General features: G+C 40.2%; 2 protein-coding genes across 2 annotated transcripts; one reads left to right on the top strand and one right to left on the bottom strand.

Annotated features, from left to right (window-relative positions):
• The first annotated feature begins 53,408 nt into the window (after positions 1-53,408).
• IL17B (interleukin 17B) lies at positions 53,409-58,934 on the top strand. Its single transcript, XM_070933974.1, has 3 exons — positions 53,409-53,548; positions 55,002-55,327; positions 58,585-58,934. The coding sequence occupies exons 1-3, from the start codon at positions 53,528-53,530 to the stop codon at positions 58,829-58,831; spliced, it is 594 nt and encodes a 197-aa protein (XP_070790075.1). The 5' UTR covers positions 53,409-53,527; the 3' UTR covers positions 58,832-58,934.
• Positions 58,935-62,709: 3,775 nt separating this feature from the next.
• Positions 62,710-71,856, bottom strand: PCYOX1L (prenylcysteine oxidase 1 like). Its single transcript, XM_070933973.1, has 6 exons — positions 71,727-71,856; positions 70,007-70,213; positions 67,963-68,137; positions 66,375-66,586; positions 66,078-66,218; positions 62,710-63,693 (listed from the first exon to the last, which is right to left on the bottom strand). The coding sequence occupies exons 1-6, from the start codon at positions 71,854-71,856 to the stop codon at positions 63,035-63,037; spliced, it is 1,524 nt and encodes a 507-aa protein (XP_070790074.1). The 3' UTR covers positions 62,710-63,034.
• Positions 71,857-72,089: the final 233 nt, after the last annotated feature.

Here is a 72,089-nt window from a genome sequence, read left to right as displayed (position 1 = left end):
TCACGGCCTCGGTGGAAAGAGGATGCAATTTGGAACCAGTGCTTAGGAAACAACGAATACTGTACTGCCCCCCCCCCCCTTTCCCCCATTTCATTTCTCCCTTGCCGTCATCAGGGTTTGCATCTGGGACCAGACATTCTGTTTTAGCATTGTGATCAAAAACTGCATTCTCTGCTGAAGATCAAAGGCTCTCTGATTTTCTTTTAAATACAGGACCAAATCAATGTCAAACAATGTTCAGTGAACATGAGGTTGAGGAGACAACTAACGCTGTGTAAATAAACAAGGAATGCAATGTGAACTTGATGAGTTATTTATTTATTTAATATGAGGATTAGTGCTGTGAAGATTCATAAATATTTCATAAATACGTGTAGTTGTTTTCTGTAATTATTTTAAAAATTCCTCCGAAATCAAATGATCAGAATTATATAGAACTTTCATTGTTTCGATTAAAAACCGAATTATACGCTTATAATTCTTTAAAGAAACTGCACGCATTACATGCAATGTGATGGATCAGTATTTGCACATATGTAGTTTCATCGAAACAGGAGAAATATATATACATATAATAGTCAGGTGAAAATACACATGGTTAAATTTAAATGGCAAAAAGCACATTTTATCCGAATCCCACTTCAAGACTGATAAAAAGAAAACTGTTCTTTTTCAGTTTGGAGAAAGAAGTTCAGTGATTTAGGGTGTGAAGAAAGTATAGCAAGGATGGTTAACCAAAAATGGCAGTCTTAACAACAGCTGGAAGACTGCAGGATGCCCATCCCTGATTAACTGTGGATTATATAAAAAGCAAGGAGTGGAGAATGAGAAAACATAGGAGTGAAGAACAAAGTTGCTCCTCATTCTTTTGTTTTCCGATGTCTCGTGTAGACAGCAAACCCATGAAAAATTACGGATGAAGAACTACAAGGAACAATGAGGTGGAGAGAACAATTGGGAAAAGGAGGCCTAGCGCCAGGGGTGGCTGCTGGGGGTTCGCAGGGCTCGAGGGCTCGAGGAAAGCCTCTGGAATCTGGGGAGGGCAAAAATGCCCCCCCGCCATAGTGCAGGAGGCCAACTAGGCCCCGCCCACCTTGGCCCCGCCCACTCAGCAACCGGGCAGAGAACCCCTTGCTAAAATTTCTGAAGCCCACCCCTGCCCAACACTGCTAACCCTAACCCAAGATGTTCATCCGACATTTCACCTATCTTAAATTTGGAAATAGTTTATGAAACAAGTTCTAATAAAACTGGAAACAGGAAGTCTGAGAGAAACTAAGATGGAAAGATTCATCCTAGTCCCGGTATATATCATAATTTTATTTATTTATTTATTTTATTTCTATACCGCCCTTCTCCCGAAGGACTCAGGGCGGTGTACTGCCTGATTAAAAGCACAAAGACAGACAAAATTTAAAATTATTAAAATTATTAAATAATTGGCTCAATTATAAAACCCCCAAATTTAAAATCCCATATTTAAAACCAATTAAAATCTTTACATTGATAACTCGGCCTGGCGGAACAACAAGGTTTTGAGGGCACAGCGAAATACATGGAGATCGGAGATCTTACGCATTTCTGGGGGCAGTTCATTCCAAAGGGCAGCAATTTGATAGCATTTGTTATCATATGCTGATATACAAAACTTTAGCTTTGCCTCCTGGGGTAAAAGTCAGTGTTTGCATTGATATATCCTTCAGTTAAAAACTAAAGTTTAGTCAAATGTCTATGGAGATCCTCAGTCATCCAGGTTATGGTTGTCCCAACGGTGCTTTTTCAAACGATAACTGGACTTTGTTTTTCCTTGAAGATGTTTTGCTTCTCATCCAAGAAGCTTCTTCAGAGAACTGAAAAAGCTTCTGGGATGAGAAGCGAAACCTCTTCAAGGAAAAGCAAAGTCCAGTTGCCTTTTGAAAAAGCACCGTTGAGATAAAGTTTAGTCATTTTAGAAAGCAGCACTGGTGGCATAAAAGGGTTTAACATTCACTCTAGCTCCTTTGGTGGTATAACTCCAGACCCAGAAAGAATCTGCTTAGCAGCACATAGATAATCACATGCTTGCTTCTGACAGTAAAACTACATCTTAAATCCACAGTAGGGAATAGGGGTGCGTATGAAATTGAGAAGGGAGGGAGTGCAGAAAAAAAAATACTTGTCAGAGAAAAAAATGAAGCTTTTCTGTCCTATTGCTTTTGGACTGACCTTGTATTTAACCCAGGGCTAAATGTCATACTACATAGTCAGCATTCTGTAACATAAATGGGGCAGCAGGACAAGAAAGAAAGAACCGCTGATCTTAGAACAAGAAAAAGGATGAAACATTTTCTTTTTCCTTGAGAGCAATTCCCAAGTGTCCGGTACAGGACAAGATGTGCTTTCAGTGACTGACAGCTCCTTCCTGTGTAATTTTTCTTTCTCATCTCTCTCCTATTTGCCTGATTCTCTTCATTCCAAAATTAGTCTTGTTTTCGTCGCTCTTTCAATGTTCCCACAACTATCTACCTCAGTGGATTGTCATTTAAAATCTCCTGAATCCTGGAAAATTTCAAAATCCTGGACAATTTAAAATCTCCATTGTGCCTCATTTGTTTGAACTATATAAAGTCTCTTAACTAAAGGTGTTGACAGAGACATGATTTTATAGATGTTAGTGTTTTAATACAAAGAAACCAAACAATAATTTTGTCTGCAGTTATTTGAGATCCACTAGTGCCATGATGGCGAACCTATGGTGTGGCACACGGAGCCATATTGGTGGGCACGTGAGCTCAGGTCCAGCTCACATGCGTGCGCCGGCCAGCTGATTTTCGGGCCTTCTGGGCCCACTGGAAATCAGCAAACAGGCCACTTCCAGCCTCCAGAGGGCCTCCAGGGAGGTAGGGAAGGCCATTTTCACCCTCCCCAGGCTCCTAGAAAGGCTCTGGAGCCTGGGGAGGGCAAAAAACTACTGGATCCACTGTGCCATCGCATGCCAAAAATGGGGGAAGCGTGGGGGGGGTGGTTGCACACACATGCGCAGGGGCGGGGCACATAGAATTATGGGTGTGGGCACACACACGTGCGACCCCCCCTGTACTCCCCCCCACTTTTGGCACGTGATGGCAAAAAGGTTAGCCATTACTGCACTAGTGTGTATGTGTGGCATGTGTATGCAATTTGGGCATCTTTGAATCACGATGTACAGTGTTTTTAATCAAAACAGGAATACTTCCAAGAAAGTACTTAAACGATTACATGTGCCCATTTTATATTTGTGGACAGTGGCATTTTAGAGCTATTATTGTTTCATTATTCCCATTCCATGTGGAACAGAGTGTAAGTGGGTTGATATGAACTTCCTAGAGATGCACACTTTAAAATATTTAAAAATATTATGGGGGAATTATGGATGAAAATGGGGACAGTTTGCTTATCAGAATTCTCCTGCTTTTATAACAATTCTTTATTTTAGAAATAGAAAAAAACCCTATTTAAACCACAAGAACAACCACTAGAAACCAAGAAGGCTTCTAGTTTTAATTTACTTAATTTAATTTGTTTTAATTTACGGCCAAAATATTTAATTATTTTAAACTGTTTTTAAATTTTGTATGTTCTGTTTTTTACTTTGGCTGTTCACCGCCCTGGAGAAGGGTGGTATAGAAATGGAAACAAATAAATAAATAAATAGTCTTGAAGCATGTGAACTGGTGAGTCTGTAAATGACACCTCTTGCTTGTTTACATATTGCATTCCTAAAATAAAGGAAATGGTTAGCAAGATTTGTTTCCCAGTAAGGCTCAGTTCACTGGGGAAGACTGTTCTCTTTTGATTGGTGACCTCCATCTGTTCCCAAAGACTGAGCAAAAGAACAAGGGGAGTGTGAAAGGAAGTCCCTGGAGAAGGTCAGAGCAATCCTGATAAAATCCATGTGATTCCCAGTTTCCTGCACTTGGAAAGATTATGGTTGCCAAGACTGGACATAAGATGAGTCCTTCGTGGTCTCTGAGTTGGGTTGTTTGCTTGAAGATGATGTCTCCAACGGACAACCCGGTGACATCTTCAGTGCTAGAAGGGATTGGGGTTTGCTCTCTGTTAAAATGAACCTTCAGTGTTTTTCCCTAAGTGAATACATTGCCTGCGTTCTATTGCAGAGAGCAATAGCATGAAGTTACAGGACAAGGAGGCAGAAATGGTTTTGATTTAAGTTTCGACCTTTTAGTAATCTTGAAATATAGAGACAAGATGCATATAGTTTACTCATATGAATGCTGTTTATGATCAGGATTTTATAAAAAACAGAATCCCTAAATCCAAATAATATTTTGCTACTGTGTTTCCCCCAAAATAAGACCCTGTCTTATATTTTTTTGAACCCTGAAATAAGCGCTTGCCCTTATTGCCATGCGCTCAAAAGCCCGATTGGGCTTATTACCAGGGGATGTCTTATTTTGGGGAGAAAAGGGTATTCTAGCAAGAACATAGAAGAACACGCAACTACTAAACTGAGAAAGATTGTGAAGCTGTATTTCAACCTTATGGAAACCATACTTCAACAAATGACACTGTTGTTATATATTTCATACATACATACATACATACATACATACATACATACATACATACATTATCTATCTATCTATCTATCTTTCTATCTGTAATACTTTTCAATATTTTATTGACGAACACATAGAAACCGAAACAAGTTCCTGTTCTCCATGCTTTAGAAATGACATTGGGCAAGTACAGACTATAAGTAAGTAACAAGTACACAAAGGCTTAATGCAAGGTATGAATTCACCTTTATCTCCTGAATTCGAAGTAGTATTAGTACTGAAGGAGTTGTAATGTGCAGGTATGCATAGTAATAGCAATAAATAGGTAAATATACAAAATACAAAAGTAGAGAGAGTGGTTTCACCAGGGGCACTGGGTCAGAAATAGTGTCCTTTATACATAAAGACAAGTAGAGGATGTGACAGAAGTTATTAGTTCAGGTTTATCGATCCCAGGGTTTGTCAATAAGGCCACAGTAGGACAAACAGAACATTATTCTGTTCAAACAAGCATGGCGGACTTGGGATTGAGATCAGTAAATATTCTAGATGCAATTTCTAATTTGGTTTGAATGATTGAATCTGATCCCTCTCCTCCACCCCTTTGGGTGTTGCTTCTTTTCATCATCCCAGTTTGTGCTTGAAAGAACAGGGGAGAGAAAGGCAAGCGGGGGGGGGATGGTTACAATTCTTATTTGTAAAACACTTCCTTTAATGGGCAATAGGTAAACTAAGACTAAACTTTGCTGGCTTTCCCGTAACTGTTTCTTGGCTCAAATGGCAGCGTTTATATATGGGAAGAGACTGAAAAGGCCTCCCCAAATGACCATAAATAGATGATGGAATAGAAATGAACTCTTCTGAGTAATGATAGAATATAGTCCGATATGATGCCAGTTCTGTGCTTTTCAAGGAGAGCTGTCCATAAATGGCACAATTTTCTTGTGGGAAGAGTAGACAGACCTGTTAAGAGGGACGTACTTCCCCTTCTACTAGAATCCTAAAGTCCACTAATCACACCCCTAGTTGAAAATAGTTCAGTTAAGAATTAAGACACAGTATGAATTCAGAAAAGTTGTAATTGGCACTGAAATCAAGCTCACAATTTTTCTTACACAAGTTCCACTTGTTGGGTGGAACTGCATGTATGTGTGGCCAGAACAGGAATGAGTTGCAAGGTTGGAACACAACTTTCCAGAAAAGCCCTAAGAATTTACCTGCCTGAGACAACTTGACAGAAATATAAAGTTACAAAGTGGAGCGATTTAGGGAATGCCCACAGGTAGCTTAGAAAGGTGTCAGAGAATTTTGGACTCGACTTGCAGAATAGGTAGCAAAGATTACAACCATAAAAAAGATACCCAGTGAGCAGTCCTACAAGTTGTGCCAGGAGCTTTATATTTTTGAGTAGGACAGCCCTATCCAGAAATGTGCAGTCATGGATGAAAATTATTTAGGCACCTGCAGGATGAAGGAGACAAGAAAAAACTGACTTGCTATTGGAAGAGGACTAGTAAAAAGAGAAATTCCTAAGAAATGGGAAAGTGAATAATCCATAGAGAAAACCATGTTAAAAGAAATCCAGTAGTTTAGGAGCAAAGATGGGGATCTGAGAAGGAGAAAAAAAGTATGTGGCAAAGTTGGCCACATAGCCCAAACCTGCACTAAACAGACCCAGAAAGGTTTATTTTTTGTTAATCTCCAAAATGCAGCAGGGATGCATATAATCTCTTCTGTGATGAGCCAGAGGGCACAAATTTCCCCAAATTTTGTCAGTTAATTAGCCAATCAAAAAAAGGGGGAGGGACAAGCAAACAGAGCAAAAATAAAGAAAGGAAAAGATGGAGCAAGAAAGGGAAAATTTTCTCAAGGGTAAAGAGAAAGCCGAGGTTAAGGCACAGCAGAAGGGGAGCTAGTGTAACATCAGCGAGCTCATTACCAGGGGAGAAAGAATAGTTGGCGCTGATCAAAGTTTGTTTTCCAACTCTCCTACATTTGTCCAATGGAAGAACCCCACAGAAAGCAAAGTGAAGAATCAGCCTTAAAAATAAGTGAGGACGAATCCAGAACTAAAGGAAACAACAAGGACCATTCAAATATAAGTCTTGAACCTACCCCTCAAGCGGTGGTGGGATTCAAGTAATTTAACAACCAGTTCTCTGCCCTAATGATTTCTTCCAACAACCACTTTGCCAAACTGCTCAGAAAGTTAACAACTGGTTCTCCCGAAGTGGTGCGAACTGGCTGAATCCCACCACTGCCCTCAAGCCTTATCTTAAAGAAGGCTGTGTGTAGCAATGTTAATCATCTTAATTTTAACACCTGCCCTCAGTTGCTTTTATAGGGTTGATCCTAAGGTGAATGGGGCTTTTTTTTTTTGTGGGTCAAATTCAGGCTCAGTGGCTCAGAGACATTGAGAGTTTTGTACCCAATTAGAACACTTGGATGCAGATACATCTGCCTTATAGCCTAAAGAGCAGAAATATTAAGCAATGGAGGAGAAGGTCGTTGGGCCTTCCCGGAGTTGTTTTTGTGAACTGGCCATACTGTGTGGGTCCAGGAGAAGGGATCTTCAGGGTGGAGATCCGGGAAGAGCAACAGGACCCCAGAGAGTGATCTGCTAAGTGAAGTGGCCGGTGAGAAAGATTGCAGTTTGCAGAAAAGAGAGCAGAGACAGGGAAGGCAGCTTGACATAAGCGTTGGAAGCCAAAAGTGATTTTTTTCCCTCCCACTTCCCATCCTCCTCCCTGGGAAAGAAATTAGCCCCAAAAGCGAAAGCACATAAAGAAGCTGAGAAGAGGGGGGAGAGAGGAAGCACAACAGATAAGACACTATAAAAAGCTAATTTGAAATTGTTTGTTCAGAACTGTATATGCAGACTTTGTTAAGGGTGGAGTGGTATCTATATATCAGAGTAAATAGAGAACAATTTTGTATGCCTATCTGGAAAGTTCCTGGTCCTTTTACCCATCTACCAACAGTTTCTCTAAAGCATTTTTTTTAAATAGCCAGAATCCTCAGTCCACAACCTCTGATGAAGTCCTTTAGTAATTTGGTTGTGAACATTGGAACTGCACAGGATCATGCCTCCAGACTGCTGAATTCAGAAATGATATTCTCTTTGTGTTTAGGCAAACAAAGAAATAAAATAAGTGTCTTAAGACTCTGGTAGGCTTTATGAGCTTTTCAATAATTTATTTTAGTTTCAACACCCCCCCCAGCCCCCAAATCATTAAAAGAATGATTAAAAGATGGGGGGGGGGGAAATCTAGCCTCAGGTTCTTGATGATTTCCCCATGTCACTACCGTGCCTTTTGTGGCTGTTAGCTACCTCAAAATAGTATTGTTTAAGGAAAGGCAGCTCTGCTGTTTTAAAGCGATGCATTTTGGACAAGAACTTTATCTGCTGCATTTGGCAAACAACAAAGAGCTTCACATCCTTGCTAACCCAGATCACCCAGAGATCTGGCAGAAAATCCTGACCTTTATTTTATGAGACATAAGCAGGTGAATTACATATAATATTTTCCCTTGACTTAGGAATTCGTGAGTCAGCATGGCCATAGTTAAGAACTCTGAAAAAAGTTCACCTAATGGTAAAGTATTTGCTCATTTCAGTGACAAATCTTTAGGTAACCTTCTTTCTCTGGACAGGAGAAAGAATAAAAAATTCTGCCCAGATATTCAGTGGAACTCTTTCTTCCATAGTGTTGTTGGAATCAATTTGTTCTTAAATCCATATAAGCAGCCAGACTCCAAATTGTTTGAAATAGCACCCATGACCAAATTTGATGAGAATTAGGGGGCAGATGAAGGAAATGGGTTGTTTCTTCTTCCAGTCCTGTTTCTTGAATCTCACTGTGAAACAATCCATTTATTTTAATTTCATTCATTCACTTGTTTACAAATTTGGAACAAATTTGGAAGGCTGAAAATGGGCTGCAGAGGGGGGGGTGCATGTGTCCCCTCCGTGGCCCGTTTTGGCTGGCAGAAGCACTGCAGGCCAGTCCTTTGATATTTCCAAGCTGGCCCTGCGAGCCAGTTTAAGCACCCTGTGGGCCAGATCTGTCCTGCGGGCCTTGAGTTTGACAGGAATCCTTCAAGCCTTTTTGTCTCAGAGCCACCGCTTTCTTCAGTCTTACTTTATCCTAGTTCAGAAAATCCAGCGTGCCAATATGTTTCTCAGAATCCCTCCTTTTCTGTGCTGCTCAAATGTTCCATTCTTCTTTTTGGCTGACATTTTATTCTTATCTATTTATTAGATGAATTGGCTGTGTTTTGCTGTCCAGTAGTTCCAAGCTAACCATTTCCTAGGTTAAGCATCCAATTTACAGACAACTTCCACTTACGAAAGGACTGCTATATAACTATTATATTTAACATTCGAGTTAAATACAACCATTTGTAATAACAAATGCACGCACTACTTTGTGACACTTTGTTGTGAGTAGGGTTCAGTTCAATCATTTCAAAACAAGGGCAAATTTCCATAATATTGAAGTGCAAGGTGGAGTACTGATGTAAGTGCTGTGCATGATTTTGCTGAAATGCTGAGAAAAAAAAGTATTGAGGAGGGAAGTTATTTGCCAGACTAAATACCAAATGAAGAAGAAACAGGCTTATTTTTGTAAAGAATGCCTGAAAGAGCATTTTGAAAGAGGAAAAGAAAGTGCACCGGGGCATGAGGTATCAAAGGATAAGCTAAGGTTATTGAGAGTAACATTATCCAGGGATTGTATGCTCAAGTCTTTGTATGTGTATTGCTTCCTAAATCCAAGGACCCTTCGCTATATCATGAAAGTATCTCTTCCTGTTCCTTGGAAGGCCAAGGCAAAAGCTTCAGGTACAATTGCCATCTTTTTAGATTGGTTCTTGAACCATTTTGTCCCTATTGTTGAACATTTTTGCTTGGCCAAGAAAATCCCTTTCAGGATTCTCCTTGTGCTTGACAATGCACCTGGACATCCGAGCACTTTAGATGTCATTCACACCAATATAAAGGTCATATTTTTATCCCCAACATCCTACTGCTACTTCAGCCAATGGATCAGGGGATCGTAGCCTTCTTTAAAGGCCCAATATTCATGGCAGACTTTCTACAATAAGTCCTGTTATGCAAGTGATGTGAAGAGCTGATGGAATTATAACATCTATGATCCCATTAAAAATATTGCTGATTCTTGGGATGAGCCAAATATGAAAGGAATAAATTATGGAACAAATTGTGTATGTGGAAAAAAGTGTATCCCCATTTTGTGCATGCTTTTCAAGGGTTTACAGCTGACAGCATTGTTAGAGTCAGGCAAGTTGTGGTTGGCATATTGGTAATCAAGTGCGAATAGAATAGAACAGAACAGAACAGAACAGAACAGAACAGAACAGAACAGAATAGATTTTTTTTATTGGCCAAGTGTGATTGGACACACAAGGAATTTGTCTTGGTGCATATGCTCTCAGTGTACATAAAAGAAAAGATACGGTCATCAAGAATCAGACATTTGTGAAAATGTACTCAACTCCCATGCTGAAGAACTGACCCACTGAGCACTAGAGTAGTACATGCCAGCAATTGATTAAGATGGGGACCCAAAAACTCCAGAGCCAAAAATATTTTTGATGGAAAAGTTAGCTGAAGTCTCTGGTCTCTTTGAAGCAGGATGGCAAAAGATAAACGTGCAAGATCTCAATTTAGAGAGGTTCATCAAATTCATCAAGGATAGTTACTGAGAGCATTAGCTGCTACAAGGCCATTTATGATGAGAAAAAGATAACTCTGTCCAAACCTCCCTTGATGTTTATTTCAAGAAATTAAATCCAGTAGTAACGCACCCTCCCATCCTCCAGCAATAGAATCAAACCCTCTCCAGCACCAGGCCAAATATATACTATATATTAATACACACATTTGATTAACTGATGCTAAATAATTGTTCTGACTTACCCATAAATAAACTTAAAAGACAGACTTAGGAATGGACCTCTTTCATAAGCCGGGGACTGCCTGTATACTCGAAGAACATATTTTATTTGACTCTTCAGCCAAAGCAAAAGCCAGTGACACCAGACTATTCAATAGCAGTCATAACCTTGTAAGAATATGAACATGAGTAATGGATTCCAATCACAGCTCAGTCACAAGGAGAATCATATTGGTCCCACATTTTATTGTGGTCACAATGATTAGTAAGTGATTTCAACAGTTGAGAAATATGCTGTATGCATAGTATGTCTGTCCCACAGAGTTGTAACTGATTTATTAACTTAAGTATTTTCCTTCGGGTGCTGTAGACTTTTTTAAGCAAATGGAACTAGGAAATTGTTCCTAATTCCACTGGTTTAAAATTCTCAGCCCTCTTATCAAATATCATTTGGAGGAAGTCACATAGGTTAATGAAATAGAAATTTTTAAAATGAGGATCTTATTTTTAACCAGAAGTGGATATGTAAAAGAGATCATGTTTTCTCTCCCCCTCTTCTAGAAAAGAAATAGTTAACATTCAATTATATATGTCAAATCCCTGGAATATCCTAGAAATGACAATGAAGCTACTCTAGAATAGCGTAAGAGGAACAATTGATTGTCTGTTCCAAAACTTAAGATTGCTGATGCTTAAGGTAAGAGTCTTCCAACTAATTTTACACTAAACTTCTATGTTATATGTGTGAAACCAAGTACTCTCTTCTGCCCCTTCTGCATGTGGGGCTGACTTGATCTGAGATTGGCACCATTTAGATGGCCCTATAATAATATGGGGTTTCTGAAGAGCTTGAGAAGATGGTTAACTAATGGCTTGACATCTGCTTCTGAGGAAATATAACAAAAAATGCTTTACAACCTTTTTTCTTGAGTTGCAAGATTTCCTATTTCCCAATGGGAGGAACTCCTACCTTATCCTACCTACTATTCCCAAGATCATGCATCTCCTGCCAGATGGCTTAGAAATGTTGCCCTCTCTTCCACTGCAATTATAATATAAGGAAAGAATGAAGAGGGGAACAGAGTGTTATTTAGCTATTTTTTTTACATTCTTCCATTGCTAGTTGGAAGAAACATTGGCCAACATTAAAGGAAGATGGAATGCAAGAGTAAGGACAACCACACAGTACTTCAGAAAGACTTCCAGAGGCTCTGAGGGAGTTCCCTTTGTCTTAAAGCACATGAGAATCCAATCTCCCCTTTCTCAATCTTAGAGATTGCTACCTACAACTAGAAGAGTGGAGAAAATGATATGTCCGAAGAAAATGAGCAGTATAATAATGTTCAGAGACACAGTTTTGGATAGAACTTTGTGGGGATTTTTGATGAATTACTAGCGCTGATCCTGTTAGGAACTGATATCATTCAGAATCTGGTCTGCCTTGTTTGAACATTGCCAAATCCCTTCACTTACAATCTTGTTAACAAAGGCACTCCGATTGCAATTTTATTCATATCTTTCTGGGATTCAGCCACATGTAGATGCACCACTAATTATGCATAAGATTGTGTTGTAACTTTCTTAGCATTTACTACAATAGCCCCTATTCCCAGATACCGGTAAGGGTCAGTGCAACTGTTCCACCAATAATGTGTAGTAAAATGAAGTTACACTGTCCTTTAGAAATATATGCACTATCTCTGGCACAATGTACCATAAGTTAACACCATTGTATCCATTCTAATTAATAGATTCAGACATAGGGTTTATTATAGCATAAGAAAACTTTCTTTTAAAAAGATTAAATGCTAAAAAAAAGATTATATGCTCCAAATTATATGAAAAGGTAGGTTCATATCCATGTTCCTTTCTCCAGTATTTGAATATAACTTATGGAAAAGTCAGCACCTAACTTTCTGGACCTAACCTCAACATCTGTGATTGGTCATCACAGCAGTGAAAGGTCAGAAAGCAGTTGCAATTGTCCTTCTCCATTGACCCATGGCGAAGATCATAAAATATGAAGACAATTATTCCATAGGAGGCGGATGGCTGCGTTCTATAGTCAGTGTTTAGGCTAATATTTTCAAAACAGAAAAAAATTGTCAAGACATTAAAACCTATGAGCATTTTCATAATTATATCTACAGCAGCTTCCCCCAGCCTTATGTCTTCCAGATATAAGCACAGCTGTCTAACAATTCTAAACAACTGCAGTATCTGATGAATATTGTCTGGTAGCTTGAAGGAGGCTAATTTACCTCAACTTTTGCTTTCTTTCCTGCATTATGAGCTTAAAAATGATATTTGAATTCAATCATGAATCATTTCTGATTTCACTACAATGAAATCTCATGTCCAGAGTTGATTTGATAGGTCTTGTAAAGACATATATACTCAATTCTTGGCTGCTTCACTACAATAAAAAAGAATAGAAAAGAAATAACTAAACAGGATTAATAATGATTAGGGTCAGTCTTGGGAAGTACATCTGTACTTCTTCCATGACATTTTATGAAGAGGGATAAATTGAAATGTTTTGGAAAAGCCGAGGAAAATGAGGAGGCATTTTATTTGATTTTCATCAGAATCTGAATAGTTTTCTGAACTATTTAAAGTTGTAAATGTGATTTATGAACTGCTCTTTAAAAAAAAAAAAAAGTAAGATGGGGGGGGGGGACAGTAAATGATTTCCAGACCCGTTTTCACAAGTAGGAAAGGAAATATTACTCTCTCCAGGAATTATTTAACATTGTACCCCGTCTAGACACACAGACTTTCCTATAAATAATTGCTTTGGGAAATCTGAATCTGTATGTGCCTGTTTTTATTTCACTATAGCAAGAAAAGAATTCCCTCCTTGCCAGCTGTCTTTTTTTTTGCTTCAGTGCTTTAAATCCTGATACCACATTTCTTATCAGATATTAGCATTTTAAAAGAAACATCAATACTGCTCATATTGCTACCTATATTCTAATGAGGGAGGGGAAAAAAAAAAGGAAAGTGACCAGATATCAAGATGATTGGCAGAGAGATAGTTGTGTATAACTGAGATGCTTTGGAAAGAATTGTGTTGATCTATTAACAACAACGAAACATGTTTAATTTCTACCAGCATGTTAAAACATTGCTGATAGAGGAGAATATTTGTAGTTCAGGGTTGAAATGAGGGGTCCTTGGTGCTCTCTGAGCTTGGTTATTTTCTTGCAAACTTTTCATTACCCAAACTAATAACATCATAACTAGCACTGATGTTATGTGTAACTAGCATCCATAAGAGAACAATCAAGCTCAGAGACAACCAAGGACTTCTAAAATGTTGCTGTCAAGAGCAAAAAAAAAAAAAAAAAAAAACAGGATAAACAGGGATAAATCCCTTGCTATGAAAAATCTTTTCTTTCTGCTAGAAAATTTGGCTGACTGATTATTCAGGGACGGATTGAATAGTCAGTGTCTCCACTTCTGGTTCTGGCCTGGATCACATTACCAGAAGAGCTGGGTATGTGCGTGAAACAAATGGACAAAACCAGACACCTTTTCCCACTGGGTTGCTTAATGCCCGTGAAGCTTTTTTGCTGCTCTAACTTTAGCAGCACCTCTGCTTCTAGGTTGGCTCCACTTTGGCAACAGAGCCCTGGGAAGACACAGTGATCTATTGCCTTTTTCCACTCCAGTGTGGGAGGTGAGGAGGGCAGTTCGGCTGGAAATATTTCTGGTTTTTATTTTCCAGCCTGGAACACATTCTCTGGAACAAACAAATACCAGAACAGCTCTATGAGACATCTGCATTTTAGAGACTGCCTTTGTAGAGATGACTCCTTTATCTTCCTTTGAAAAGTACAGGGTCACATCAATACTAGTTTTTGTAGACATTTTGTGCTTGGTGCACAGCATGGGAGGATGGCGGTAAGAAACAGGAGCAGCTATAGGCTTAACGGTCCTAAAATCCTAAAAACCATTTCAGCTTTCTAACTGAAATCTTTCTACTCTTTCACTTGTGCCCTGAAACTCTCAAGATCAAAAATCATCTCTCTAGAGAATAACCTCAGGATGCTGAAATAAAGAGACCGGCATGTCACGGTTAAGAAATAAATCTTATTTCATAGCTTCTTTGTTTCCCATTTCCATCATCAGCTCTCAAAGTCTGGAGAGGAGAGAGACTGACAAATATATATATAAAGATGCTTCCCGCAAACAGATTCCCTCCCCTGCTCCAATTGCTTGAGGTAGGTTCTTTAATTTCCCTTCATTTTTATGAAGGGCATCCCAATCTTTTTCTTTTCTGGTCAAACCCCCACCCCCCCACCCCCCTTAGAAAGTTATGTGATGAAAAGATGAAGGCAAAGTGATTTTAAGCATGTTAAAATTATGTATAGTCTAAGAACAGAAAGAGGAATTCAGACACAGACCGTTTGTTCCATCAGGATATTCCATATTACCCAAATAATGACACAAGTAACTAAAGCTATAAAGCCAATATAACACAGATGATGGAGAGAGATAGAGAAATACAGAAATACACACACACACACACACACACACACACACACACACACACACAGAGAGAGAGAGAGAGAGAGAGAGAGAGAGAGAGAGAGAGAGAGAGAGAGAGATTTTGTTCTGCAAATGTTCAGCAGTTAAAAACATACCTGCTTTCAACAGGTGGAAATCTCTGCCCATACCTGTCGTATACCAGGACCATGGAGTGGATGGAGAAGATGGGGACCTTTTCATCTGTTCAAACTATAGAGGGGCTACTGGAACATCCGAGTCGCCACTCCTCTTTTAAGCGGCTGGCACAAGTGGTCCTCTTTCCTCACTGCTTAAAATCTGGAAAACCTTTTACTTTTACCTTATATGAGCTGAAAGATGATGCTGGATGGCTGTCGGCCACATCTGTCAGGAGCCCCGAGCAAACCATTCGCTAAGGCTCAGTCACGTGGCACTACTGCCTTGACCTGCAACAGTTCAAGCGAATGTTGGTTTTACCCCCTAAGGAAGGCGTGCTTGACAATTTTCATATTTCTTCTAAATTTGGAGATTTCAGACAATGCTCAGAATGCCAGAGACCCATGTGGAAGTCATTAACGCTGGGAAGGAGGGAGGGAGAGAGAAAGAGGAAGGAGGGGGGAAGAGGCCGAGGGAAGGCGGGGAGGGGGGCAAAGGAGTGAGGCCTGGATGCTGTTGCCAGCTACATGCCTGGGAACATAAATGAACTCACTTAGGGAAAGTTGTTTGTAATAATTTGCTTCCTTTCCAGTTCTCCTGCACCAACACATGCTTAAAGGGGATAAGTTCTACCCAGTCAGTGACAAACGCAGCAGAAGCAAAATGAAAATATATATATATATTTGGAAGGCAGTATTTTTGAACCCATAGAATGGAGTCGCTCCAGGCAGGCTGCAGCCGACACAGTTCAAAATCTGAAGAGAGACAAAGGCACTTCTCTGGCCTGGCTTGAATTACCTTGTGATTTTTTTTTTTAGGTTTAGAAAACTTCATTTGACCAGGCTAAGAAGCATATAAGCAGATGAAAAGCAGCATACAAATTGATTTCTTTCTCCTAGCCTAAACTTTTCTTGATTCTCTCTCTGTCTCTCTCACTCTCTCTCTGTTTCTAGCTATAATGTAAATCTAGAACAAAGGTGACATAGAATCCCCCCATGTGTGTTTTTCAGTCTGATTGAACTTTTCAAACAAGGATTATGTTAGATATCTAAAGTAGACTCTGAAGTTATAAAGAAGGTTGGCATGGTGAGGAAATATACTCATGAAGTCTTTCAAATCAGGTACAAAATTGGAAGCTAGAATTTCTAGTGCAGCTTTCTCTAAATGCTATCCATTTAGGTTTTAAACATTGGATAAAATATTGGCATAGCACAAGGGTTCCCAACCTCTGGTCCATGGACTGAGACCGGTCCGCGATCCATTGTGGGTCCACGCAAGCAGCAGGCAAGCATGTATGAAAAATCATTCCCTCCCCCCGCCACCACCCACTGCCACCACCACCACTGCCGGTCCATGGAGGCAGAAAGTCTGAGGATTGCTGGTATAGCACATACTGGTGATTAATTTGGTAAAACCCATGGAACATTTTTGGGAGAAACTCAGCGAAAAGGGAAGGAGCCCTTTTTGTCCAAATGGAACCAAACTGCTTGAATTTACCATCAAAAAGTTATTAAGCTGATTTGAGGGACAATTCAATGAATCTGAAGACCTGAGGAGTCGGGCCACATATACATTTAATAAAACAACAACAGCAACAATTATTATGGTTTATCACACAGTCAAACAGATATTTAGATTGGATTTAGCATTTTTATCCACTTATTGAGTCTTTCCCAAGGACCCGGGATAGAAAGATGTTGTTGTTCGATGATGTTATTATTCTGAAGAGATGACTAATTTTTTTTGTTTCCCCAAAAAGTGATAGGTCAGAAATAGGACATAAACTAATAGTAGAACGTGATAGACAAAAAGCCCAAAGGAAAGTCAAGCAACAGAAATATTTGGGGAACAATCCCATATTAGTGTTTTATACAAATGCTAGCAGTTTCAAATTGTTCCCAAATGCTTGTTGTATTGTTATATTAGTAGGTCTGTGAAGTATAAGGATGTAAAGAAAATCTAAACATTCATCAGCAAATGAATGGCAAAAATACATGTAAATAACAATGATCATTCACAAGCAGCGTTTAGGTGAAAATATTTTTCATCTGCTTTCAGTCAGTGATATCATTGGTGATAAAATAGCTATCATGGCGGTAATAAGCTAAATAATATTTGTTATGATCAACAGAAAATTATCGACATAACACTGCCACTATAACAGTGGCATTTTGAAATTTTAAGTTCCTTCAAGAAGAAAGCAAGGAATGGGTGAATTGGGGTGGTTTGTTTGAATGATTTCTACATAGGTAACGGATATTGTGTGTTGAAACAAAAATGGAAAGTCTCATGTAGCATACTGTAAAAGATTATTTTGTGGGATAATCTTTTGTGGATGATAACAGATTTGAAATGCAGGCATAAAGAAAGGAAAGAAAACCAGGAATAGACACTCATCATTAGATACAAACCATGAAAAAAACTGGGAACTGCTTCTTAGAATAGTATGCCTCTGTGACAAAGAAAGCATGATGACCCATAAAGCAAATTTCTCAAAACGAAAAACCACCTCCATGGAATTACTGTGAGTTATGATATCAATTTCTCCAAATTGTTTTATCCTGTGGACATACTATTGTCCACCTGCCCGAAATATTAGGAATGACCCTGAGACGGAAAATTTAATCAGGGAGGCATCCAGAAAGGCATGCTGTGTAAACTGAGGTAATATCAATGGTTGTGATAGAAAAGAAGAAAAATATTATTTCACCTCTAAGGATAGACCTGAATCCCTTTCTACAGGATAGGACACATCTAGACAGCATACACGATATAGTAAGACATATAAGTGTTTCACTGACAAGAAACAGTGATCCCAATATTTTCAAACTTTATTTAAATGTCACAGGGAACATATGCAGAAAATCCAGCATATGCCAGATTTTTTTTTTATTGGGGGACAAGTAAAAAGGAAACAAAGAAAATGAAGTGTCAAAACTCTTGAGATTAATCATTTTGGGCTCAACATCATAATTTGTTTGTTTGTTTGTTTATGAAATTGATTTGCCATCTCATATCTAATGTCTCTGGGAGGCTATAATAGTAGCCTAAACATAAATTATAAGTCAAACTCTATCACCATCCCCAAGAGGATAGCTACCCAAATAATAGGCAGTGTTAAGGAAGCTTTGACTTTAGATTCCTTTAGACTAGAGACGGGCAACTGAGGGTCTATGGTCACATGTAATTATTTTATTTTATTTTATTTTATTTATTTTATTTTATTTTATTTTATTTTATTTTATTTTATTTTATTATTTTATTTTATTTTATTTTATTTTATTTTATTTTATTTTATTTTATTTTATTTTATTTTATTTTATTATTTTATTTTATTTTATTTTATTTTATTTTATTTTATTTTAATTTTATTTAATTTTATTTTATTTTATTTTATTTTATTTTATTATTTTATTTTATTTTATTTTATTTTATTTTATTTTATTTTATTTTATTTTATTTTATTTTATTTTATTTTATTTTATTTTATTTATTTCATCAAGCATGTAATAGGTAATAATGACCATACCTTACTCGTATCCTGAAACTCTTAAGGCTATTTCCATCAAAATTTAGCAGTAAAGTTCTGAATTTCAAAAGCATACTTTTGAGTAGGAGGGGCTGATGGATTTACTGGAAGAAAGGGTAGCAATTTGATTTCTAGAACCTTCTATTCTCATTCCCACTCTTATTCTCCCTCAAAAACAAACAAACAAAAGCAGGTAAAAGAAATGCGGCATGCCTCTTCCGCTGATACTACTATGTCACCCGATATCTTTTTCCGCAGCCCTACAGAAGGTGGGAAGTTTTAATTCCTCTGTTCTGTTTTAGGAAATGGATGCCTTGCTCAAAAAAAGAACAAAATGAAAAACGTCAAATTCAGAGGTCATAATCATTTCAGTATTAGTTGCTGGGAAACACTAGCATGAAAGCATTATTTCATTCTGTTTTACTAGTGAGCTTCACACAAGCCTCAAGTTGGTCTCTATGAAAGCAATAAGTGGTGAGATTGGCCTATTGATCCAGTGCAACCCTTGTTATGTTCTTACCGTTAGAGCTTAGCTACTCAGTGCTGGAGGCAGGAAAATAGCCTACATAGCCTGCATTGCACTTCCAATATTAGTCTTTGACGTTCAAATGTGGTGGTGGAAGGAGTTTGTTATCGACGTTGAGTTAAAATATAATCTCAGTAGCTTTTGTTTTGTTCCTGTACTCTCATGAATTGCTTGATTTAGCCTTGAAAGTGTAGAATATTTGTGATGGAAACTGAATCATAAAGGAAAAACGTTTCTGGAGACCTGACTACGTTTTCGTTTCTGAAGTTTTAAATAACAGATAGGAGCTCTTTTGTATAAGAAGACCAACTGAAGTTACAGTGTATGCGTACAGGATGGAATTGTGTGTACTAAATCAGAATAAATGTGCATTTTTCTTTTATTGTTTTGTTTATTTGTACTTTTTAATGAAAGAGATTTTGTACTGTTTAAATCCGGGCAAATTTTATTTCAGTCAGTCAGTCCCAGTGAATCCACTGTGGCTGATTGGATAGGCAGCCACCATCTTGTTATGCTCTTCAGAGAACAAAATGCCTTGTACTTGCTCTGAGATAAATTATACTTCTCCCATGTTTCATTTGAGGACAGAAATATAAAACGTGCACATCTATGGTTAGGAAACATGAGCCCATGTATGGTAGGGTCTGTCTCAGAGTGATTTAATTACTGGTATGATGAAAAAACCATGAAAGGCATAAAGCTTACAGGAGCTCTATCAGCAGTTTCTTTTCTTTCGTATTGTTCTTCTGCTAATGAGGACGGCTAGCTAAATCCCAGACAAAGAATCTCAGCTGGCCTTGATGCTTAACATCTTTTCTTCTTCAAAGCAAGACACAAAATCTATCACAGCACAGGGGTTATTTTATGTAAGGAGTTGAACTATGAGCAGGAAAAATATTCCTAGAGTAAAACTGGACATAGATTTACTAGTTCTTTTTGATCACTGGAAGATTATGATCTGTCTGATTCGAGTTCCTCTGACATTGCTCTCTGTTGGGGGGGGGTATGAGTGAGTGAATATGTGTGTGTGTTCACCTTGGCCCTCTCTATGGAACAAAAAGTGAAAAGATATTCTGTTAGCAATGTATCTCCAGGTAACCAATGATAATCATGATGACAAAAATAAGTGTGATTGTATGGTATTGTTCTGCTAGATAGGAATGACATTAAGAGAAATTAGAAGCCAAAAAGAAGCAGCCAGAACAAAATGTCTGATCTCTCAATTAAGCTAATTTTCACAGTGGCTTTCCCACCCTTTCTCCAAGCAAGGAAACCTTAGTCACTGTTTAGGTGAAGGTAAGAGGTTTGCACGAATTCCAAGTTGTAACCAGAAAGAGAAATTAAGGGTCTAATTTCCAAGCCCGATCTCAATATAAATAGCATGCACAGCTCTGTACAGTTGTACAATGCAATTAATCTACTAAATGTCCCTATCTCTATTTTGAATTCCTAGCTTTGGGACCGGAACAGACTGTAGCTCCTTTGAAGACATGGGACTATTTAAAAAAAAAAAGAATGTTGAGAAATCAATATGGATTACTATGGCCATTACTGATTTTTCTTAGAAACACAGGCATTTCAAAATAGCAGATATCCATACTCAAGTCCTAGAAGTTGAATTTGGAAGTTAACTATTCTTCACAACTTCATGCCTTTCGTATGTGTTGAATGAGCATGAACTCCTCTTATTTGTCTAGTAACTATTGGGATTTGGGAGATTATGGGAATTGAAGTTCAACTGATTTGGACGATGTCAACTGAGGTTCCTTGTCCCTAAAGGTAAGGACATGGTGCTCATGTCCATCTTTTGGCCAAGGGAGGCAGCATTGTCCAAAGACATTTTCTGTGGTCATGTGAGCAGCATACTTATGCCCCAGAGGTACATGGAATGCTGTTAACTTCCTACCAAAGTGATACCTATTAATCTACCCACATTTGTGTGCGTTTGAACTGCTAGGTGGGTAGGAACTGGGGCAGCAACAAGAGCTCACCTGTTGCACTGCACTCGGGTCTCGAACCCAGGCTGTTAGCTTTCCAATTGACAAGCTCATATGTTTAACTGTTGAGCCATTACACCCCCTGCTCTCTTGTCCCTAAGTCTACCAAAATAAAAATTGTAAGGAAATTAAACTACTGTTCCTTGGTAAGGAGTTCTATAGTCTATGAGCATCTACCAAGGAAGACTTCCTTCATGTTCCCATTAAATATATGTCCATTAGGAGTAAGTGAAACACTTCTTCAAAAGATCTCAAATGTATTGAGAAAATGGTTTTTCAAACAGTTGAAATAACACTATCCAAGGGAGATTAGTCCAATTCTCCTAATGTTGGCCTTATTCATAGTGTATAGGCAAAACTACAGTATTTACTTGATTTGGGAACTAACATGGGAATGTTCCTAGTCCCCGGTCAATTACCACTGAGTTCAAGACCAGTGAAAGTCCACAACTCATATTTTTTACATTAAAAAAGGAAATATATTTGCATCCAGAGACTACATATTTGGGACAGATTAGAGGTTTAGAACCCATTGGACAGCCATTTGCCTGGGGTAAGTTGAAGATCCATGTCTGGCAAGGATTTGGCTAAAAAATCTCCAAATCTTTTTCTACCCTGGGACTCTCTGTCCCAGGCTTCTGAAGATCTGTCAGCAGAATCTATCAAGTTTGCTGTCCCAACCTATAGATTCTGAGCTGAGGCTGATACAGATTAACAGAGTTGGAAGGGACCTTTTAGGTTTTCTAATCCAACCCCCCACCCAAGTAGACCCTACACCCGTGATGGTGAACCTATGGCACGCGTGCCACAGGTGGCACACGGAGCAATATCAATGGGCACGTGAGCTCAGCTTATTTTCAGACCTTCTGGGCCCACCAGAAGTAGGGAAACAGGCTGTTTCCAGCCTCTGGAGGACCTCAGGGATGGGGTGGGGAAGGCCTGTTTTTCGCTCTCTCCCCAGGCTCCAAAGACTTTCTAGGAGCCTGGGGAGGGTGAAAATGGCCTTCTGGTCCCACCAGAAGTCAGCAAACGGGCTGTTTCTGGCCTCCGGAGGGCCTCCGGGGGGATGGGGAAGGCCGTTTTTGGCCTCCCCAGGCTCCTAGAAAGGCTCTGGAGCCTGGGGAGGGTGAAAACGGGCCCACCGTGCCATCGCATGCCAAAAGCGGGGGGAGTGCGGGGGGGTCGCATGCATGCGTGAGTGGGCGGGGTGCATAGAATTATGGGTGTGGGCACACATGCACACAACACCCCCCACACACATACTCCCCACGCTTTTAGCACGCGATGGCAAAAAGGTTAGCCATCACTGCTCTACACCATTTCTGCCAGATGGCAGTCCAGTCTCTTCTTGAAAGCTTCCAGTGATGAAGCTCCCACAACTACAGGGGGGAGTGCGGGGGGGTCGCATGCATGCGTGAGTGGGCGGGGTGCATAGAATTATGGGTGTGGGCACACATGCACACAACACCCCCCACACACATACTCCCCACGCTTTTGGCACGCGATGGCAAAAAGGTTAGCCATCACTGCTCTACACCATTTCTGCCAGATGGCAGTCCAGTCTCTTCTTGAAAGCTTCCAGTGATGAAGCTCCCACAACTTCTGAAGGCAAGCTGTTCCATTGGTTGATTGTTCTCACTGTCAGAAAGTTTCTCCTTCACGCTGACCTCCTATAAGCAATAAGAACTGTCTACCTCAGTAATGTGGTCTATATATTCCACACACAATACCTTTCAAGAGAGACAATGCTTCTAAAAGCCTATCATAAGACGTCAGGCTACACGTTGACTGGATGAGCAGGAGGAGAACTCTTACATGAGGAAACTTAAGTAGAGAACCAGTATGCCTAAATCATTAAAGATAGATATACATTTCTCTTACAACTTTCAATCCCTGCAAATTTAAGAAGCCAGCTGCAAGAATTTAAACTGAACAGGCTGCACTGGAAGCTGTCATTCATGCTAACAACTGACAATCAACAGGCTCATCTATGAATGGCTGGGTGCCTGAATTTCAAAAGGCAAACCGATTATAGATTATTATCATTTAGCTAGGAAAATTGGAACAGATATGAAAGAGAGGAAGGGAGGTGATTGTGCTTGGCAGAAGCATCCAGACCAGATCCATTGCAACGGAGCCTTGTCTTACTACATCTTGGACAGAAAACAGTATTTTAAGAAACAAAGTCTTCTTTGGAATTCCCCTTCAGCCTGTATGTTTCATTTTGTTTTTACACAGTTCAATAAGACAAGGGCTATAAAGATAGTAACCTCCTAAACATTACCTTATTAAGTATTCTTAGAAACTAGAAGGCATGACCCTATCGGGTCATGGAACAAGATTTTCGCTTTTAGTGAGCGAATAGAAGGAACGTTACATTTTTCATTTCATTTTAGAAATTAAGTTACTAATTATAGAGGGTATTTAACAGCAGTGCTTATTTGTATTTCTGCTAGCATTAGTCCATCATAAAAATGGTCTGGATGAGTGATTTGAATAAGTAGGGGAGGAGGGCTAAAAGAGATAGATACAAAAGTCTCCAGAAAAGTAAATATAGAGTTGCACTGCACTAAGAGAGATCATGACTACAATTTCCTACCCATATATAAAGACAGGCTATTCCTATGACTTCTTTGTACTAAGGACTTTTATTATACAGGAACTATGCGGACATAAATGCTGTTGTCTAGGGTTTAACCTAAGTTCCCAACCTAGTGCCCTCCAGATGTGTTAGTTTGTATCATCCAGCAGCACAAGAGAGATTGGTTTCAGCTAAAGCGGGTGTCTTTCAAATGCCTTATATTAACGTTCTCATTCTAATATATGTTGCACCATCCTGGATTAGCACCTGTGTCAATTTCCCTGTTTCCTTTGTTGCACTGCTTTGATGTATGCAGCTAAAAACATTTTGCATTAGGTCACATTCTTGAGCCAATCTCAACGAAACAAGTGATCGGAGGCCAGAGAAGCCTTGTTTGACTCTGTGGAAGTAAACTCAGCTTGGAAGACAATGCAAAAGAGAAATGTGATTTGAAGCCAACTATTTTCTGAAGGCTAGGTCTACTTTTTGTCTTCTCTCTGGAACAATAAAAAAAAAAAAAACCTGGTGGAAATATTTGTCCATCTGTTGTATAGGCTCATTTAGTGTCTCATCAAGTGATATGAAGACATTCTGCTAATCATTTTACTGACTTTGTCACATTCCCCAACCCACCGTGGAAGCAATTTTATTCCTTGTTTTTGCTCTTCCAGGTAAAAGATAACATCTTTCATTTTCTCCCAACACAGGTCTTGGCTTGTGAATGATCCAAGATGCCTGATCCAGTGATGGATTTCAAATTTTTTTACTAACAGTTCTGTGGGCGTAGCTTGGTGGGCATGGCAGGGGAAGGATACTGTAAAACTTCCATTCCTACCCCACTCCAGGGGAAGGTTATTGCAAAATCCCCATTTCCTCCCGATCAGCTGGGACTTGGGAGGCAGAAAATAGATGGGGGTGGGACCAGTCAAAATTTCCACTACCGGTTCTCCAGAACTGGTCAGAACCTGCTGAAACTCACCTCTGGCCTGATCCCAAAATCTTGATGGCAAAGCAGTCAGGTATCTTCTGTGGGCCAGGTGAAGTTGTTGGAAGAATGTCCTTCCTTCCAGTCAACTGCCCATCACAACCATTTTGGACTTGGACTGCAAGGGGACCCAGACATCTGACTTAAGTATGCCTGACTTGTGCTTCACAAAGCATGGTTAGGACTTTAGGTGGGCTACTGTACTTATGTACATCCTTTGGATTTACTACACATATGTTCAGTGGTTTATTAAAAGGCTTTTTGTAAAAAAAAAAAAAACAGTTGCCAAATAATTTAAATAGAGAAAGACAATCTGTTGCTGGTTCTTTCCAAAATTAGTGCGTTATAGGTTTTCTGTGCTTCTGGAATGGCATCATTTTGTACACTCATTGAGAATTTTCCGGTGCAATGGAAAGACTCGGAAATATCCACAATGGAGGAAGATGACAAAATTAGCAGAAATGGTAAAATTAACTCATTTGATTACAGAAATATCAACAACCACATTTATCAGTGACTGGATACAGCTTAAGGACTTTTGCTGAAGGGGGAAAAAAAGAGAGAGAAATGAACTTGTGATTTATGGTTTGGAAGATTAGAAAGAGCAGTTTATGGAAAGAAGGAAATTATGATGTAACTTTGGAGAAAGAAGGCAAAATATAAATGCATTTATAACCACTGCTAAAAAGATTGAAAGCCCTTTTTTTTTGTCTTTCTTTTTTCTCTTTCCTTTCTTACTTATTAACTATTCCTCCTTATTTTCTTTGTTTCTTTTTAATATTTGTATTCTTTTTAATCTGTTTCAAAATGTATTTGATAAAAATTACATTTAAAAAAGATTTTTTTTCCAGGTGTACCCAGCTGTGATTCTGTTCTATCAACACTGGGGCTGCCTTGCAGATCTTTCTGGTGCATTTGGAAGGGGGTGAAATTGACAGCAGTCCTTCCAATTTCCCCTTCTTATGTACAGCAGGCCCTCTGACAAGTCAGCAGGTTGGAGGATGGGTCAGGGTCAGGGGTGAAATGCTCTCGGTTCAGACTGGATCGCCCAATCCAGTAGCGATGGTGGCGAGTGGTTCGAAGAACCGGTAGCAAAAATTCCTGCGCCCCCCCCCCCCCCGCCCAGCTGAGCCGTGCAATCATCAGAGGCTTTTTTTTTTTACTTTTAAAAGCATTTTTTCTACAACCTCTTCGGCAAAAAAAAATGCTTTTAAAAGTAAAAATAAAAAGTTGGCCACTCCCACCCAGTCACATTACACCTCCCACCACCAAGCCACGCCCACAGAACCAGTAGTCACACATTTTACATTTCACCACTGGTCAGGGAGAAACCAATGCAGTTCTCCCATTGCACCACCCAGGCTCTTTCATGCTTCATTTCCTGCCTATTTTCTGCTTGTCTGCCCAACAAGCTATCAGTTAGTCTATTTATAGATATAAATCTATTGGTCTACCAAAAGATTTGTATGTTCAGAATTAGTCTGACTCTCAGGTTACCTCCGTATTGGAGCTGTTGGGCAACTTCAGTCACTTATCCAAGACTGTTCCATCCCATTTGTAAGGAAAATTTCGTCTAACCATTATCAGGAATTGGGTCAGTATTGTTTTTGTTAGTTGCTAAGTCGTGACTGACCCATTGCGACCCCATGGACAATGTTCCTCCAGGCCTTTCTGTCCTCTACCATCTCCCAGAGACCATTTAAGCTCACGCCTACTGCTTCAGTGACTCCATTCAGCCACCTCGTTCTCTGTCGTTTCATTCTTCTTTTGCCCTCAATCTTTCCCAGCATTAGGCTCTTCTCCAGTGAGTCCTTCCTTCTCATTAGGTGTCCAAAGTATTTGAGTTTCATCTTCAGGATCTGGCCTTCTAAAGAGCAGTCAGGCTTGATCTCCTCTAGGATTGACTGGTTTGTTCGTCTTGCAGTCCACGGGACTCGCAGGAGTCTTCTCCAGCACCATAGTTCAAAGCAGTGGTGAAATCCAATTTTTTTTACTACCAGTTCTGTGGGCATGGCCTGGTTGGCATGGCAGGGGAAAGATATTGCAAAATATCCATTCCCACCCCACTCTGGCGCCAGCCACAGGTGGTATTTGCCGGTTCTCCAAACTACTCAAAATTTCTGCTACCGGTTCTCCAGAACCTGTCAGAACCTGCTGGATTTCACCCCGGTTCAAAGGGTCAGTGTAGGAAAGATGAAAACTGAAATATATTGTAATTTAGGATTAAAATACACCCTAATTGTTGGATTTCAGCCAGACTTTGAGAAAATGCCCAGACTTTGGGGGGGGACACACCCCTTTATCCTTACTGTGCCCTATCCAACATTGTAACACTAGTTGAGAGTGAGTGGGCTGTTTGAGGGAGCTTAGCTATTGAACAACAGGAGTGTGTGGTATCAAGATTGCAGGGTCAATAGCAGACCATGTCTGTGGTTGAATTTCTCCATTATCAGTTTCCCATGTTGTGAATATTGTTGTTTCCCATGTTGTCCAACTGAGAAATAGCAAAATTTGGGAAGCGGAGACAAAGTTTGTCTGTTTACATGTCTTTCTGTAGCAATTTTCCTTAATCCATTCTAAAACAGCAGCCCCCAAATATTTGGGCACCAGGGACCAGTTCCATGGAGAGAGGTTTTTCCATGGATCATAGGGGGTATGGTTTTGTGTGCTGCATGCATCCTGTGGATGGGGCTTCGCTTGTTTGCTTGGCCTGATTTCTGATATGCTGCGGACCGGTGGCGATCCATGGACCGTGGTTTGGAGACCCCCTGCTCTGGAATGCAAAGCAGATTGTAAATTTGAATGAGGTTTGGTAGTCCTAGTGAAATTCCGGTTCAAAATATAATGGACATTCTTTAAGTAGAAAAGATATAGTGTTGCAAAATAGTGATCTTTAGGGATACCAGATAAAATGATCACACAGAATTCTATCTTTTCCTTGATACATTTTTGTTAGATATGTAGTGACAGAAATGGAAGAAATAATTAAGAGCATGAGAAAGTTGCAAATGAAAATCAATGACATCCAGATTAGGGTTTTTTGCATTCCTATCAAATGAGGGAGGGTAATTTACAATGAAGGTCTTGTGTGGGAACACCCTTTTTTTCTAGTTCACGATTGTCTAGGAGGGGTATTAAGCCTTTTTCTCCCTTTTCCAGATATTAATGTTTTTAGAAATCAATTATTTAAGTTCTCATGCTGACCTATAATCACAGCACTGGCTAGAATGGCTTGGTTGTTGCTGAAGCCACCAGAACCAATAGGATGGTATTAGAAAATTTGGTTTGAGAGTTTTGTTTAATAGAGGCTAGCAGGACCCTATTAAACCTTTAAAATAACTGGACACCAAGTGCTTCTGACTCCATTAGCAGCAATCCATTCAGCAAGAGACAATGTGGTTTGTTTGGGCAGAAGAAGTGAACTTCTCATCCATCTCCAAATCCCTGTGTGACAACTTAATGGTTTGAAGGGAGTGCCAGGTACAGGCACAGAAGTAAATGTTAGGATTTTGTGAGCCATAAAATCTTTTTGCAGTCAGTGTCTTGGCCAGGCTTGCTCAGAATGAGGCCAAGCTTCACCAGGCAGATATAAGACCAATTAGGGAAAGTTTTGAAAGATGTTTAGACTGGTTTGAAAGCCACTTTGTTGGTAAGGAAACCAGAAAAGTCTATACAGGCTGTAATAAGCGTCTATAATCCATGAGTTGTTGAATGAAGCCTACTGACTGTATATAATGGCCAACTAGTAGCTTGATGTGCTCCTTTTATTCTTACTTATTTCTGGATCTAAAACACAAAAATTGTGACAAATAGATGGCTATGACATTCATTGAACACAATCTACGTCAGTGTGGCCTAGAAAGCGGCAAAGCAAAGGTGGTAAAAATGCTAAGAACTCTCTGCATGTAAATAAAAGCAAGTTATGAGGTCACCAACACAGTATCGAAAGGAAGACTTTTCTTTCTTAGGAGATGATTGGATGTGAATCCCGATCAGACTCTCCCATAATTTCAAAATGGAGTGTCTACAAATTTCCCCATGCAATCTTTCTTCAATATTCCTTCTCCCAAATTTGCCCCCCCCCACCCAACATGCTATTTGTCCCTTTGGAAAAAATCTATATAGGCATTTGCCCTATACTGTGGCAAATTCTGGAAGTTACAGTCCTTCCAAAATGTACAAACTTAAGAAAAGGTTATCCTTGAAATTTTGCATTGGGACAAACACCTTATCTGTCAGCAGTATGTGATTCTGAGTTCACCAGCAAATCGCAACCTCTTCCAGGAAATAATGCCAATTTCTACAGATAGCTCAAGTAATAATTCTGTCTTCACTTCTTTGCTGAACACTCTCATATAATAAACGATGGGCCACTAAGGTTCATTTCATGTGCAACTATTTTCTGTCATCAAGATTTTTTTTGTGTGTTGGACAAAAAGCATGCATTTCATAACCCTGGTATTGGTATAAAAGCAGCGATGTAAGCGATATGTGTTCAGATACATATAATATTGAAAAGCCAATATGATTATTTCCATTCCAATGCAAGCTATATTCCATGGCCTAAGTCATGGGTGTCAAACTCAAGGCCTGGGGGCCGGATCCAGCACATAGGGTGCTTAGATCTGGCCTGCGGGTCTGCCCTGGAAACAGCGAAGGACTGGCCCGCGGTGCCTTTGCAAGTAAAAACGGAGTGCTCGGGCCACCACAGGCACCCCTGACACGAGTGATGTCAAGCTGGCCATACCCACCCTGGCAATGTCCCCCCCCCAGGTCAAACACAACCCTGATGCGGCCCTCAATGAAATCGAGTTTGACACCCCTGGACTAAGTGATGTATGGACTTTTTCTTTAATGTCATTTGCTACTCCAAGTCAAGTAAACATCAATTATCCATTCCATGGAGTTTCATATACCACAAGCTTTCCTTTGTGCATAAGTTGCCCCTCCTATCTCACTGAAAAAACTTAAACTGCATTATGTGCCTACATGCACACACATGCACACTTAAATCTCTGTTCTTTTTCTCCTAGAGTAAAGCAATTTTTAAAACTATAATTGTTTAACTTCATATATATGTGTGTGTGTGTGTGTGTGTGTAACAGACATTTGTTTGGTATAGAAAAATTGCATATACTTGCATATACTTCCCACATTTTTTGTTGCTGCTTTTTTATTCTTACAATAAAATAGAGTGGAAATCAATGCATTATTTGTTGAGGAATACTTTGTGAGAAAACCTGGGCCTGCTTTGTTTATGAACCTATGAACTATCTGGCATTTTCCTCCATTTCTACCCCCTTCAGTTATGTCCCAATTAGTATCCTTTTGCAAAAAATAACAAAGCTGAGATGGCATTCCCAAACTGAGCTGATTGTTTTGCAGTTTGTACACATATGTTGAAAGCTATAAATAGACTAAGCCCACCCTTAGATCCGCCACCATTGAGGCTAGCTTGTACAGGGGCTAACAGAGAAAAATAGCTGGGGATTGAGAATTCCCCAATATCCATGTTTCCTGCAAAAAACAAAAAAAAATCAAATTTTGACAAAAATCTAAGAAAATCTGAGTCTGCTTGTTTTGGGACCCATCCAGCTATGTTCCAAGAGAGGAAAGAGATAGTGATCAGGATGCAATTGTCAATTTGCTGCTTTTCTTGGCTATTTGGTATGTTTTTGTTTGTTGTGGTTCCAGATACATATCATCTCTTTCTCTTTTGTTATTCTGCATTTTTTATTACATCAAGTATATAGAGTCATCTGGATCTAGGTGTTCTTTAAATTAATTTTGTATAAATAAATTAATTAATTAATAAGCTCCCAAAATGTTTATTCTTCCTGATTTGTTCCACTATATCTCCTTCTTGCCTTGGCTAACTCAGAAGATCAGCTGAGGGCAAATCCACACAACTTCCTTGACGTAGAGCAAGAATGGCCCACTAACCATTTCTAGAGGATGTGGCTACATCTATTATCCACCTGTATCTGAAGCAGCTGGAGGACAAATTTTGGTGCTCCATTTTGGAATGCATGAACATGGGGGGAAATGATGTGTTCTGTATCAGCAAACTTGTGGCTTCAAATTTTATTTTGCTACTGTCCTATAGGAAAAGCCTGTTGCATCCATTCCCTGATCTGTTTCCCTGTCCCTCCATTCTTTTTTGGTTGTGAGGAAGACTAGAACCCTAGATTTCATGGTCACTTATTTTAAAATGTCCATTCTGTGGTATATGGTAAGGTCATACTATAGGAGCAGTAAGAGCCTCGGTGGTGCAGCGGACTAAAATGCTGTTAAGTGCTAGCACTTAGCTGCCAGCTGCCTGCAATTAGTGCAAGTTCGAATCTCACCAGGCTCAAGGTTGACTCAGCCTTCCATCCTTTTGAGGTAGGTAAATTGAGGACCCGGATTGTGGGGGCAATAAGACAACTTTGTATAGAACAACACTGCTTAGGGGATCCCGAAAGCCCTAATAAGCAGGTATATACAAAAAAGTATGCAGGCTATTGCTATAATACATTGTAAGCCGCCCTGAGTCTACAGAGAAGGGCGGCATATACATTGGACTAATAAATAAATAAGATTGGAGGTTGTGAGATCCAGGGACGGAGGAGAACATGGCAAAACAGCTGAGTAGATGTAGTTTAAGGCTAATGCAGAGAAGCTATTGAATCAGGAATGCTGAGTGAGACTTAAGTACAGTATATTGAACTATCTAGACCAGCTTTCTGTTATTGAGCAAGCCAAACAGCGGCTAAACTGATGGGTTGCTGTAGATTTCTTTCTATCCTAAGAGGGATTTTATTTCTAAATGCCTTGATGGTTTGGATTTTTTTCCCCTTAACTTTATTTGCTTGTATTAGTGTTTGTCCTGTCCCTATTGGCTTAACTTGCACCGAGAAGGTATTTGGGAGTGTGCGTGTATTATATCTTAAACTTTAAATAGTACAATCTATTGCTAGATTGTTAGCCCTAAAGCTAACAATCATGTTAGCTAAATTCATGTTACCTTCTTCTTCAGTTATATTGTTTTATCATAAAGTAGCCTTCTGCAATGTGGTACCATCAAATATGCTGAATGTGCATGGCAACCTGGATGGGAATCCTCTAAGTTATCATCCAAATAGAACATAGAATAGTAGGGTCTTCTTTGGAGGTTTTCTAGTACAACCCTCTGCTCAAGCAGCAGACCCCATACCATTCCAGATAAATGGCTCTCCAATCTGTTCTTAAAAACCTCCTGTGATGGAGCACCCACAACTTCTGGAGGCAAGCCAATCTCACTGTCAGGAATTCAGCTTATTTCTAAATTGGATCTCTCTTTAATGATCTTCCACCAATTACTTGTCCTCCTTTGATGCAACAGCCCCTCAAGTATGGAAGACTGTTATCCTATCACCCCCTTGTCCTTCTCTTTATTAAACCTGGTGGAATATTGCCCTGGATGACATCACAGAAGATTTCCAAAGGCAGAACTTCTTTCTCAAAGGCCCTTCTTTCTCAATGATTTAAATAACATTTTTTAAAAAATCCATCTAATCCCATTTTACCTCTTCTGCCTTTCTGCTCTCCTTCAAACACATGGACTTGTCCTTCCAGCCTTTATCATCTCAGAATTGTGCTGAACTGCACTTTTGACCAGCACAGATGGGCTCCAACAACGAAGAGCCACCCAGTGTGTGTCTGCATGTATCTTCATCCATTTGATCATTGATAAAGATCATCAAAGTAGGGACAACTCTTATCCTGCATTTCTGCAGCTGGAGTGATAATTCACAAGCTTTCAAGCTATTCCTTATAAATAAATCAAATTAGTGCTTCAGAAGGAGAACACAGACATTATCTCTGGAGGATCGTTTCTCTAGCTACATAGAGGCACATATTATGCATTAGGTATTACAATATAGGTCAAAGGCAGCTAAATAAACAAGAGGGGATTCAGCTATTCATCGTTCCTTACCCTTATGTCCTCCGGTTGTATTGGAAGACAAACCCCTTCTCCAGTTATGCTGGCACGATACAAGGAATATTGTAAAACACATCTGGAAAACACTAGGTTGTGGAAGTCTGGAGTAATAGAAATAGCAATAGCACTTAGACTTATATACCGCTTCAAGTGCTTTACAGCCCTCTCTAAGCAGTTTACAGAGCCAGCATATTGCCCCCAACAATCTGGGTCCTCATTTTACTGACCTGGAAGGCTTGAGTCAACCTAGAGCCGGTGAGACTCGAACTGCTGAACTGCTGGCAGCCAACAGTCAGCAGAAGTAGTCTGCAGTACTGCATTCTAACCACTGTGCCACCATGGCTCAGTTTGATCACCTAATCCTGTCCAATCCAGCTCGGCATTGAATAATGTTACAGTTAAACTTTGGGGGAAAGACATTTTCCCTTTCTTTTTCTCCATCTTGCTGATCTAATTGGTGGGACACATGTAACTGGGTTCTTAAATTCCTCTGGAAACAAATGTTTCCGTCTTAAAACAAATGTTGCATGTGATGAATAATCTTGTAGCATCACATGTGGCTGTGATGCATAAATGTGATTCCTAGTATTTAGGTATTGTACTTGGGGAAAATGCCATCATCACATACTTTTAAATTCTTAGGCAGTGGAATGACTCACTAGACTAGCCTTTCTCAATAGTTATGCTGACTAGCATTGATGTAAATCCTACCAAGGCCTCCTCCTGGGCTTGGATGAAATCAAAGTTGAGAGGTTTTGCTTGTGTAACATTTGAGGTTGAAGCCCCGGCATCATCCAAAGGCTCAGAGAACACATGACTGAAAGAAACTTTGTCTAGGGCTTTGTTGTTGAGCAAGAGAGACAATGTTGGAGAAACTGAGAACTTAGGAGTTATGGAATCTGTGTCCCTTTTTAATGCCTATGTATGCTGAGCTTGTCGATCAAAAGGTTGGCAGTTCAGCAGTTCGAATCCCTAGTGATGCGTAACAGGGTGAACTCCTGTTACTTGTCCCAGCTTCTGCCAACCTAGCAGTTCAAAAGCACGTAAAAAATGCAAGGAGAAAAATAGGGACCACCTTTGGTGGGAAGGTAACAGCATTCCGTACACCTTTGGCATTTAGTCATGTTGGACACATGACCACAGAGACGTCTTCAGACAGTGCTGGCTTTCGGCTTTGAAACGGAGATGAGCACCGCCCCCTGGAGTCAGGAATGACTAGCACATATGTGCGAGGGGAACCTTTACCTTTACCTTTACCTTTTTATGCTTCTAATTGGGAAGTTGAACAAAAAACCAACAAGATGGGAAAAGCCCTCCTACAACCCCTCTCAAAAAACTCCATGGGTGCAGGTACCAGGTGTGAGTTCAATTTGAGGAAGCGCTTTTATAGTTTTCAGTATGGTTCATCCATGAAAGTATCCCTTTTCTTTCAGATGTTCTTGGCAGCTCCAACCAACAACACAAGGTGCAGTTGGGACAGAAACACAGAGGAACAGGAAGCGGGAAGGAAGTTGAAATAGTGTTTTTATGTACAATTATTAACCAAACTTTCCATCAGGTGTTTGGGATCAAGGGACAAGAAACAAAGTTATAAGAAAGGAAGAACAAAGTGTACGTTCACAAGAAGTCTGTGCATCTGGAACTTGTCAGAAGATGTGATATAAACTCTGGAGTGATAAATGCTCTCTGGCCATTGCTGCAGGATACACAAGATGCCTAGACACACATCTGGGCCTGCTTGCTAAGAAAGACTGTTTATTGACAATGAAGCTAATTTTGCTTCCAAGAGCTTCAAACAGCAATATGTTTATTAAACTTTTTCCAAGTGTGAGCAGGAATGAGGCATGTCAAGGCTGGGTATAGCTGGGGGAGGGGTGGAGAGCCAGAGATGGGTGGCTACTGCAAAGAAAGGGCTTTATACCACAGCACAAAAACTCCACATTCTCTGAGCATTGTCCCTTGCCTTTTGATCTAATGGTTAGCATGCTGGATTTAAAACCTTTCCAGGGTTTAAACACCATTTCCAGATGTATATTTAGGGTACTTCTGGGTAAACATTTAGAATGCTTCCAAGTGACATGTTTAAACTGAGGTTATTTCATCCCAAAATCCATATCTGGTGATACATACATACTGTACATACTGTACATACATACATACATACATACATACATTTGTATATGTGTGTTGGTGTGCATTAGGAATGACCAAAGTAAGGATGTATGTATGTATGTATGTATGTATGTATGTATGTATGTTGTTCTGACCCATCCCAACTCCATGGACATACATTCACACACAAACACACACACATATACATATACATACATATACAAAGTATTCTAAAAATACGAGTTCCAGGTATATTAGTAAAAAAAGAAGCAGACATACTGCAAACTCCGGAACTTAAGATTTTAAAATTTTAAAAGAATAAAATTAAATAGATAAAATAAAATAGAATAGAAAAAAATAAAAAGAGTAAAATAAAATTTTAATTCTTTTAAAATTTTAAAATCTTAAGTTCCGGAATTCGCAGTATGTCTGCTTCTTTTTTTACATAGATATACATATATATATACATACAGTATATATAGCAAAGCACGTTTGCAAAGCGAACCGGTTGTAACACCAGTTGAAAACCACCACTGATACATACACACACACACACACATATACACAGATATATACACGTGCGCGTGCATGTGTGTAAAAGTTCTCCAGAACTCTTAGACAGGCAAGATGTTACCAAATCAGAAGACTTGATGCAGATAATATCTCTTTCTCTTAAATATTTTTTTCCAGAATAAACATATCAAGAACAAGCAGTCAGAAAATGTGCCGAGTTAGAAATGAAAAATAGCACCATCTAATCTTCCCTTCTAAACTTCAGTGATTGAGAATGATTTGTATAATTAGAATATAATCTAGAAGTGTCCTCAGATGAAGCAGATTCAGGTTCAAATTCCAGTCAGGCATGAAATTTGCAGTAGGAGATTGGAAGGAAATGTATCTTAATGAAAACAAAAATCCTTACTGTGCACACCAATAGTATTATATTCAAGACCTACAGTATATGTCCATTAAAGAAAAATATATAGTACTATGCCATAGGCTCTGAAAATAAAACATTCTGGCATTTTAGCTGTGTGATCTCATAAAGGCAACTTTCTATTCAATCATTAGGAATCTTTGGGCTGATTGCTTTCTAGGGTTGTTACGAGAATAAAATAGTACCAAAAATTCTTGAAGAGAATATAAACATATGCAGGTAGTCTTCAACTTACAACCACAACTGAGCCCAAAATTTATGTTGCTAAGTGAGACAGCTGTTAAGTAAATTTTGCCTATATTATTTTGTCTTGCCACAGTTGTTAAGGAAATCACTGCAGTTGTTAAATTAGTAACCCAGTTGTTAAGTGAATCTGGCTTCCCCCTTGAGTTTTCTTGTCACGACGACGCAAAAGGTTGATCACATGACCCTGGGACACGGCAGCCATTGTAAATACATTTTGATCACATGACCCTGAGGATGTTGCAACAGTTGTAAACGTGAAAAACAGTCATAAGTCACATTTTTCAGTGCCGTTGTAACTTCGAATGGTGACAGAGTGAACTATTGTAAGTCAAGGATGAGCTGTACATAAATAAATAGTTTGCCTTGGGGTTCAAAGCCCTTTGCAGAGATTCTGCCTTCATGCACTAAGCCTCCCCCCATATGTAACAAACTAAAGAAAGAGGTTCAAATTAATACAGCTGTAGTCCAGCCCAGATTACCTTGTCTACCAACTGGTGTTGCCAGATGTGAGAGAAGAAGCAGTTGCCTTTTGGGCTGGTTTTTTTTTTTGGTTCATTATGGCTGTTTGGAGGGTCAACTGTGGAAGATCTGGTATCTAACCATTTATACATACCATCCTCAATTATCCATTTAGGGACAAAAATGTCCCAATCCTCCTGCAAGTTTGTTGGATGAATGTAGTTAGGTAAGGTTCTAGTTATCTTGTATAGATGTGCTGCCTCTAATAGCATTATATTAAAAGCTCATACATTCTTACGTGGCTAGGATTATGCTGATAGATTGCTAGAATGGAGGTGGGTTCTTAACGTTCTCAATTGTGATACATGCAGGCATTACCTTTTGGGAGACGTGCTCAAGAAAAGGACAATATTTTATGCTCAGCATTGACTCTGCAACTTAACCCTCCAAATTCCATACCATTGGTTACTTTACGAATTGAGGGTAAAGAAAATATCTACATCCAATGCAAATGTCATGGGAGAATTCTGCCAGGCAGTGGGAACTGGACTCCCTTCCTGACCCACTGACACTCCTCCTGATGAATGTCCAGGAAGAGGGCACTGACCTTTACTGGGTGCCAGTGAGAAATTCCTTGCTACCCTCTTTCCAGCTGGGATGTGTCTCTGTGTTTATACAACCCAAAGAATCTGCAGAATTAGCCGCTTTTCATTTTGCCCTTTTTTGAGAGCCGAGAGTTTAATTCCCACCAAACAATGTTCTTTTTTTTTTTTTTCAACAAACTTAAAATAAGCCCTCTAGGCTGTGATGCTCTGCAAACTGCTAGCATTGTGCAAATATGGACTTGTGCAGGGAGTTATGACACAATGGCAAGGCTATTTACTGTTTAGGAGAGGAGATGGGCAGGATGTAATGGGAGGGGCATTAGGAAAGTCTCAGGTCTTCATGCCCCCATATGGCTATTCTTCAAACAGCAAGAGCTTTCTTCCAGTGGATGCTGTAATACGATGAACTATAATTCTATCCACTACATGGAAACTTGTACATAAACCCATTTGTATACAAGCACATGAACATGCACACACACAACAAGGGAAGGCTGTATACAAGCTGCTGAGTTCATGCGAGGATATCCACTGGAATTCCGAGGATGAAAGGGCAGGGAATATGCTCCGTGGACTTTTTCCTCCTAATCAGAACCAAGAGGTTGAATGTGTTGTGCTTGTGTGGTCTCTTTTAGTTTGGATAATGACATGATTATAATGTAAAATAATTTAAACCCCCTCCCCGGCTTTATACTGCACTACTGAGGCCACACTTGGTATATACAATCAAATCGAATCAAATCAAATTGAATCAAATAACAGAGTTGGAAGGGACCTTGGAGGTCTTCTAGTCCAACCCCCTGCTCAAGCAGGAAATCTTACACCATTGCAGACAAATGGTTGTCCAATCTCTTCTTAAAAATTTCCAGTGTTGGGGCATTCACAACTTCTGCAGGCAAGTTGTTCCACTGATTAATTGTTCTAACTGTCAGGAAATTTCTCCTTAGTTCTAAATTGCTTCTCCCCTTGATTACAATTTCCATTCATTGTTTCTTCAGATGTTTTGGAGAATAGCTTGACTCCCTCGTCTTTGTGACAAACCCTGAGATATTGGAACACTGCTATCATTTCATTTCACCCCTAGTCCTTCATTAAACCAGACATACCCAATTCCAGCAACTGTTGTTTATATATTTTAGACTGTGTCCAGTTCTGGTCACCATGATACAGAAAAGATGCAGAGGCCCTAGAAAAAGTACAGAGAAGAGCAACAAATGTGATAAAGGATCTGGAGGCTATACAATGAATGGTTGCAGGAACTGGGAATGTCTAGTCTAACAAAGAGAAGACTTAGGGATGACATGATAGTTGTCTTCCAGTACTTGAGGGACTGTCACACAGAAGAGGGGGTCAACGTATTCGCCAAAGCACCTGAGAGCAGGACGACAAGTAATGGATGGAAGCTCATTAAAGAGCGATCCAAACTGGAACTAAGGTGAAATTTCCTGACAGTGAGAACGATGGAACAACTTACCTCCTGAAGTTGTGAGTAAAGATTTTCAAGAAGAAATTGGACAACCATTTGTCTGGAATGGTGTAAGATCTCCTGCTCAAGCAAAGAATTGGACTAGAAGGCCTGATCCAAAAAGCTTCTTCAGGGCAACCCTTTGATTCTATTTCTTAATAAAGTATGGCCAAATCTGAAGACAGTTTTAACACATGGAGATTCGTGGGGCTGCCCTGAAGAAGCTTCTTGGATCAGAAGCAAAACGTCTTCAAGGAAAAAACCAAAAAAAAAAAAAGTCCAGTTTCTTTTTGAAAAGCAGTTTTGGGACAACCATGACCTGGATGACTGAAAATCTCCATAGACACAGGCACATCTAAATACAAAGGTCAATACAGATTAAAGAGTCCCCTTAAACTTTTCATAGTCCTATTAATTAGTCCCCTATATACTATTAATCCCTTAAATGCCCAGTGACAACAGTTTAAATCTGAGTAGATAGTTTGCCCTTCATTTACTCTGTAGTAAAACAGTTTCTAGATGTCACTGTGTTAATGGAAGGCACACTTATTATGCCTTATACATGGAGAAAAAGTCTGATGCTCATTTCACTAATTGAATTTATACCTGTTTTATGTAACCATTGCTACAAGCACACACAATTTTGGAAAAAGAGACTATGGAGAAAATGAACCTCTCTTCTTAACTTAGAGGCCTTAAAACAATGACAGCTATTCTGTCTTCTGCCTATATAACATTATCTTTTCCAGTCCCAAACACAATTGAAAGAATGGCTACTCTGAGCAACTGAATACATTCGGTTGCTGCCATGTGTGCTCTACTGAAATGCAGCCCAGTGTGGTCAGAGTTGGCTTAAACTTTGCATCCATAGATGGAAGCGTCAAGACAGCTGGATTGTGTTTCCAGCAAAAGTTGGCTGCTAGGTCAAGTGATAGAGCTGAGTGGGTGGGCTCTCTCTCCTAAAGGAAAGTTACTGAATAATGTGCAAAAAAATACATTAAAAAAAAACCCAAAGAAAAAAAGGAAAATGAAAAGAATGAAATGTTTAAATCTTGCAGGAACTGGTAAATAAAATAGTCTCTGGAAATGTTCTACAAGAGCTGAAAAGATGAAAGAATACATCTACCATGATTGCCTTGGAGTGGAATATTTGTGATATTCATTTCCAGATGAGTATTAAAAAGACAGAAGAAGGCTCTCTTAGAAGGTAGCAAATTTTCTGACCCAGGTCTAAAAGATCATAAACTCTAGAATACTTCCAACAATTCACGTATCTATTAGGTCTCTCATAAAGATACAAATATACTGGACCAAAATGATCTTCACTCATGTACACAGATCGTCCAAGCAATCTTATAAAAAGGCCCAATCTTCTCCAAGTTGAGCTTAACTCCTGGTGACTTCATAGACATGTCTACTGAAATGGAATTCATTTGCCACTGCTTTCTTCTGGAACTTCCCTGTCTAGTGTAAAGCCCTGGGATTGCCCTGGTGGAATTCCATCCAAGGACAAATTGTCTTGATTTTGCTGAGTTTCCAAAACAGAGCAAGGTCTCTTGCTGAGATAGACAAACTGACATCTTTGATTAGAGAAAAAACAATATCTCCATTTATTGGTGACTGGAAATGTCCCTTATAGACTTTTGGCACAAAAACGGGGAAAAAAATGAAGTTGTGATTTATAGTTTTGATGATTAGACCTGCTAGATTATAGAAGGAAGACAACTGCAATCTAATTTCAGAGAGAGGAATTAAAATGTAATTATACTTATATCTTCTGCTATGAAGAATACCAGAAGCTAATTTATGTCTTTATATCTTATTCTTTTTCTACTTTCTTTTTTTTTTTTTCTGATTGCACTTAAAGCTTTTTCAGTTATTTTTTTCTTTTTCACTTTTTCTGTTCTAATTTAGTTTGTTGCAGTTCTTACAACTTTTAATTATACACATGCCCGCACACAGACACAAACACAAAGTCGAACAAGGTCAACCAGGTGTTATCATCTGCTGAGACAGACCAAAATAGATCTTAAGTTAGCTCATAATTTCATTCAGCCATGAAGCTAAATGATCTTTGGGCAAGTCCCTCTTTTGGAGATTATGTGACCAAATAGATAGTTTGCCGAAGACAATGAAGTCAGTTTTGACCTTAGGGCTGGTTAGGGAATTGTTGACCTGCCTCTTGGTTTCTTAGAAAACAATAGTTTGAGAAAATTCTGGACCATCCACTTTACGTGTATCTTTTAATCTGGATCTTGGAAGTCAAAAATGAAACACTATGTTTTAAACTGTTAGACATATGATTACAGACAACCAGTTATTTATTACATATTGTAAGTTTTCAAAGCGTTAAAAATGAATGATAAAAAACAACAACGAATTAATGCCAATGGAAAATGGAGAAAAGCTTTTTAGTTGTCCATCAGTGGCCAAGTACTTGACCAAAAATACATTTACCATTTGATCACAGTCTTTCTTTTTTTTCTTGAAATGTTTGACATGTTGATTTAAATTACAGTAATTATTTCTGAAGATGACTTTCTCCCTGCGTCTATAAATGAACCCATGCAAATTATATGCAATGTTTACATCCATTTCTACTGTCTTGATGAGGCATAAGAAGTTTTTATAAACACTTTTATGGATTATTTGGACATTTTAGAAAGTATGGAACACTTACCTTTGGATGGAAGGAAAACATTGATGTCCTTGGTTGGATCTGGAAAAATGGCACAAAACTGGCTCCTTTTTCTTCCCAGTCCCAGAGGAAATTCCTCATCTGAAAAGCAGCGAGTTTCTCTCTTTTTATAATCTTATTTTAAGCATCAGGGTGGTTGGTAGAGTTTATGGATATTAAAGCCACATCACAAGCAATTGAAGTATAAATTGTACCTTTGTGAGGCACTTTAAATTTAATCCATTTTTAAAATCGAGTAGACCTTGTCAGCAGATCTGTAGACCAATTTATTTTCAGTTGTACATATCCGTGCCTGAAGCAAAATCTTGAGCATGAGAAGAATGTGACTATGAGAAGCAATTCATTGTGATGGTTGAGATTTTATACATCTTCTGAATTGAAAAGGGTAAAACGTTTTTGGCCTAAGTCCTGAAAGCACCTCATTCTTAAACAAACACAATTTTTAAATGTTGACAGAATGAGATATATTGGGAAATATCTAAGTTTGTCAATAAGAATAAGTGGGAAAACTAGATTGGCTTTTCTAAAGCCAGTAAATGTATTCCTAGTTATTATTATACCACGTGACCATTGCAATTGTTCAGTTGTTATGCTTACTCGATTATTACACTAAATAAACAGGGAGGAGAATCCAAACTGCCTGTGCAGGCAAGAGAGATAAAGTGGACGTCCATTAAGCCGAAGAGTGTAACCCAACATTTTTCCTTGCACAGCAGGTTGAAAAGCAAGGACAAACTGTTAAACTGTTCCCACAGTTCCCGTCTCCCCAAACTTAGCTTTTGCTCTCATTGGCAATAAAGCAGCACTTTTCAGTGCCATCAACAGCTGCAGTAGGCACCACCTTGTTCAGAGGAAGGTGTAACTCATAGAAGCTTTTCAAAGTAGAACCCTGTAGAGAATAGTGGCTATCTGGCTGGAAAACACATGTGCTCAGCCTAAGCTCCTGATCAAATTAGGCGAACAATTACAATAGATTTATTTAATCAATTCATAACTGTCCAGTACATTAGCCCATCTCACTCGGTCAAGCAGAGAATGCATGCTGCGAATCTCACTGGCCCAAGAATTTTGACTGGTGAGATCTAGAGGGAGGGCCTTCTCTGCTGTTGCCCCTGTCCTTTCCAATATCTTATTGGAAACTCAGGGGTAGGTTCTACTTACCTTTACTACCGGTTCGCAACAGGAGCGCATGTTCTATCCATGATGACATCCAGGCGGGTGGGCAGAGCCTCCCACCGCTTTTACTACCGGTTCACAAGAACCAGACCAAACTGCGAGCAACCCACCACTGATCTTATCCTCAGAGGTGAGGTAAGCCCCCACTTTTCTGATTTTTTTGGAAGAGTTTTAAGACTCGGGTCTGCCAAGTCTAAGAAGGTGATGCAGTCCTGGATATGGCTGATGGCTAGAGGGCATTCCGACTGCTTTGTTAAATTTTTTAGTCTCCTGGATTTTTTTTTATTATTGCAAAAGTTTTACAATTACATTTTCACCCCACTTTTTTCCCCCCACCCACCCCTAACTCCCCACCCTAACCCCCCCTAACCCTCCCCCCCTGACTTCCACAGAATATAATCCCATCAAAATCCCCTTTTTTATATAAAACTTGAACCCCTCAAACCCCCTTATAATTTTTTTCTCTTCACAATTCATACATTTCTATTTTTATATAATACTTTCAGTGAAAAGCTATTTGATACTTCCTAACTTGGTATTTATTCTGCACATAATCTATCCATTTTTTCCATTCCCATTCATAAGTCTCTTGTGAGCAATCTTTTAAATATGCTGAAATCTTCGCCATCTCCGCAAAACTGGCCATCTTCAAAGTCCATTCTTCAATAGTGGGTAAAGCTTCATTTTTCCAATATTTACCTATCAATAATCTCGCTGCTGTTATCATGTACAATATCCTGGATTTTTTAACTTTCATTTTTTTAACCTTCGTGTGTTTATGTAGTTTTATTATATTGTTGCAAATAACCCAAAATCACTGAGATGAGATGGGTGGTACAGAAATGTAGTAAGTAAATAGCTAATTATTAAATAAATCTCCCTTCTCTGCTCCCCAGTTATAGAACTGATTGATTATGCAGCATCCAATCATTGTTGACTTTTAGCAACTACATGGATAGATTATCTATACTGTACAATTTTGGAAGCAATGTATTTGCTACATTCTACTTTGAGAATTACAAAGGCATACTAGATATATCAGCAAAGGCGATAGGTCAGACCTGAGAATAATTGTCATAGTTTCCTCTTGCACATGTCCTTCAACAACTGATATTAATAGACTTCTTCTAATTGTGGAGGCAGGGATGCAGTGGCTCAGTGGCTAAGACGCTGAGCTTGTCAATCGAAAGATCAGCAGTTCAGCAGTTCGAATCCCTAGTGCCACGTAGTGGGGTGAACTCCCGTTACTTGTCCCAGCTTCTGCCAACCTAGCAGTTTGAAAGCACGTAAAAAATGCAAGTAGAAAAATAGGGACCACCTTTGGTGGGAAGGTAACAGCGTTCCTTGCACTTTTGGTGTTTAGTCATGCCAGCCACATGACCATGGAGACGTCTTCGGACAGCGCTGGCTCTTCGACTTTGAAATGGAGATGAGCACTGCCCCCTAGAGTTGGGAATGATTAGCACATATGTGCAAGGGGAACCTTTACCTTAATTGTGTAGGCAATATAGAGCCATCAGCATAGTAACCACTGAGAGTATCCTCCACCATGACTCTCTGTGGATTGTTTTCAAGTTGATGAGTCTCACTCCTGTTTTGTGGGAGGAAGTTCCACAATTAATCAAGATGCGGTGTGAAGAATCTATAAGGCAACTGGAATCTCTCATGATTTGGTTTCATTAGATGGTCATGTTCAAACATACACATTTTCTATCATTCTGTAGAGATGAAGCAAGCCCACCTCATTAAGAGATTTTTTTTTTGGGGGGGGGGTTGATTCTCCTAGTCTGTGGTTTTCCAGAATTTTATGGGATGGATGGAGAAAATCAAAACAGTCAAAATTCTCAGCCAGTTGGGCTAATAGTCTTTGTTATTCATTGATAATAATTGTCCTTATTACTCATTATTCTGTGAGTTGTCATACCAGGGCATGGAAGTCTGTTTGGAAAGACTATAGGAACGATATAAACTCCAGTTATAATAATTCCTTCACGGTTCTCTAACAAAATTTATACTTTCCCTTTATATTGCTTTTTGATTTTATTTTAAACTGGGATGTCTTGAATTACCTAGGACCAGAGTGTTTAGTATATTTTAATTGGTTTTTTATTAATGTTTGTATTACATGTATTTTTATCGTTCGCTGTTCACCGCCCTGAGTCCCTTAGGAATAGGGCGGTATATAAATTTAATAAATAAATAAATAAATAAATAAAAATTTGAAGAAAAATGTTTTTCAAAGCAAAAAATGAAGGGAAGGGGGGTACTTCTCCAGAATAGGAAAAAGAAATAGGACTGATCAACCCATATGATGCACATAAATTAGGGTGGTAGGCTGGGTGATTTTCTAATGTTTAGGCTAGTTAATCTTGTCAATTTTAAAATGTGTGGATTTCAATGTGTAGATGTTAGAACTCCTAAGGTAGGATGTGGCTAAGGAATTCTGGGAGTTGAAGTCCACAGTTAAAGTTGCCAAGGATGAAAAACATTGCTTTAAGCATTATGCCTTGGAGCAGTAGAATACATATGAGCAAGTGCATCAACTCATCTCTACTGCTTGATTGAGTTTTCCCTGAGAATTTGGCCCTAGGGCTCTGCATCACTGTTCTCAAGTACTCTTAAAGGAAACCGTCTCACCTGTTTAAGAACTGGGAGAAGCACTGAAAGGATAAACACCAGAGAATCTGAAGAATTTCTGGAACGATTGCTTTGGATATTTCGGGATCTGTTCTTCTGTGTTGGGTCAGGTCAGTTTGCTAGAATCTTTCTAGCTTCAAAAGAATAAAATATACAGGGACAGTCTAGCACGGGCTGGGTGAAATGGTAGAATCATTTGCCTTTGCAACAGCACCACCTTGTGGCACTGAACTGGAAATACAGGGATGATGGCGCAAGGGAGGAAATAGTGGTATCTTTGATGGTTTCCATTGATCTCTATTTCCAAGAGAGGAGGAAGATTGCAGTAAATCCCAAATCTGGAGTGTTTTGGGTGAGACTTTAATCAGTCTTGAAGCTTGCCGGAAAACCTGGACATTTAGTCTTCTTTTGTAAACCCTCAAAAGAAGGGTTTACAAGGACCCTTGTAACTCTCACAAGGACAAAAATTGAATAGGAGCATTCAAATAACCACATGCATTCCTATCAAGTTATTAGGCCACTAATAACCAGTTATTAGGCCACTAATAACTGGCCTAACTGACCATCTCAGTCTTGAAATGGTCAGTTAGGCCAGTTATTAGTGGCCTAATAACTGGTTTCTTTTAAAATTTATTTTGATTCTTAATACTCATGCCCTTCCCTAGGGCTGCTTTTACTTTTTAATGTGGAATAGATAGCAGAAGAAATGATTTTTCAATTAAACTCCTCTTTGGTTTATTGGCACATCACAAACAAGGCTGACGCAATCCCTGCTCTCAGGATTACAGATTATAAAACATGACCAAAGGAGAAGGAAGGGTGTGGTTGGAACAGAAAACAAGCAAAGATGGGAAGAAATTAAACTCTTACAGCAATTGGCTAGAAAGCAAAGCTTTCAGGAAGAGAAAGAACCAGACAGAGTTGGTTTGCCAGTCAAACAGACTTCTTATTTTATTCTGCTGCCAGGTAACAACTGAGCCAGAGCCTCAAATGCACAGCAGCTTGATATTAAGCGTGAAAGAGATTTTTCGTCCCGAAAAAAGTTGGCCCAGAAGTAATAGGGTAATCAGATCTCACTGCACAATAGGAATGGCATTCTGGATCATCAGAGGATGGCATCACATTGCACAACAGTGCCCATTGACTCAAAGGGGAGTTGCTTCAAGGTCCACTGCTTCCTCATTTGAGGACTTCTGTGTAATAGGCTGCCTAGTCAGGTACACGGATATAAATAGCTGCCATCATCTAGCTGCCCAGATTCAAAAGGAGAAATTAACGCCTTCAAAATGGCTGCCTGCTGCAAAGGATCCTTCCTTAAAAATGCATTCTGTTCAGTGGTGCTTATTCCAACAGAAATATGGTAGAGAAAGGTAGCATGTTTAAATCATTCTTCAAGTAGAGACTGCTTTCCCAAAACAAAAAACAAAACATTTGTTTTAGACACTGCAGAGAAGTTGCCTGATGTTGAAAACTAATAAGAATGTCAGGGTTCCGAGTAACATGTCCGTAGCGAATAAAACTCTGAGGTAGGTTGATTCCTCAAAGAATAAGTTTATTGGATATGTCATATTGGCACAGGCTGGTGAAAACCGACTGTGAATATTCCGGCAGTTTTCACTTAATTAAAAGTAAAAGTTTTTCACTTTCTCAAAATAATCAGTCGCATGGTCCAATCCGGATACTGTCCAGTTGCTAGGTGACTCCAATCTCCTCCTTCCGAGCACCTGCAGGAATGTCCTTAGTTCCCAAGAGAAAGTATTTTGTTTTGACTACAACACCCCAACTGTCTCTATTCCCCCCTCCCTGTCCCTTTTCTACAGTGTGTCAGCGCTGATGTCTCAAAATGGCCTCAGTCAGGCCAGCTTCAGGGTTGACAAAGGCATTTGGGGACCAGTGTTCATCAGCGTTTAAGGTTCTATATTTTAGCCATCTATCTTCTGCAGAAGGATCACAGTAGTAGTGTTATACAGGTAGTCCTTGACTTACAACAGTTCATTTAGTGACTGTTCAAAGTTACAACGGCACTTTAAAAAAGTGACTTATGGCCATTTTTCACATGTATGATCGATGCAGCATCCCCATGGTCATATGATCAAAATTCAAACATTTGACAACTGATTCATATTTATGATGGTTACAGTGTCCAGGGGTCATGTAATCATCTTTTGTGACCTTCTGACCTGCAAAGTCCTTGGGGAAGCTAGATTCATTTAAAAACTTAACAAATTGAAGAGATTCACTTAACAACTGTGGCAAGCAAGGTCGTAAAATGAGGCAAAACTCACTTAACAAATGTCTCACTTAGCAATGGAAATTTTAGACTCAATTGTGGTCATAAGTCGAGGATTACCTGTATCCCCCTTTGAGTAATAAGATGTGGCTGGAGGGTACAAAAAAGTCTATGGCCGAGAGAGCACCAGATCCAAGGTGAACAAAATCCAATTCCTTCTTTCCTCTGCAGAAGCCTAGCCAGGGCAGCCAATTTGACCAGCATACAATGCTGGCAATCTGCATAAGAATTATATCATCTGTTTTTAAAAATAAATGTACAGGATGAAGCCCTGCTGGCATTAGGCTGCCTGCATCTTCACTAAAGCTGATCAGCTTCTCACTAGCTAAATTGTACATAAGACAGAAAGATTGATTGTTAGACAACTGCCCCGTCATCCTGTCCCCTGCACTATCCAAACCGAAGATATGGACAAAAAGAAGAAACACGAATCCCAGGCTACCATTGGAGCGTTTCAAATATATTTATAGCCAATGTGAAAGTGTCTGTTACAAATAATTGAAGCTCAGCTTGGAAAGCAGCCAAACATGGATGGGTTGCTGTCAGGCTGGCTAGGTTGCAAGCCTCACCTGGAGGATACGTGAGACCGAAAGAGAGGAATCTTGTGTGTGCCCGATGGAGGGAAAAACCTGAGCGTTGGCAAATATAATTGGCTATTTTTTTTTTTAAATAAACACATTTGTGAACATTCTTGACTTGTTTTCTTTGACTGGGTATGTGCCTTGTGGCTCCGGCCCCAATGGAGGTTTTTGGTATGCAGACTGCAGTGCTGGGAAATGTGGTCACCTCCATGATTTGCTTGGGCCTAATAAACAACAACAACATCTTAGTTATTCAAGAGGAAGGGAGGAATCCTGTTTTCAGGGCTCTGCTTAATACATTGCTTGATTGCTTAATTATAGATTTCAGAACATTCATTACCAAACAGTCCTGTTGCAAATTCCAGATGGATCTGTTTGGCAGGAGCCTGAATGCAAGCGATCACCAAGCAGGTGTGCCAGTACATTATTGAAACTACAAATGCCCACTTTTGTGTTCAGCAACCTTCGCCAACCAAATCCCCACAAAATACAAGTTTTATTGCCCAGAGCCCAATTACCATCTTGGCTAAGGGAAGGGGGTCCATTACATCTGGAGAACAACAGTTTGAGAAAGCTGACTATGGGATTAAATTATAAATTATGCATCACCAGTCATTTACTAAAGAAGGTTGGGAGTGCAAGCAATCTACATTTGTGAAAAAGAAATAAAAGTCAAGTTAGGATAGTGACATTTTGCCTATTGAAATGTTTTAATTTTTAATCAATGGAAACAGGGACCGTGTTTTCGTGGCAGTCTAAATCTTGCTTGCTTGGTTATTGGAACTGAACACTCTGCAGTCTTATTCATTCCATAAAACTCGTTAATCCAGATCTCAGATTTATTTAAGGCTCACTGGCCATGCTAACTCCAGAGCAGCTGCCACTTCTGGATAGCAGTTATCAGAAACCAAAAGCCAGTGTGCTCTAGTGCTGACATAAGTAATCTGTGTTTTATAAAGCAGTTCTTACTAATCCAAAACTGCAGCTGTTCTGAGTTTACATGATTAAACCTTAAGTCAATATTAAATCTTGGTTAAAGAACAATGTTCTAAGGGATTGGGAGAAGACAATGACATGCACACAGGCCCATTAAAGAAGCAGATTTGATAAATGTGTCAGAACTTGTTCGTGATGGAGCAAATCTATCAGTGAGTCATCATCTGTATGATGTCGTTACAGGTAACTGTTATTCCTAATAGATTCCGGATTTAAAAAGGAGAATAATTCCCTATGTGTCATAATTGCCACCAAGCTTAAGTATCCCTTATCATAGCATTAAGGGAAAATGTAATAGTAAAGGGCAGGGGTGGGTTCTACTTACCTTTACTACTGGTTCACAATGGGGCTGCGCGCATGAGCAGAAGCATTTTGATGATGTTGGGGTCAGTAGGCGGAGCCTCCCACCGGTTTTACTACCGGTTCTATAGAGTCGGTGCGAACTGGGGGCAACCCACCACTGGTAAAGGGACTATTCATGCTCCCCCATGACTTGTCTTCATTATATAGGGCAATTCAGCTAAGATATTAAACAGAAACTTGGTAAACGGTTCACAGCAAATATTTCTCAAAACAAGCCTTTGCTCTCTTGCAAACCTGGATCTAAAAGCAGCATAAAGGTAAAGATTCCCCTCGCACATATGTGCTAGTCATTCCCGACTCTAGGGGGCAGTGCTCATCTCCATTTCAAAGCCAAAGAGCCAGCACTGTCCAAAGACATCTCCCTGGTGATGTGGCCAGCATGACTAAACACCAAAGGTGCATGGAACGCTGTTACCTTCCCACCAAAGATGGTCCCTATTTTTCTACTTGCATTTTTTATGTGCTTTCGAATTGCTAGGTTGGCAGAAACTGGGACAAGTAACGGGAGCTCACCCCGTTACGCGGCACTAGGGATTCGAACCGCTGAACTGCCAACCTTTCGATCGACAAGCTCAGCGTCTTAACCACTGAGCCACCACATCCAAAAGCGGCATAGTAAGCCTAATTTACATTTAATGGATGGTGTGGAAGATAGAGGGATAGCTTTTGGATTTGGAACAGTATTGGCATCTCTCTGTACATCCATCTCCTTCACTATACTTAATACTAGCCTTGAAAAAAAGATATGCTGCAAGAGTGACTAAATAGCTGGTTGAGTTGATTCAAGACTAGAAAAATGCCCAAGAGACCTCCTTTTCAAGAACTTTTCCAGTCAGAATTGGAGTACACTGAAATTCTCAAGTAGACAGACTCATCTTTATAGATGGTTTCAAATCCTAAGATCATCTGTATTACAGGAGCCAAACTTCTGGCAATGAAGGTATACTCATTTCTTGAGTTGGTAGAACTCATACACCATTATGGGCCACTGAGTAGATAAAATCATTTGTCTGGTCCTTTTTAGGATTCTGCTATAGATATTAAAAACAGCAGAACAAAATGATGAAATGAACAACAAATAGAAGGAACAAGCAGATTTCAGAAGCTGTTAAATAGCAACAACTAAACAACCATGCTTGTGAACTAGAGGAAATGCAACCCCCCCCCACCCCTGAATATAAAGAGGTTTATCTGAGAGGCAAAACATTAAGTAGTGCAACTTTCCCCTCACGCAGATATATTGATACAACAAAATAAAGATGCAGACACTCTTGCCAGGAAATCCAAGTCATAGTGATTTCTTAACTTATGTGGACAACAGGAATATTCATGGGCAGGTTTGGGTCCAAAAAAGTCAAAATGGGAGCTACGACTATGGAACTGAAGTCCCACCCACACCCCTTTACAGCAAACGACTTTGTTTTTTTTTTTTTTTTTGAACCACCCCTACTGATGCCCCTGATAGACAAATATTTGAAATACAACAAAAGAAAATGATTTTTTAAAAATTTAGTTTGCAGTATTTGGCACAGGACTTGCAAGTACTTGTTCCCCTCAATTTTGGGGGCAAAGGAGTGAAGAAAAAAGTAATTGAGAGCTACAGACAGAAGGAAAGCAGAAAATATTATGTTTTCTTTTTGCAAGCTATTTTTTTTTTAAAAAACCTTTATGTTAAAAAAATTTGGACATGGTGGAACCATCTTGGTGATATCTCCCCCATATAAAGTGTAACACAAATCTCTTATGTATTCAATATACATTACTACTTACTAATTATATACACATACTTGACCTCTTATACACGCTTACAATTACATGATATATTACATATATTGCCTCTTGTTTCAATCTACGCATCCTTGTTCTTATCCGTTCCGACTTCCATTCCTTAAGTCCAACCATTGATAAAATCTATTCCAAATCTCATAGTACTCTGTCTCTCCTTTATTTTTCAGTTCTAGCGTCAGTCTATCACATTCTGCACAGTCAAGTCTTTTCTTTGTTATTTCCCTTTCTTTAGGTATGTTTCCACTCTTCCCTTGTTGGGCATAAATTATTCTCGCAGCTGTTATGATATGCAGTATTAAATATGTTAACCATTTACTTAGCTCTTCTTTAATAATTCCTAATAGGAATAGTTTTGGTTTGAGTTCCAATCTCTGTTTGGTCATTTCTTCCAACCACATTCGAATCCTTTGCCAGTATTCTTTTGCTTTTCTACATGTCCACCACATGTGGTAGTAGGTGCCTGGTATTTGGTCACATTTCCAGCATTTAGGTGATAAATTTTTGTACATTTTGGCTAGCCTAGCTGGTGGTAGGTGCCACCTATAAAACATTTTATATAAATTCTGTTTGCACGATGTGGCCAGAGTTAATTTCCTGTTCTTTTCCCACAATTTTCCCCACTTTTCCAATTCGATATTGTATCCAAAGTTCTTTGCCCATACCACCATTGTCTCTTTAACACACTCTTCCTCCATTTTGTATTCTAGTAAAAATTTATACATTGCTTTGATCATTTTCTCCTCTGTCCCCAATAAAAGTTTATCTAATGCAAGCTATTTTTTAAATAACTTCCTGGTTAGTTTTGCTTTTTGAACAATCCCAGTATATATTTTTGTCTCATAAATAGGAAACATAGTTCAAAGAATACAAATTTGGGAGTGGGGGGAAACCTAGTTACCAACAAATAAAATAAAATCTAAGATAAGATAGATACTTTACTTAATGTTTTGGTATTTAACTGTTATTTAAAATGCATATAATGTGTTCCTTAAATTTACTGAATTGTAATTAAATTTGTAATTGAATTTCATGTAAACTAGTCTTACTTAAATAGTTTTCTTGGCATTCACTAAATAATTGGCCATTTCTCACCTCTAGTATTTCTTAGTGTTGCTTCTTTTTATCTGCAGGAAAAAAAATGTCTACAGTTGATAGCATGAGAAAGTGCCACTCGGAGAATTCCTAGGCTAGGGTATGACAAGAATGCAAGATGCCTCTCTTAATCTATTAGGCTGACTTGGTTAGTTTGGTATTTAGAAACCTTGCTGGAAACTAAATGAAATGGGATTTAAATTAAACTAAACTAAGGTAAATGAATTTTACCTACTAATTTTCTCTTTCCTAAAAAGGATGAAGGCACCACAGTACAGGGATTAAAACATAAGTAAATAGAATCTGATCTTGGTCAAGTTATAGTTGATAGTTATAAATGTACGCTAACATAACAAGACAATTATACTTCCCATTAAACTATGGAAATAATTGAAAACGAACTGTGAGGGCTTGGGCATCAAGTAACCATCTATATATCTATATATCTATACCTATAACTATATCTGTCTGTCTATCTTTGGCCTATCTTGGTCCATTCAAAGCCTAGGTTTATGCAGAATCACATTTTTCATTCTACATTATTGAAACACTTTTTTTTGGGGGGGGGGGTATGATCTCTCTTTCATTCAGGCCCTTTCATTATTTCTTCTGAAGCAATTCTACAAAGAAATATATCCAGTTCCCTCTTTACAGAAAAAAAAAATTAGACCTAGTGCTCAGTAAATAGAAGAGTTGTCCCCTGCTTTCCAATTTCTGCTTTTACCACCCATTGAAGGAGGGCAGCCCTTCCATTTTCATCATGTCCCTAACTCGCCTTTGCACTGCTCCAGGGTACCACCCAGGACTCTGGTTTTGCTAACGGCTTGTCTCTGCCACTTTCCAGGAGTTGCACAAGCCTGGTATTGAATTGCTGGGCCATTCAGGGTCTTAAAACACAAACCAAGCCTCCTGTCAACAGATGTTCTTCTTTTCCCTGCTTTCCAAGGCCAAGATCTAACTTTGTCTTTCGCTTCTGAGCAACTTTGGAAATCCTGCCACTATGGTTAGATAATATCCGGCCTTTCCTCCACCGTAAGGGAAATCTGCCTTCACAGTAATTTACTTAATGCTCCCCCCACTCCATTCCATTCTACTCCAGTCTATCAAACAGGCCAGTCCTGTGGCTAGCCTGTTGTTCTGATCCCAGGGAAACCAGCTGTCTGGATAGCAGACAGCCCTGACGGTTGTCCCTTCTGTCAACATCCTTGTTGGCATCCTGGGAAAATGCCTTGGTGCCAGGCAGGCCCACCTCCCTGGTGATGAAGAGATTAAGGGTTGTTGCTTTCCTTCTTAAAGCGCCCGGCCCAATCTCCTTCGCTTCATTCTGCGGCAGAGGGAGGCATCTGCAGAGCCTTGGCTTACCCACCCTCAGCGGAGATGGAGTGGGCTCCCAAGCTGGTAGGTGCTTGGCCCTCCTGGAGCCTCTTTTATTTACTTTCTGCTAATTAATGACCTGTCAGGCTTGTTTGCTTTGGGAAGGATAAACTGTGTCTGGATGAGCAATTGCTTTTAGAGCCTGGCAAAGTGGGGGAGACAAAATCCAGCCACCCAGCTAGAGACAAAAATCAGAGAATGAAGCTCCCCTGTGGTGGGGGGTGGGGGGGACACAGGGACAAAAAATGAAACAACTGCTGGCACACTGGAACGGCTGCCTTAAGTGTCCCATGTCTGTCCCAGCAACCCAAACAGATGCATGTAGAGAAGCAGTTGGCCAGGAAAACACAGGCTTCCTGGCATCACACTGTGGCTTTTCTTTTATTAGCACTGTTGTTTCGCCATAACAAAGGCAAGAAAGGAAGGCAAGGGCTGGTGTGGAATGGGTTGGAGAGATGAGGGGGACCGTGGGCTTATCTCAGAGGCCTCCAGATGTGTTAGATCAGCAATTCTCATTCTCCTTGCTGGGAAATTCTCTAATTCCAGTCACATCTGGAGACTGATATGTTAGCAATGTGCTTGAAATGATAAAAATCCAAATTCTTTTCCCCGAGTCTCAAACAAATCCGTTCCACTTGAATTTTAGCAACAAGAATGCTTAAAAAAAAAAAACTGAGCATAGAAACGACAAAAAACATAATTATTCTGATAAAAGGTTGCTTCAATGGCTTACTGTGTCATTTTTTCTTTTTCCTAATACACATCTCTGGGGATTGTGTGATAGATAGCATTCAGTGTGACCTTCTTTTGTAGCCACAGGAATGGAGTGGGGGAGGGGAAACAACAAGGAATAGGGCTTATCTCATTCCTATTGAGTCCTGTAGAGGAGCCTTGAAATAAAATATTGGAACTTGGAAAACATGGGAATGTTCCAAATCAATCAAGTAGGAAATCTCTGGATGAGATATATAAATTATTGTCAGGCATCACATGGAAGAATTGTTGTTTTCCACTCTTTTCATGCATACAAGCAAGCAAGCAAGCAAGCAAGCAGATTTTTGAGCAGATTTTTTGAACCCTGGACCCTGGTTAAGCAGCCATCCCTATCAGAGATAGTCTTTGACTAAGGAGAAATCCAGCTGCCACTCAGTCTTGAAACTCATTGAAAAATCCTGAGTGAATCACCAACTTTTAGGTTACTATCAAAAGTTTATTGGGAAGATGCTCCAGGTCGATCAGTAAGAAATAAAAAAATATTAATTAGTTTTTTAATTAAATGTTCAACAATATTTTGTTATGTTTTGAACATCAGATCTTCTTTGTTTGCTACTGTACCTTATTTTGTGTTGGTTTGCGTGTTGTTCTTTGATCTTTGCTAGGGTTTCTGTTTCATTTTAAAACCATCATACAATGCTGTACTTATAGAACCTGCGTTCATGCAAATGAATGAATAAAGTTTGCCTGTTTGCTTCTCCAGTTGCTTTTCTGTGCTCTCTGCCTCTCCTTGGCCCTGGATGCTAACCCTGCATCAAAAGAGCAAAGCAGAGGAACAAAAGGAAGAAGAAGAGGCTCAGCCAAAGTCAGGGAAGAACATCTGCGGGCACAGGAATCCTCGCCTGACCCTGTGCTGAGGGTAAATCTGGGGGCCCTCACCGACTACACCTTTGTGGAGGATTATGAGCGGAGCATTCAGGAGATGGTTAACCAGCTGCGAAATAGCTCTGAGCTGCTGAACAGCAAATGCCAGGTCAATCTGAGACTCTGGATGTCGAACAAGAGGAGTTTGTCTCCATGGGCCTATAGGTGAGGCGGAACAAAGTTTGGTAATTGAGGATCTCTCTCTCTCTCTCTCCCTCCCTTCCTTTCGCTTACATTTTGTGGCAAAAAGCATAATGAAAATTAACAGGATCAAGTAAAACAGGACTGGAGCAGGGAGGACTGTGTGTGTGTGTGTGTGTGTGTGTGTGTGAGAGAGAGAGAGAGAGAGAGAGAGAGAGAGAGAGGGAGGGAGGGAGGGAGGGAGGGGGAGAGAGAGGGAGAGGGAGAGAGAGAGAGAGAGAGAGAGAGAGAGAGAGAGAGAGAGAGAGAGAGAGAGAGAGAGAGAGAGAGAGAGAGAGAGAGAGATGTTTGGAGAAATCCTTGCATTTTTCTTGCCAAAATTTCAGAAGTGGTTTGTCATTGCCTCCTTCCTAAGGCTGAGAGAATTAGTCTCCTGGTTTCTAGTCTGATTCCTTAACTATCACACCAAATTGTCTCTTCAGGAGAGAATTTTGGAAATAAATTTACATTTACAGTCTCCCTGGCTGCTTTAGATTACACATTACCATAGTTTGTCAGGAAGCTAAAGGGGATTTGGGTACAGTGGATCCATCAACACCAGTAAAAATATTCACTTTTTCTAGTGTAAGAGGTCCAACATCAGAATTTGAGTAGAAATTGGGACTTTACCCTCTCACTCAACAAAGGGCGAAATATGAGAAATCCTACTGCCTCTGGGGATTAGAGCAATGTAGTTTAACTACATTTAGTTTAGTATTGCTCAGACTGCTAAGGATCATCTGAACAGCAAGGATATATTTCATTCTGTATATTAACTAGTTTGGATTAGAATAGCATAAGTATATGATCCAGTCACTGCATGTTCTTATTTAGAATCTTGCACTGGGAACAGCTTCGGTGCTATTTTCCTAAATAACTTCTCTAAGTAAAAATATTTTGATTGCTATTAAGAGATTGACATTGAAATAGGAAAATTGAAATTTATGAACTTTGATCTAAAACTGAATTTTACTATAATGTAGCCACATGTAACTCCAGACTTCAGTGATCGGTTTAATGCTTCAGGTGCATTAGCCAACTCAACTTACCTGGAATGGAGTAGAATAGAACAGAACCTAAAAGAGAACTAGTAAAAGCCTGGTCCTTTGGGGAGGTTGTAGTTTGTTGTTTGCCAGTTTCACAGCCTGGCAACATCACTGGTTTAATTATTGTACATTGGGACCCTTGAATTGTCCAGAGCAAAAGTGACAGGAAGGAAGTTACCTTGACATCATCAAAAGGTGAATCCTACATCCAACCAGCATGCACTGTTGATAATAAAAGAGAGCTTACAGGGAATCTTCATTTAATGACTACTTATTCAGTGACTATTTGAAGTTACAATGGCACCAAAGAAGAATATTTATGACTGGTCCACAGTTGTCATAGCACTCCCGTGACTAAGGTGCTTAGCAAATGACTTGCAGTTACAACAGCCATAGCATCCCAAAGTCATGATAGCCATTTGTGATCTTCATTGTTGGCTTCCAACAAAATCAATGGGGAAGCTAGCAGGAGGTCACGGTGATGACATGACAGTATGCCTAACAACCCCATGGGATTTGTTTAAAGAGCACAACCGGAACTGCTATAACTGCCATTGTAAGTCAACGTAGCCCGTTGATGCTGCATATTACAATTGTATTACTTAGCAATTAGTCCCAATTACATCATCTCTGTTCTTGTAATGAACTTAAAAAGGAATGGTCAAACTGAATCTTTTATCTAGCAGAGCCTATATGCAGCTGCGATTCTGCATCTCACTCATAAGCAAACCTGAATTAGTTTAACGATTCAACACTGCCCAATATTCAGATCAAGAAGATATTCAGGGTTGTCCGAGTTTGTAGCGCTGTATCTTCCGCTTGTGGTATTTTTAACGGTCTGTGAGTTCACTGTATTTCTGAACATTTCATTCATCCACTAAGAACTGGAGATCCCAAATTCTAACAGGTCCAGAAGTAAAAGAATTGAATTCATGTATACTTTGCTTCATGGGAAGCAAAGGAATGCAGTCTATGTCCCATCATTTCCAATGGTGCATGGAATCACTGTTGCTTCACTGGCATTTAGCTTTGCTCAGTGATGATACATCAGTGCTTAGTAGTATCAGAAGTACCAATTTGTGATCTATAATTATCAGCAACAGCAGGAACAGCCACGAAATGTGGCATTTAAGCTATAAGGGCTTCTGGGCAGCTATTTCTAAGCCCAGCTCTGGTTCTAACAAAGTGTCACAGCAGAAGAGACTTCCTGGAACTGGCCATGGAGGTACAATTCTCTGTTTACTTCTGCAGCTTAGTTAAATAATCGTAATAGAATTGCATCATTTTCTGGAGCAAATCTCCAGAATTGATTGTTTAAAAAGAAGGCATTCATCTAAATTAGTTAGTCTTTCCTAATCTGAGAATCATAACTCCATGAATTCTTAGCTGGCAAAGCCATTAATTGGGAATGCTGGAAATCTTCATCTCAACATTTCTAGAAGGTACCAGATTGGGAAAGGTTGCTTGTGCTCTCACAAGTAGAAGAAATTGCCTATTGCAACCATTTTCTATGTGGCGGATGTTTGCCCTACTGTCCCTCTTGTCGAACCATGATTCTTCCCATGAGCAAACAGGTTACAGGAAGATGTTCTTCCCATCTGGAAAATAGAATTTTCTAATGAGAGAAAGAATTCCGTGCCATTTCCTTACAAAAGCTTTGGGGAGTGCTACAACAGGCAGCTGTCGTTTGCCACCGTTTATTCTGGGATACCATCCAGTGATGCGATATCATCCTAGTCTCAGCCATCATCTGTCTTTAAAAGGGAAACTGTGATTTACAGTGTTTTTTCCGGTGAGACTGGTCTATCAGGGCAACCTGGTCTACCCAATTACGGGATGGAGCATAGTGCTTCTGCTTTCACCTTTCAGCCCCAATCCTGGAGCCTTCGCAGGCAGTTACTTTCACGACAAACTATTTTTGTGTTGAATTTATATTAACATAAATTCAACACACACAAAAAATGTGATTTAGAGCGTATACAGGCAGGCCTGTTATATAAGACGGCACCTTCTCAGTCAAACGTATTTTCCTGGCATTGTGTGATGCCCAGAAAAAGCAGGAGCTCCTTTAAAGAGCCTGGAAGTGCAATATAGATGTCAAGAACCACTTTTTCATCTCCATATTAGACTGCCGCCCAGTCCTACCAGCCATCAAGAAAAATATGCATGTTTTAATGTCAACCTGTTTTCCTTTAGGATAAACCATGATGCATCCCGGGTTCCAGTTGACATCCCAGAGGCACATTGTCTGTGTGCAGGGTGCATCAATCCCTTCACCATGCAGGAAGACCGCACCATGGTCAGCATTCCTATCTATAGCAAAATCCCAGTGCGACGGATGCTGTGTGAGCCAAATAAGCCTCACAGGAAGAAGAAAAAGTGCCACAAAGAATACAAGATGGTTATGGAGACCATTGCTGTGGGCTGTACTTGCATCTTCTGAGGACCCAGGAGGAAGGGACTTCCTGCTCTTATGGATGAAGTACTATTTTTGCTCTTCTAAACCGCTCTGTTCTTTTGCCAAATGACAAAACACCAATGTACTTTTAGATATTGAAGTCACTTGCTCTTGACTGAGCCGCAGTGGCACAGTGGTTAGAGTGCAGTACTGCAGGCTACTTCTGCTGCCTGCTGGCTGCCTGCAATTTGGCAGTTCAAATCTCACCAGGCTCAAGGTTGATTCAGCCTTCCATCCTTCCGAGGTGGGTAAAATGAGGACACAGATTGTTGGGGGCAATAGGCTGACTCTGTAAAAGGCTTAGAGAGGGCTGTAAAGTACTGTGAAGTGGTATATACGTTTAAATGCTATTGCTCAGCTCACATCTCTGCATTACCTTCAAGAAGGCTGGCAATATATATCTAGCAGGCAAATTACTCATTAATGCTTTAGGTCCAGTTTAAACAGTTCAAGCTACTTGCTATGATGCTATAGCCACAGTTCCCACTTCCTTTTTTTTTTTTCTTATCTGGCATCCTTGTTTGCTTAGGAATTTAGAGAAAAAACAGATTATTGGTTAAAATGTGTATCTATTTTCAGGCCTTCAGACTGGTGGCAATTTAGCTTATAAAGATGAGTTTGGACCGAACCTTTACAGATGACTCACTATATAGATCAGTATGTCATTGTCTGTATGTGTGTTCAAGTTAGTCTTTAACTTTTGGCAAATATCTGGACAATTCCATAGAGTTTTTCTCTGCAAGATTTTCATAAATGGGTTTGCCATTACATTATTCCTAGAGCTGAGAGAGTGACTGGCCCAAGTTGGCTTCATATATTCAAAAAATACCTTTCAAAGCATCCTTTTTAGACAGTACTGGGACACTGAGTATAGAACACTTTGGCATAACTAACTAGCTGGGTTCACACTTTGTAGAGTTCATATGTCTGATTTCCAAACCATACTTGATTGGGTTCACACAAAACATAAGCCCAACCCCACTATGGGTAGCACAATGAGAACCTACTCCTCAACAGTTTAAAGGTTAGAGAGTGCTCCATTGCCTCTCAAGTCATAGCAGAGAACAAGTCTAAGTGTTGGCCAATGGAGAGGCTCTTTAAATCAAGATTGTTTGGCAGGCTACTATTCACCTTATGGAATGCTATCAAGAAAGCCTTATCTAAATACCAGCACCCCCTGTGCTCAACATTCTGATAATATGGCTTGCCTGTCAGCAGGAAGCTAGAGGAACATTAAGGGTGGTATTTGTACCAAGAGTTAGACTGAGAATGCAGCAAGAAAGCCCAAGAAATCTTTCCTGCCAATCACTATGCACACACATTTGTGATGGACCAAAGTATCTGTAATAACCTCTTTTAATACCCTATCCTTCACAATGGGAGGGGAATCACAGCTCAGGGGCTGAGCAGGCAGTCTTTTGGCAGAAGGGCCCAGGTTCAATCCCTGCATTGGGGGTTCTCCAATGGCAGGATTGGAAAACATCCTGACATGGGATAAGCAGCTGAAGGACAGTTAAAATACAGAGAAAGCATCAGTGTTGCCTGTCCTATAGAAAGGAAGCTTGCCATTATTCAAGATGGTTTGGTCCATGTTGGAAGAGGAGCCCGAGTCCAATCCTTGGGTTCTGTATGTAATCTCTAAGAAAGATTCCCATTTGAATCCTAGTTGAATTGTTTCCCAGAAACAATTTTTCATGGATGGAATGCAGTGCCATTATGGCTATGAAGCAACAGAGCAAAATAAAGGGCAGTTACTCAATCGGATGCCAAGAAGTACTGATATAACTGTAAGCAGCTGGCTTTTGTACCTGCCAAGCCCCTGCTACACCTTTCTTTTTAATTATTTTTGTTAAGCAAAAAATGTGGGCGTACTTCCAAGTTCATCTGCCTCTATCTTGCCCAGTTTGCATTAATCGCAAACATCTCCTGAGGTCTTTCTCAACATTACATATGATCGTTGCAGTCTAGTGCTTTGTTTAGAAGTCTGTCCATCTACTCAGATACAGGAGAAGTGTTAAGTTGATCTAGTAAAGTTGAGATCAACTGAATGACAGGGAACAGTTTCTCAGTTCACCCTGACCAAGGAATATTTTGAGTCCAGCCACATCGACTGTGGCAGCCATTTCCTAAAAATACTCACAATATGCCAACATTCCAGATCTGCCAACCAGCTGCAAACAGTTTGCTACCTTTGATCTAAGATTTTGTCTACGTGCCAGAACCTCACAGCTTCAAAAGAAACAACTTGATAACTTTATTTTCATTTTCTCCGTTCTTCCCAGCCAGCTAAAGGATATGACTCAAGGCACAGTGAAATATCTCATTAGAGGCTAGTTGGGCCTACTCCTATTTAGCTGCTAGATCATAAAGTGTGTTGCTCGCCTGATTCTGCAAATATGTCATTGATTTAACAAAGTTCATTAAAGAAAACCTTCTTATCAATATCCATGCTGTACACAGGGTAACAATTGAAATTAAGCATTTTCTTCCATTTCTAGAAAGATAGGGAACCTCACTGTTTTATTGCATCTGGAATTAGCAAAAACAAGTTACCCCTTTACCCTACACACAATGGTGGGATTCAGCCAGTTCGCACCACTTCGGGAGAACTGTTTGTTAACTTTCTGAGCAGTTTGGCAAACTGGTTGTTGGAAGAAATCATTAGGGCAGAGAACCAGTTGTTAAATTACTTGAATCCCACCACTGCCTACACAGCTATTGTATGGGAGCCCAGCTTCATTAGCAGCAGAAAGCAAATATTCAAGTCCCCAATTCACACACTTTTTTTTCAAGATTTAATGGATCAGCCTGACCAAATGGCTAGGGCAGAGGTCTTCAAACTTGGCAGCTTTAAGACTTGTGGACTTCAATTCCTAGAATTCTCCAGCCAGCTGCTGGCTGGAGAATTCTGGGAGTTGAAGACCACAAGTCTTAAAGCTGCCAAGTTTGAGGACCTCTGGCCTAGGACAGAGGTGGGCAATTGTGGCTCTTTTACAACCGGTGGACTTCAACTCCCAGAATTCCTGAGACAGCTTGGCTGGAGAATTCTGGGAATTGAAGTCCACAAGTCTTAAAGCTGTCAAGTTTGAGGACCTCTGGCCTAGGGCAGAGGTGGGCAATTGTGGCTCTTTTACAACCGGTGGACTTCAACTCCCAGAATTCCTGAGACAGCTTGGCTGTCTCAGGAATTCTGGGAGTTGAAGTCCACCGGTTGTAAAAGAGCCACAATTGCCCACCCCTGGCCTAGGGTATTGTGGAATCTACTCAGGAAAATTCCTGAATGTTAGTTCAGTGGTTTTTCCTGGTTTAGGAATCAAGGAAATCTTTTTTTTTTTTTAACCAAATGCTGGAGGACAGCTTGCTTAATCTATTTCCAGGAAAAAAGGCCCATGGGATGGCTGGCAGATCAGCAATTAATTGTGCACATATGTTTATCAGGATTGTGGATAAAAAGTTACATGTTTGATTAAGCTGTTTAGCTTTTCTCACAGTAAACGTTCTAACACAAGGTCCTTTGCTTCACCACCGTGGGGCTTTGTAATAACCGTAAGGGAACACAGTGCTTGGGATGCCAGGAAAACCAAGAAATCATAAAAGGTCTTACGATCCTAAAAGTGCCATTTCCTTTAGCTTAGGGGATGAAGTACAAGAAGAAGGTCCAGTCCAGTATAAATTATTTGGGAAGGCTGCAGAGGAAGACACAAGAAGGAAGTATGAATCCAAAGTTGTAGCTTGCTGGGTGATATACACAATTGGGCTGTATGAATAGGATTCAGCAGGTAAAGTAAAAGTCAAATGGAATTTGACACTATTCAGTTTCTTCCATGATTTCTGAAGAATCCTGAACAACTAGATAGAGGCATTAATTCACAGACTCTCTGAAAGAGCGATACTACGCTAAAGAGATTGCCATGACATAGATAACAGATGAACGTATAAATACACAGATTTGCCACTGCTCTGCTTTACTTCTGTTAAATTTGCAGTACAATTTATTTCTCAACTTAGAGGAATTGGGGATGTGTGGGACTGCAAATCTCAGCATCTCTTACTACACTGATTGGGAATTCCGAATGCTGCAATCCAATATAACTGGAACACAGCAAGTCAAGGAATGGCACTTAGTAGCCTCAAATATTCCCCTCACTCTGCATGCAATAAAGTTTTGTCTCGCAGTGCTCGCTAAGTTCACAGCTCAGTCTTCACTTTGTGCATTAAGTCTTTCTGGTCTATTTTCTCTACATCACGATTCCACCGATTGTAGGCTAAGAGAGCTACATTTTTGGCTGCCACGGCAGACATTTCCATGGAACTGGCTGCCCACTCCATGGTGTTGAGGTAGAAGAGGCTGTCATGCAGGATAATAGGTGGGAGGTTCTTGACTGATCCGTAATCAGGACAGACTTGCCATTCTGTCACCTGAACAGAATAATAAGAACGGAACAGCATCTTCAACTCTTGCTTCTCCAAAGGATGTTGAGAGTGGACCCGCCACACAGCAGCTTCCTGGGGCTGCTTCCGCTTGAAGGTATTAGATATGTTAATGGGGCAAATATTATCCATGGAGTTGAAGAAGAGGCCAGGAGCTTCTGTGGTGAGGACACTGGCAAAAGGAAAAAGCTTGGGATCTGGGAAGCCAAAGTATGAGGAATTGAGATAGCCGTGAACAATGGAGGTGACTGTGGTGTGAAAAGTTCCAGGAAACTCAGCAATAGGAGGGTCAAAATTCTGAAAGGTAATATTGTTCTTGCTGTCATGTAGTTGAGTGGCAATGACCACTATGTCATAGAAGTTGGAACCTGGACCGTCTTCATTTTCATAGTGCACTTGGTAGAGGGCTTTTCCTTCTGGATAAAAATGCAAAGGGAACAAAAAGGGGGGAAAACAGTAATTCAGACAGCTAGCAAGCAAGTCACCATCATTATCTAAGAAGCTGAATAGATGAGACTTCAAAGAGAAACAATTCTGCTAAGACCTCATAGTTTGCCCTGTTTCTTGGTTGATTCCATTGTTTCTGCAGCTCGCTCGCTGCCTGTTGGTTTTATTTTTGAAGACTAACACTTGGCTAAACTAGCTACACGAAGCACTCACACAACCCATAAAAGTAACAATAGGAACTGATCAAAGAGCAGAGAGAGGATTTCCCTGTCTGGTCACAAATAAGGGAAAATTTTATTGTAATTTTTGACTTTGGTAAGTGAAAATAATTGAGTTAAGTTGTGTACGTCTGCTGTCATTACAGTTTGGGATATTTCATTCAAAAACTATATATTTTATCTAGGAAGCTAGATGATGCTGAACAGTTCAACAAGCACAAAGCAAGTCCACCATGGCCTAAAATGAAAACTTGTGGGTATAGCAGCAACGAGGAGGGTAATTTTTCCACAGATCACTATCAACACTATTAAAGAAATACCGGTATACAACAAAAAAAGATAGGCAACTTTGTACTATCCAGCATTTAAGAGAAAAAGCTGTCAAAAGGATCCTTATTATGAAGGCTTTCTCTCAACTGCAAGTCAAAATACACATTTATCTAGATGCTTTTAGGAAGAAAAAAATATGCCAATTATATCCTATGTTGAAACTGGGTTTATTTGTTTAGGAGTGGCACATTTTTTCCGACATTTATTTTCTTTAAAATCTCAATATTACTCCAAAATGTTAAAGGTAGAATTCTTATAATAAAATTATATCCTAAGCTATTGATTTTTATATCCTAAAGTTTAATATATTGGGTATTCAGTGGTGTATGATTGGATTACCTTAAGAGTTAAAATCTTATTTAATACAATACTTTATGAAGAAATAATATAGAATGAAAGTTGTTTCTAGATAGAGGTACATCACCGTAGCGGCTGATCCACAGGATGATAGTTTATTTAAGACAAGGCCACCAATATTTTTCTTTTTTCCATTTTATATATATATTATATACACGATTGTTATTTATTTTTATTTTCTTCACCCTCTTTTTATTCTGTCTACCTGAAAATGGTATCTCTCTTCTTGCATAGTTTTCTGCCCCTCTTCCTTATAAGGGAGCACACAAGTTAATTTCTTATTCCTTTTAGGAGAACGCAAGTAATCTACCATTTCATCACAACCTCTCTTAAAGCATCACATCTGCTTAACTGCGTATGCTTTGAGTGATCACAGCAACAATAAATACTCCGTTTACAGGAAACACCATCTTTTCTAGAAAAATAGTTAAGACTGTGAACATTCAGGAAATTTCAGTTGTCTCTGTGCAATAAATATGCCAACCTTTAAAGCAAGTGGAAGGAGAAAGTCATTTGAACCTTCCTTCTAGGGTTGGGTCATCTCTTGTTCTGCCCCACTACGGACCCCAAAGAACGCAGCACACACAAAGTCTGTACAAACCTTAGTTTACTAAATTAAACCAGTCTTTTTCAAACAAAGGCTGTTAATTAACTTTCTTAACAGCCTACAAGAATCCAAACAATAAATAATCGTAATCTTACTAAGATTGGCAGAAAGCCCAGAAGCAATTTCCAGGAAACTGATAAAAGAACTAAGATCAAGATGCGAAGGAGAGTGAACTAAGTTGTTCCCTGAAAATTGCCTGTCGTCATCCATCCTTAAATAGGACTTAAATAGGGAGTGGCCAATTAGCCCCAAGCCTTACTCTCGGGGAGACCTCCTCCTGAGGAGCCACTCCTGCCTTTTGGCAGCTCTGTGCGCCCGTGCATCGAGAAGAGGCTCCTCCTCTTCTTCCTATTCACCCATGGAAGCTTCTGGAGGTTCTGAAGGCCCTGGCTGAATCCCTGCCTCTGGCACCACATCTTCTCCAGCCTCCTCATTGTCTGACTCGAGTGCCAGCTGCACAGGCTGCTGGCAGAGCACCACACCAGCCTCCTCGCTGTCGGAATCAGCTACTAGCTGCACAGGCCGCTGACGGGCCACAACATCTCTTGTGCTACAATTCTCTCACAGAATCTCTAACAGCATTTATCCAATGTGCAGCACATCCACATTGACCCAGAGGTGCCCCTTCTTTCTAAATTGCTTTTAAAATTCAGTCCTCCGGATTTGAAGTGCGCCCATACGAAAGGGGAAATCTGTCTTGCACAAAGTAAGACCCTTCGTTCATCCATCCCAGCATGTTTACTTGGTCTGAAGCAGCTCTTTAAAATCTCCAGCCCCGCTATCTGGAGATCTTTTGGTCTTTATTTTCAGTCTTGGATGAAGATGGGTTTGTGTGGCATACCTGAACTGTGCAGAGAGATAGCTGTCACCCTGGCATGGATTATGTTGGCTTTGGTTAGCTTCAGCAAGCCTGAACACACCAGCTTGTTGCCACCTTCGACTGCCCATCGGTTGCCTTGAGCTCCTGCTAGTAACATGGCCCCTTAAAAAAGAAGCACAGAGGGGACAGCTGTCAAGAGAATAAACAAGCCAAATTGTAAAACATCAGCCTTCCCTACAACCTATTTGTCTCCCAAGCCTGAGCAATGGCCTATTGAAAAAAGACTGACTGGAGCCATAGAAGATGGGTAGTACTCACCTGCAAACGCAGGCACCAGTACTGACTGGCCATAGTTGGCCCGGAGAATGGCCATGATGACATCATCGATGAAGCGTTGTGTGACACCCACCTCCAGCAGGGACTCTACCACAGAGCGCTGCGTCATGTTGACAAAGGTGTCACCCCCCAGTGAACGCAAGAGCTCCTCAAGGTGAGAGAATGCATAGCCATGGGCCTGATACCTGTAGATTCTGCAGGTCATAAAAAGGGCGAAAAAAATGTAGAGCGGCACAACTTCTCTCTTAGGAAAAGACAGCCCTACAAGATAGACTGGACTAAGGAACCAAGGCCATGTAGGTCAGGATTAGATTTATTGCAATATTTCTAGCAAGAGATTTTGCAAGGCAGAATGTGCTTCCTCCTCCTTCACTTTGTGTGCACTGAGGAGGGCCTTGTTTTAGAAGTGTTCTTAAATTAATTCCTTGGCCCGGCTCAAGTCTAATTTAGCTGACTGCTGCCAACTTAGTGGCTCTTCCTCCTGCCCTTCAAGGCCATTCCCTATGAGCTTTACAGGAAGTCTTAAGAATCTTCTTTAGTTTACTTTATTGATTAGCCCTCGGGCCATATCAAAGTGCAGAGTTCCAGACACAAATTACTACTAAAATCTGATAAAAACAATTTAAAATGAAATTGGAATAAAATACAATAATTTAAAATATAGATAAATAGAATATGATAAAATTATATTTCGATGTCACCCCTATAATTTACCACAATCAGTCCCACATATGCAGATCTTAACCAAAGCATTTTGCTTAAGTACTGTGCTGTGTTAAATGTTATTTTCAGATTCTGGCTGCACATAAGGTACTGTATTTTTCGGAGTATAAGACGCTCCAGACTATAAGATGCACCTACCCCTTTTTGGGAAGAAAACAAGAAAAAAAAAATCTACCTCTGCCTCCCAGCATCCATCTGGTATTCATTTGGCCTGTTTGCTGTGGCCCATTGGGTGATGCCTCAGCCTGTTTGCTGCCACCCATTTGGCGTGGCCCGTTTGCCGCCGCGGAGGTCCATTTGCCACTATCACCGCTGCCCATTCTAGAACAGCTGATTGGCGCCACACCAACCCCCCGCCCCCCCCCACCGCAACATTCGCTGTATAAGACGCACCGAAATTTTCACCGACTTTTAAGGGGAGGGAAGTGCATCTTATACTCAAAAAAATACAGTAAGTCGTTTTGATATGGGGATCCCAATGGGTCATTCGTTTGTTTTATAGACCAAGGTACCTGTCTCTCACCCTCTTAATCAAACAGGATATGAGCCATGCCTTCTACCTCCACTGCTGTGCAAATGCAGAGATGTCCATTGTAGGGTAGAATGGAATCTCCCATATTTTGTCAATATGTTGGACCATTGTGTCAAGCTGTTGGAATTTCGCTCGCATAAATATCGCCCTAAGATATTTGGCAGTTGCAACTTTAAATAGCTTTCTATTTGAAAAGTAATCTCCTTTATAGTATATTGCTACCACCTGGCTAGAAGCAAATTTGATCAAAGGAAGATTGTCCCATTTTTCTCTCACTGCCCTGGAGGCATCAGTGATGGCCTCTTTGTTACCTACCTCATGAACTTCTCCATTACTTCCTCTACCCACATTTGTAGACGTAGAAAGCTCATTCCATAGTGCCACCAGAGCCGAAAAAGGTTGAGCAGGTACCAGTCTGTCTCCTCAAGGACAAACTGTTCCCCAGTGAAGATGGCACTCTTTCCTGCCACTTCTCGGCGGTGTTTCAGTCCTATAGAACATAAAACAAGGTCCAGTAAGGTTGGCTTATGACTTTTTTACCATAATGGCAGGGGTGAAATCCAGCAGGTTCTGACAAGTTCTGGAGAACCAGTAGCGGACATTTTGAGCAGTTCGGAAAACTGGTAGCGAAAATTTTGAGTAGTTTGGAGAACCTGCAAATACCACCTCTGACTGGCCCCAGAGTGGGGTGGGAATGGAGATTTTGTAGTATCCTTCCCCCAGGAATGGGGAGGGAATGGAGATTTTGCAGTATCCTTCTCCTCCCACGCCCACCAAACCACACCACACCTACCAAGCCACACCTACAAAACCGGTAGTAAAAAAATTTGGATTTCACCATTGCATGATGGGCTTTGCAAGAGTGTTGACCATCTTGATCTCTTTTGCTATCTACTTCTAACTTGCATTAATTCTGAGAAAACTTTCTCAGTTGTGATTTTTAATAGTTTCTCATTTGTTATCACACTCATTTATACTTCTTCCATTTTGGCACTGCAGAGTTCCATGACAGTGGCCAGATTTTGTTACCACAAAAACAAACCAAAAAAATATACTTCGCCTTCATCCACAACAGCCATTTTTTCTGGCTCTGGGATTCATGATGCTCTTTACAACAGAGGATTGAATCTTAAAAAATCAATGAAGACTGGTTAGGAAAATAAAGACAATTCCCAACTTTATTTAAAAGTAAAAACAACTTGGTTTCAGCTGGACTCTGGTAGAATTATGTCTAGAATTAATTTGTCCTGTTGGCTTATTGCTTCCTTTCCCCTTCAGCCCAAATCATACTATGAGATCTGTTCCAGTCAATCTGTGGAAACCCAACTTTTAGCTCACAAGATTGTTGTTAAGGGAAAAAGAGAGAGGAGGGAGCCCTACATATGCTTCCTTGAATGTGAGTGAAAATGGAGAGTCCAAGTTCCATAAATTGTATAATATTACAGGATTGATTGTCCATTTTCAGTTTTGCGCCAAGGCACATTTAATAATTGGATGTTGTTGTTACAATTGTTACATTATATTATGTATAATACATTAATGTACATTTCATTATATTTACATTCCACCTTTCCTCTGAAGGAATGGAAAGGCTCAGCTGAAGATGGCATATATTGATTAATTTATCAGATTTATGGAGATGCCCATCTCACCAAAGTCGACTCTAGGTAGTGCACAACAATCAAGGACATCTAACAGATATAAAAAACCCATATATTTTAAACATATTTTAAAAATATAAAAATCTGTATTAAAAAACAAATTTTGTTAAAAAAAACAACCCAACACACAAACTGTAGGCAAAGGGAAAATAAGAATGGCTACCTCAACTTTAGAATGATGAAAGCATGTTATATGAGGATTCCACTCAATTTAGATTCTCAAAGTCCACTAGAAGGCTGGGCTGAGAAAAGAAACTGGTGTAAAGTCACTCAATGAGGTCCATGTTGTACGGAGGTTTGACCCTGGCTTTCCCTCAGTTCAGGACTGCTTTATACTTAAACACCCGTGGATCAAGCATGTATACAATGTATTGAGCCATCACCATTCATTCACAAAAAGGATGTATCTTGGGGGAAAAAAAGAACTTCCGATTACAACTCCTCCAAATAGTCCAATTGTATTCCAAAAGTACAAATTGGAATGGAATGGAAAGTTTGGGCAGGAAATGACAGGCTAGCTGAATAGAACAAGTGAGTGAGCTCCGTTGTAACAGAACAATGATGATTCCTGATCTCATCTATCTACCATGCCAGAGGAACCAAAGATCTGCCATACCACCCAAACTCAGATTCAATAAAAGGATACGTGCAGAAACCAAGCTTGACGTTCATACATCTAAATGGTCAATCACACTTACCCAATTGCTGCACAAAGTCCTCCATGTGTAAGTTGAGAGAATGGAAGAAGGCCCCTCCACTTTCGTAGGACTGTTTGTTGACTGTAACTGTGGCCAGGCGACCTCCCACCACAGCTTTTTCATATACGTCCAGTTGGACCTGCGGCCCAAAGTGCTGCTGCAGGAAATAAGCCACCGAGGAGCCGCCAATTCCAGCTCCCACCACAGCTGCCAAAGCAAAACAAGTGTGTTAAGAACCACCATAAAAAGATCCTTCTTCAACCAATAGATATAGTTTCCCAGGAAACAGAGGATTGGTCAAACCACATCTCAGTCTAACAGTAGGATATAATAAAATAATAAGAGAGAGCCAGTTTGTTCTAGTGCTTTCTAGCCTGGCGTTTTACCAGGCTAGAAAGCAGGAAACTAAGTTCTAATCCTGCCTTAGGCATGAAAACCAGCTGAGTGACTTTGGGCCAGTCACTCTCCCTCAGGCCAACCCACCTCACAGCGTTGTTCTCGTGGGGAAAATAGGAGGAAGAAGGTGTATTGTATGTGTATTTGCTGCTCTGAATTATTGATAAAAAGTAATAAAGGCGGGATGTAAAAAAAATAAAACAGTTTTTCTGGCTAAGTCTGAGCCGTGGTGGCGCTGTGGTTAGAATGCAGTACTGCAGTGCTGACTGCCACCAGTTCGATTCTCACAGGCTCAGGGTTGACTCAGCCTTCCATCCTTCCGAGATCAGTAAAATGAGGACTCAGATAGTTGGAGGCAATATGCTGACTGTGTAAACTGCTTAGACAGGGCTGTAAAGCACTATGAAGCAGTATAAAAATCTAAGTGCTGTCGCTATTCCAATCTAACTTCAAAACTGGTATCTCACTGTGAAAACTATTTAATGATTATTTATTTATTTATTGGTTCGATTTATATGCTGCCCTTCTCCGGAAACTCAGGGCAACTTACAATGCATTAAGCAATAGCCTTCATACTTTTGTACATACCTGCTTAGTAGGGCTTTCGGCCCCCCCTAAGGGGTGTTCTTTTTTATACAAAGTCAGTTTATTGCCCTCACAATCTGGGTCCTCATTTTACCTACCTCGGAAGGATGCAAGGCTGAGTCAACCTTGAGCCTGGTGAGATTTGAACTTGCAGTAATTGCAGGCAGCTGGCAGCTAAGTGCTACTTAACAGCACTTTAGGCTGCTGCGCCACCAAGGCTCCTTATACCAATCTTCCTCAACCTCTGTGTGTTGGGACTGCCATTCTGAATTTCTAGCCAGCCCAGCCAATTGTTGAGAATTCTGAGTAGGGTAGATCCCGTGTACCTGACAGGTATCAATCAAATGGGAGAAGGGATGTTCTACCACCAGCAATCCCAGCAGAAGGGTGGAAATCTGCCCTCCACGACCCTGCCATTGGGCTGGGCTGGCTTTTTAAAAAATGGGGGGGGGGGGGAAAGGGATCGTCGGATAAATTTCAAAGCACGTGTCGGAAATACGACCGCTCCAGGATGGCCACTGAAACGCCAAGCCTAGGAGAAGCCACAGCAGGTCCACATTCAGCCACCATCGCTGCTTTTACGCTATTCCCCCAATGCAACTACGGGAAGCTCCAGGCTGTTTGGGCGCAATAGCCCACCTTACGGGGGCCAGGTGGTGGTGCGGGGGGGGGGGGAAGAGGGCAAATGCCACCCGGGAAGGCGCGAACTGCCCGCTGCGATGAAATGAGCAACGCCTACCTATTTTGCCAGGCGGAGCTGCATCCCCTGCCGCCGCGAAGGAAGGCTCCGTTCTCATCCCCCCTACAGCTACGGTAAGAAACAAAAGCCACCGGGCAGGAGAAGGCGGCTGAGCAAATTCTGCCATCATGGTAACAACGGGGAGGCTGCAGCGGTTGCAAAAGCGAGAAAGCGCCGCGGAACGGCGGAAACCAGCCCGCACCCCCCCGGATGTTTCTGCCGCAGCGGCCGGGGAGTTCGCAGCTTTCGGGGCCCCGCGAGCTTCCCGAGATTTTGTGGGGGGGGTGGGGGGTGGGGGGGTGGGCGGGGGGAGATACAGCGGATCGTCGGGCTGCGCCTCCCGGGGCCTTTTTGACCTTCGCG

Source organism: Pituophis catenifer, unplaced genomic scaffold, assembly GCF_029215685.1.
Source record: "Pituophis catenifer annectens isolate HBS135680 unplaced genomic scaffold, rPitCat1.0.hap2 SCAF_2, whole genome shotgun sequence".
Classification (NCBI taxonomy): domain Eukaryota; kingdom Metazoa; phylum Chordata; class Lepidosauria; order Squamata; family Colubridae; genus Pituophis; species Pituophis catenifer.
This window is presented reverse-complemented; position numbering and strand designations above follow the sequence as displayed.

Excerpts from the sequence above, each read along its gene's own strand:
- PCYOX1L (XM_070933973.1), bottom strand. The coding sequence starts at position 71,856 with ATGATGGCAGAATTTGCTCAGCCGCCTTCTCCTGCCCGGTGGCTTTTG. Across the intron at positions 66,587-67,962 it reads GTAATGGAGAAGTTCATGAG|AATCTACAGGTATCAGGCCC; the intron begins GTAGGTAACAAA and ends TATGACCTGCAG. Across the intron at positions 63,694-66,077 it reads TATCTCTCTGCACAGTTCAG|AAGGAAAAGCCCTCTACCAA; the intron begins GTATGCCACACA and ends ATTTTTATCCAG.
- IL17B (XM_070933974.1), top strand. The coding sequence starts at position 53,528 with ATGGAGTGGGCTCCCAAGCTG. Across the intron at positions 53,549-55,001 it reads TGGAGTGGGCTCCCAAGCTG|TTGCTTTTCTGTGCTCTCTG; the intron begins GTAGGTGCTTGG and ends TTGCTTCTCCAG. Across the intron at positions 55,328-58,584 it reads TTGTCTCCATGGGCCTATAG|GATAAACCATGATGCATCCC; the intron begins GTGAGGCGGAAC and ends GTTTTCCTTTAG.